The sequence below is a fragment of the Pelobates fuscus genome, chromosome 1 (assembly GCF_036172605.1).
Source record: "Pelobates fuscus isolate aPelFus1 chromosome 1, aPelFus1.pri, whole genome shotgun sequence".
NCBI lineage: Eukaryota > Metazoa > Chordata > Amphibia > Anura > Pelobatidae > Pelobates > Pelobates fuscus.
The window spans coordinates 25,960,982-26,033,070 of record NC_086317.1 but is presented as its reverse complement, the minus strand read 5'-3'; the positions used below and the strand labels follow the sequence as shown (position 1 = coordinate 26,033,070).

The window sequence follows — 72,089 nt, the reverse complement described above, 5'->3', positions numbered from 1 at the left end:
GAACTGCTCACCTGGTTTGGAGCCATTTAGAAACTGGCTTCAAGTTGTATAACTTAGTGTCTATTTAAGGGTAGACACTTCCCCTTGCAAGAACCCAAATGAAGAATCCAGGAGGAGGATGAAAAAATTTAAGTAAAGACCTTTTATTACCAACAAAATAATAAATAACATTTTAAACATAAAGAATATACAAAGCACATGGTGTATGGAATATAAAATATATCCTCCTCTCCTTCTGACTTCTGAGATTCGTTTCACATAAGAACTAGGCTTTTTCAATCGGTAATGGCGTATATCCTGTTCATATATGCGTGCCAGTCCCGCCTTGTATTCTTGTGGTCCAATGATGTGCCTGCTGGCCAGGTCTTGATGCGGTCCTTGCATGTTTTTGCTGAGTTCTTGGTTCCAGAAGTGACGCGGGATCCCTCTCGCATCCCATCACATCCTGTCCTGACTCGGAAATGTAAGATATAAAAGACATATATAGAGATAACAAAATGAGAAATAGTGACAGCCATGATGAAACTAAACAAAATATGTATATAAGGGAAAAAATATGTAGAGAAAAGAATGTGAATTAAAAAAATAAGAATAATAATGAAAAAAAATATCACAAAAACTAAAAATGCAAAAAACTACAAAAAATGCAGAGATGAAAAAAGATAAAAAAAATAATGGAAATAAAGAAAAAATAAAAATGATGAAAAATTATCAATTATTATTGAATAAAATAGTAATAGTAAAGGAAATTAAAATTAAAAATGAATACGATAAAGAAAAAATGGAAAAGATGTGAAAAAGATATTCAAATTATAAGAACCCTCTTTCACTATTTGTTTGTTCACTTAAAATATGTTAAAAATTTATTTTTCAGAAATGAATGGGTGTCCTCATTGATAGACATTCAACTCACCCTCATAACCTGTTTTATATAAATTTTTAAAAACTATGTAAAACTGTAAAAAAAAAAAAAAAAAAAGAAACAACTAGGCAACTCTAAAAAAAAATGTTGACATCATCTAAATATCTTTATTTTTTTCTATTGTTTATTATTTTGCCATTGCTCTTCCTAGATTGTTTCTAAAGTTAGACGTGCTTCATCTAAATCAGGAGGTTTGGAGATACCAGTTATTTCTCATCATAAAGAGACCACCTCACTGTTTCAAACAATGGACTGAAGAAGTAGAAGCTCAGAGGAACCCATCTAGCTATCTATAAACAAAACACAACCATTTAGAGGAAATTGTCAGATGGATTTCAGAAAAAAATGGCTCCTAATTCCTCAATTATATAATGTGATATAGAAAGAAAAACCTGTAATTTATATTTCCTTAGATTTAATGTTAGCAGCTGCATTAAAAATGTGTTCTTATATTTCTATAATAGCTATATTTTATCCAAATGTCCTTATATCCTCCTATTATTTTCCTCTTAGTTATTTGGTTTCAATAAAGGAATTACTAAAACCCAGTTTTCTTTTTGTAATAGCTTTGTTTTTTTTATAGCCTGTAAAATTATATTTAGATGAACAATTTGTGCATGCTATATAGGCTTGACATGGTACATCAAAATACATTTAATAAATACAACTTTAAATGAGAAGCTATACCAGAGACTAAATACATATATTAAGCTCCTCTTACATTACAAGATTTATGACATTTCCACCTGCAAATATTCTAATTTTGTATTCCCGAACGTACGCAAAATATGCATTTTCCTACTGTAATATGGTTGATACAGAAGACCTGCATTAAAGGTTAAAACTCCCATGGATACAACATTAGCAACATAAACATTATACCCCAAAAGACAGAAAGATCTAACAAAGTAAGGCACAAAGGGGGTATTTGGCTAAAAATGTAAACAACCACACTATAACTAAAAGGACACTATAGGCACCCAGACCACTTCATCACAATGAAGTGTTCAGGGTACAACTCCACTCTCCTTTCATTTTAACCCTGCAGCTAAAAATAGCAGATTGGATTGACGGAGATCATCAGAGTTGAAGAGCTGCATCCTGGAGATTAGCACAGTGAGGGAGGAAAGATAAGTAAAATAAACCTTTATTTCTCCCTGTAGGTGAGAGCTGGTCACCCAAATCAGTGCTCCTCAGTCCTCAACCCTCTTCTCGGGGCACACCTACCAGCCCAGGATTTACTGATTACCCAGGTGTGTCTAAGGTGTTTAAAAAAAATAAATAAATAACACCTTATACTCTAAAGTTGTTGTTTTTTTGTAGGTGTGCCTTGAGTAGAGGGTTGAGGAGCACTGACCTAAATGGCCACCAGGATACTATTGCATTAGGAATACACATTTGCAACAGTTTTGCATTCGTGGAGAAAGAAGAATGTAACATAATTTTAATATTGTTATCAATAGTTGATTCAGTACTACATTGTGGTCTCACCAGCATTGGCATCATCAGCTCCTGAAGGAAAGCATAATTTCTGCACTTTTTGTACATCTGTGCTTGAAGGAGATGCTTCAGTTTTATTAGAACACACAGAAAAAAATACAGTGGATAGCACACTAATAAGTGACCTCAATCTTTCTCCATGTGAATATTTGCTCATACAGAAGTGAATAGATATATAAAAAAGTAAGTATACTTAAAAACAGGTAGGATCCCAATACATCTGAAAGATAAAATGCTCACAATAGGGCAATATAGTCTGTATCAATCAGTGGATGAAGCAATATATATATATATATATATATATATATATATATATATAGTGTATCACACTCACATTTCCATGAGCCTGTTTATCACTGGCTCAGGTATAACAGCTTAAAGTGGGATATGGATCTCCTGGTGCTGCCACTGGTAGAATACTTAAATCCTCCCAAAGTGATAAGTGAATAACAGGTACCAAGTTAGAGTAAAAGACACAAATGTATTAAATAAAAACAAATAGTAGTTTTACATATAATTCTACTTGGTAAAGCAAGCAGAGATAGTCCCCTTAGGACACAACACAACGCGTTTTGGCTTAAATCTGCCTTCCTCAGGTGCATAAGTTCATCTTCCATGGTGGTCCTTTTAAATATGTTGAAAGAGCACCAAATGCCAAATTATGGCACACCCCCCGACATGCTTCTGTATTTCCGGTGTTCTATGATGCTCCTTATTGGCTTCGGGAATACTTACGTTGCGCGCCTGTCCAGGTGCGCAACGTAATTTCAGGCACCGCTCGCAACGACCACAGTTCAGGCTTCATACACTTCCCCCTTTCCGGAGTCTTCCGGAAGTGTATTGGTGGCCATATTGTGGTTCCACCTGTTGGTTGGCCACACTGCAGCTCTCATAAACAGCATATGGCTCGCCGGAATTGCCCCGACGGCCATTTTATGAAAGGTCATAAAAATCACAAGTATGTGCAACATTATAAACAGCAAAAAAATAAAGTCACGCAAACAAAAAAGGATAAAAGAGGGGAACAAATAAAGGAAAAGTCATTATTAGACATGTAAAAATCAATTAATACTATAATATATATAAAAAAATATTAATTAATCAGTTAAAAAATATTAATTATCAGATTAAATATAATTGTAAATTTCAAAATCAATATTAAGACCCCCTGGAGATAAGGTCTCCAGTTCAAAGATCCACCTCATCTCAGACATTGAATCTTTTTAAAAAGTCTTCCCCTCTCAATGATTTTTTAGCCTTCTGAATTCATATAAATTGGAGGCATTTTGGGGGGCGGGGCCGGGCCGCCGAGCTGAGCGGTCGCGGGGCAGATCAGCTCCTGCTAAAGATGTCCGTTTTAGCCCGTAAACCATGCTTAAGGAGGGAGTGAATGGTCCGCGACTGCGACCCCCGATGTCCCTGGGCTACCGGAGCTGAGGAGAGGCTAGCTCCTGCAGTTTTAGTCCCTCAGGGGAGAGGTCCCTGCGGCCACAGGTGAGACCTTACCCGGCGGTGAGTGGTGTGGACGGCCGCCGCACCACTATCCTGCCCACTGGAGCCCGACAAGCATGGATACCACCGGCGGGCCCGGTCCCGATCCCCCCCCCCTCTGGACCGGGGGGGGGTGATCCCGGTCATCACCCTAAAGCTGCACTCGGAGACACCACAGCGCACGCCCCAGGCCTAGATCCAAGATGGCGGAGGCCATGTGCGAAGACACAGAGCGGCAGAGCCTGATGCAGACACCATGTGGTCCGACACGCAAAGCAACGAGCACTAACCGACCTCGGACTAGACGGGCAGGGCAAACCTCAAACATGGGGCCGACCGCGGGAATAAGGAAGCTGGCTACACATAAAGGCAATTATCGGAAAAAACACCGACATGCACACTGACCGACCGGAGAAGCTCCCGCGCAAACCCGCTGGCGGCACCGACCGGGAAAAAAACAAAAAACAAAAAACAAAAAAAAAACACGTTGGATAGCAGCCCTCAGACCTGGGCTATATGTGTGCCCTGGTGAGACAAAGCTCCACTTTCCGGCTATGAAGAAGAAGCTAAACGTGCCACCCAAAGGAGGGACTATCTACTTCAGCATATGAGTGGCATCGGGAATTCACCCACATTCAAGTCTTTTGAAGAAAAGGTGGAAACTCTAACGACCAGAGCTGGTGGCAGCAGACCAGCCACGGGAGATTTTGGCAAAGTGTTGAACTCCACAGCAAATGCCAGTGCCACAGATTCTTTAACTGAGAACGAGCTGGAGACCCAGTGAGATGTCTCTGTGTGCAGCAACCAATACTGCAAGATGCTGCAAGAAATGTAAAACCTGTCTACTGCGTTGTCCCATGCCTTTCTTTCTTTGTATTTTTCACCTTTCCTTAGATGCTAGCCCTCGGTGTGCTAGAAGTGTGAGCCATATGCAGTTCATTTCATTAGCATGAAACAGGGTTAACAACTATAACAACTGATACGTTTAAAAGCGGTTGTATATTTTTGTTATAACGCACAATCTTTAAAAGTACATCTCCTTAAGCAACGTTTTCTGTCATTCTAGTGGACGGTTTTCCCGCCTGTGGTGCATACTAAGCATAGACAGCTAGTGTCTCATTTTCAGAGTGCCCACCAGTTAAACATGCCTACTTAGCCTGTTCCTTAACGTTGAATTCCTGTATTATCTGTGACATTACTAGCCATGACTACTTAAACCTGTTGAATTTATTACGGTATGTCAATCTATACCTTATTCAAAAAATGTGCATTGTTTATTCATCCCCCACTGTATCTATTGTCGTTGAAATTAGCGAGTGGACTGCCGTTGGGGTACCACAAGCATGTATGTTCAATCCATATGCGCTACAAAAATAAAGAATTAAAAAAAAAAAAAAATTGGAGGCATTTTGGATTCCCATTATGTTTATGTGCGAAATACTGAATGGTTTAAATTTGTATTTTTAATATTTCTTATATGTTCTCTAATTCTTGTTTTTAAGGGTCTTGTAGTTCTACCAATATATTCTAATCCACAATCACGAAAAAGGAGATAAATTACATTGTTGGTATCACAAGTAATGAATGTGTCTATGTCATACTTTTCTTGGGTAATCCTAGAAGTAAATTACGTAGTTTTCTTATATTTAATAGTGGTCTCTCTGCATGCTTGGCATCGACAACAATTATAAAAACCTCTTAATTGGGGACCAAATAGATCTACATCTTTGTGTTCTTTTGAAACACAACTTTTTGTTAGGATTTGCTTAAAATGTTTTGCTCCCCTGTATACCATCCTAGGTTTCTCACCTGTATATTGATGCAGATCCTTGCTCTGTCTCAAAATATGCCAATGTCTTATTAAGACTTTCTTTAAAACATGACTTTGAGAATTAAGATATAAACGTAACTTGTTCCCTATTACGCTTTTCAATTATTTTTTTATATGGCAACAATTCACTCCATGATTTAGTTATTAGAGGAGGTGAAGGGAGTAAGGGCTGCGCTAAATGTTAAAACCAGTAGTCTATGACAGTAGAAACCAGACCAAATGGTCTAAATGGATAGACAACAACAAGTAGGCCTATATAAATGGTAAAAAGTCTCACTTAAAACAACAGAAACAAGATAAAAGAAAGTCCATCCAGGTGATAAAATATGATAAAAAATCGTATAAAAGTCTCACAGGTATAACTGGATAGAGTATAGGTACAGTCCTCAGGAGTTGATCCGTCCGGGTTGTAAGAATCCGTATATGTGAAGACAAAAATAAAAACACGACAAACTGCCAATAGTGAAGTATTGTAAGATCAAAAGGTAAAATAAATAAAATGGAGGTAATACACTCACATTCGGAGGAGCTTTAGCCAGCTCTAGGATGAATGGCGCTTAGCGGTATAATCCCCGCTAAAGGATATACTGTAGGAAGATGTCCGTCAATCCGGCCTGGTAATGCAGTACTCCACGATATATAAAAAACAGCAATAGTGCTCTCAGTGTATGGGTAAAATAAATTTAAATAAAATATACTCACAAGTGTAGAGCAGAGGATACTGCTCTAATAATACAGTGCTGGTGGAATTATCCCCACCTGGGATTTCTTGAGTCAGGATACAGTAAAAAATGCCAGGAAAAGTAAAAATAAAAAGTGCATATAAAACACAATAAAATGAAGATCGGTCCTGTAGAAAAGGTAACCCAAAAACTTTTATTGCTTAAAATACACAATTTAAAACCATTTACGCGTTTCACCTTTAAGGCTTTATCAAAATGGTAGCATTATACCTGGCATGAGAAAATATTTATAAGGATATGTAAAATTTAAATTGGTGCCAAATTCGGGCATCCACTACGGTCTCTGCATGTACATTCGTTAGAGCCACCGCCTCGGGGTATCTGGTGGCGTAGTCCACTACAGGCAAGATGTACTTCTTGCCAGAGGGACTGGGTTTTTTCAGGGGTCCGATTATGTCCACCGCTACTCTACTAAAGGGCTCTTCTATTATGGGTAGGGAATGGAGTTTGGCTTTGTAGCGGTCTCCCCTCTTCCCTACCCTCTGGCAGGTATCACAGGTGTTACAGTATTGCCTAATATCCTTGGAGATACCTGGCCAGAAGAAGTTCTGCATCAGTCGATGTTTAGTTCGGCTGATCCCTAAATGACCGGATAAGGGTATGTCGTGCGCTATGCGCAGTAACTCCTGTCTATACTTTCGAGGCACAATTAACTGCTTTATGTGTATGGGAATAGACCCAGCTACTACCTTCTCTGCATACCGGTATAATAACCCTTGATCCCAGGCATATCTCTCTCCTTCTAAGCCTGCCTGGTTCTTGTCTATTCGGTCTTTGAAGACCTGCAGGGACGGGTCTAGAGCGACCTCGCTACCAAATTCTAGGGGGGCATCCCAGGAAAGGGCAGTGTGGTTATGGCCAATAGAAAACAAATATTTAAAATGATATATAAAGCATATATAAAACAAATGGTGCTTATACAGTTTGGTGAAGTAATCGAATAAGGGCTGTGTAGTATAATAATATTTGTAAAACGAGGCTTATGTAAGAAGATATAAGTAAAAATAAAGCGTCACGTGACTGGCATAATTCGGAGCAGAGCTCCTTGGGAAATGTAGTTTAGCTGGTCAGCGTGAGCCTACAGAAACGAGCTGCTCCCACAAGGGGGGGGGGGGGGCTACAGGGGAGGTGTATGCAACTCACTGCCGATGGCACTAAAGATTAGCAGCTTTCTTATATGAATAGTGTCACGATTCGGGGAACCCAACACGCTAACGCACACACAGACACACACACACACAGAAAGTGTGCAGTACCGGACCTTAGAGTGGCTGGGCTAAGAACACACAGAATAGTCAGGAGACAAGCCAAGTAAGGGGAACCAGAAAACAGAATAACGAGAAACAAGCCGAGGTCAAAGGGTAGGAGAAAGTCACAAAGTCAGTATAACAAGCCAGAGAGTACGTAACCAGAAAGCACACGTTCAGTATCAATACATAAAGCAAAGACCACAACAGGGCACTGAGAGGCAGGAAAGGTAAGTATATATATCCTTGCCTTAATTCTGATTGGATAACTTCCAATCAGAATTAACAAACACACGTGGGGGATATCTATACCCCCCACTGTGATTGTTGCACTGTCGCTTTAACGGCAGGTCACGTGAGCGACCCCGGCATACTGATATCAGTGCCGGCTCCCAGCGTGCAGCGTTAGACATGCTGCCGCTGGGAGGAGGAGAAGAGGACGAGAGCGGCGTGTCAAGGGGAGAGGACGCCGCTCGCCGACCGGTAAGAGGAGGGGGGACCGCGGGCAGCGACGGACCGAGGGTGAGTGCTGCGAGAGGATTGCAGCCTCCCCTCGCCGCTGCCCTCGGAGCCCTGACAAATAGTAGAAAAGCATAAAAAGCATATCCTTAAAACACAATGATATAAGTTTGTGGCATTAAGTGCTGTTAATAATAAAAACACATCAAATTTACATATAAAAATTATTCACATATAAAAATTAAATGTAAAACTCCACATTAAAATTGTGAATCAAAAAAGTCCCATAATAAAAGTGACAATTAATATGCATAATTATAAAAAGTTGTACAAATCAAAGTCTGCATTTAAACCTTGGGGTGTAAGGGTCTGTAGCTTGTAGACCCATTCCATTTCTGTTTTACTTAGGACGTTTTTTTTATATCGCCACCCCCAAGGGTAAGGTGCATTTTTTTATCCCTGTACATTTTAACATTTTAGGGTCTTTATCGTGAGCAATAAAATGTTTGGATGCGGAGTGGTTTAAGTATCCATTTTGAATGTTTCTGCAACGTTCACTTAGTCTAATTTTTAAGCACCTTGTGGTCATTCCAACGTACTGGAAGCCACATGGGCATTCGAGCAGATAAATTAAATTTTTCGTATTGCAACTTATAATTTCCTTAATGTTGTAAGTTGCTTTGGTCCTATTCGAGGTAAATTGCATCAACTTGGATGGTAATGTGGAATCAGTGGTCTTGCATACAATACATGATTTGCATTTATGGAACCCTTTGACTTGGGGAAAGAAGGATGCTGAATTTTTGGCTTTTCGGGAATAATTTTGCTAAGTTTGTCGTCGTGTTTTAAAATGTGCCAATGTTTTTTAATGATCTTTTTGATTTTGCCGCTTCTATTATTATAGTTGAAAGTAATAGGGAGAGATATAGATACGTTATTTGTTTTTGTTTTATACTTTAAAAGTTCGTCCCTATTTTTGTACTTGATCTCGTTAATACTTTCTAATAGATCTGTCTCTGAATAATTTTTTTCGATAAATTTGTTTTATAAAACATCTGCTTGTTCATTGAAGTTTTCTAGTTCAGTACAATTCCTGCTTAGACGTAAAAACTGGCTTTTTTTTTGTGGCACTATCAAGCCAGGGTGTATAATGACAGCTTTTTCTGTCAATAGCTGTATTAACACAGACTTTAAAAAAAAAAAAAAAGTTTTTGGATGTATTTTGTTTTTTACAAATATATTTGGATCTAAAAAATTAATTTGTTCCCTACTGAATTCATGGGTAGAGTAGCAGATTCAGAAATGTGTTTATTGATCTTAATACAGAACAAAAGAGACTTCAGAAGATCTGACAAGAGATTTATACAATTATACAATTTATACAATTATACAATTTAGATTTCGGAAGATGTGACAAAATATTTATACAATGGCAGGTTCATTATGTAAGTTTATTGAAACTGGAAAACAAAATAAAAATACTAAGTTTCAACCTAGAGGGCTTAATATAATCATTTGTACAATGACGTCCTGTCACACAGACAGCATGACATGAGTGAGTGTTCTTTGCAGCATAAGTATCATTCTTCTTTCTCCAGACATACCACCGATGAATTGAGCCAAAAAGTTCCAGTTTTTGTTTCATCACTCCACATAACAGAATTCCAGAACCTCTGTGACATATTTATATTATTTTGAGCATATTGGAGCTGACTTTTCTTGTTGTGTTTGGGTCAGTAGTGATGTACGTTAAGCTTACATTATATATAATAAGCTCAAATATACCTGTGGTTAGTTTCTTCTTCTTGCAATTCTGTAAAATGTTTTGCTGTTTTCAACAGTGTAACCCAGCCTCCTTAGCCACCCCTTTCAAATTTCAACATGTTCCTGATTCCCAGTTGTTGTGTCCTGTTGTAACCTAGTTACACTCACCTAGTTACCCTAACAATAAACATCAACAGAGTGAAAGCCCACATATTTTTGCAAGCATAAAAAAACAACCCTTTAAGATTGTCCAGCTATAATTGAAGATTATGCTAGCGCTAGTGTACTTATAATCTTAATTTTAATAATGACAGGAGGCGAGTATTTTGCTTTACTCTCTTTACTAAAACTCCATAGCAGTAAAGAAAGTGAATAAACGTTTTAACCAATCAAAATGCAAATAGGGAGTATATTGTTTCAGTCAACAGGCTCCTCCCCCTCTTTCGGAAGCGAACATCGGAACAGGGAAGAAAATAGTGATAAAGTCTGTAACGAACATCCGTAATGGAATCCAACGGGAATGATGAACTTCTTGGGTTGAGTAGGAAGAAAAAACAGGCACCAACCGGAGAACTTCCGATGCTTGGTCTTTATATGATGAGAAATATCGTTATGGTCATGCCGTAGATGTTCCAAATTCTTTCACACTTAAACTGAAAAGAGAATATGAGAAAGGTTAGGCATCGGTCTTGAAACTGTTTGTAGTCATGACAGTGATCCATCGGATTACATTGCAATAATTTAATTTGTATATTCAGTGTATAGACTACTAGTAGTTAAATAGGCTAATGACAACAGTGACTATCTTATGAACATAAGATTCAAGGAGTTATGAAGAAAAACAGAAGAATGAAGAAATGTAGAGAAGTATGATTAGAGTATGAATAGAGTAGTTCCCCTCCTCCCGGGTGGGAAGGGTGGGAAAATACTCGCCTCCTGTCATTATTAAAATTAAGATTATAAGTACACTAGCGCTAGCATAATCTTCAATTTTATCACATGACAGGAGGCTTCATATTTTGCATTTTTAACGCTGTAGAATCAGAGACATGGCAGCACTGGAATTCGGACGGAAATAGAAGGTGCGGAATGTAGATTCCCTAGACCAATCAGCGAAGCGTAGGATATCCGTTAAGGAGGCACCCGCCATGAAGGCTGAGGATGCTGCTGCTCCGCGTACTGAGTGGGCTCCGAATGTAGTGTCCACACCGGCTAGCGATAGTAACCATCGAACCCATCTTGCTAGGGTGGTGGAAGTGATGGGGACATGTGGTCTGACGTATGATACTAGGAGTTGACCTGATGGTGTAGACCGAAGAGGTAGGGTGGTTTCCACGTACTGTTGTAGTGTGGAGACAACGCAGAGTTGCGGTTCTGTGGGGAAGAAAGGATAAAACACAGATGTGGAGTCCGTCTTAGTGCGGCGAGATATCCGGAATGTAACTCCTTCTGGAGAGATTGAGAAAGCGTCTATGTCCAGTGCTCGAATGTCTGACACTCTGCGGAAGGAGACCAGGCAGAGCAAGACTGTGAGTTTTGCTGATAATTGACGGAGGGAGAGTCTGTCGTTAGTTGGCCAGTCTTTCAGGAATCGGAGGATTACGTAGACGTCCCAGAATTGAGAGTATTTGGGCCCTGGGGGACGTTGTAATCGAATGCCTCTCAGGAGTCGGCATACAAGTGGTTCTTTGCCAACTGGAATCCCTTGTATGGGGACGTGGGCTGCTGAAATAGCTGAGCGAATTACATTAAGTGATCTGTAAGAACGTCCTAATGAGAAAAGGTGAGATAGGAAGTTCAAAATTGCTGAGACAGGGGCCGTAAATGGATCGAAGTTCCGTTCCAGACACCAAGTGGACCAGGAATTCCAGGCGGATAGATAGCATCTTCTGGTTCCGGGGGCCCATGAGTCCCATAGCAGTTCTTTAGCAGCCTGCGATAGTTCGCCGACTTGCCAGGAGCCCCTGAAAGCGTCCAAACCACCAGATGGAGATGGTTGTCTAGGATTAGTGGATGAGGGTTGCCTTTTGGATCTGTTAGAATGTATTGATGATGAGGTAGTAGAAGGGGATCGTGGCATGATAGAGCTAGGAGATCTGGGAACCATGGTTGTCCCCTCCATAGTGGAGTGATGAGTATTAGTGAGGTTTGCTGATTCTTCAGATAGTGTATGGTCCTCGCTATCATGGCGAAGGGAGGGAAGGCGTAGGCTCCCGTGATCGGCCAAGGTTGTAGGAATGCATCCACTGCTGCGCTCTCCGGGTCCGGGAGCCAGCTGAAGTATAATTTCGTTTGTCTGTTGTTGCGGGACGCAAACAGGTCCAAGTGGAGTGGACCTAGGCGTTCCGCAATGCAGTTGAAGATTTGTGGATCTAGTTTCCAGTCGCTGGTGTCCCGCCAGTGGCATGAGAACCAATCCGCTGTGAGGTTTGTCTCTCCTGGGAGGTATTCCGCCGTGAGGGAGATGTTGCGGGGTAGGCAAAAATCGAAAATTTATTTTGTTATTTCTGATAGGAGACGTGAGCGGGCTCCTCCAAGGCGGTTGATGTAACGGACTGCGGAAATGTTGTCCATCCGGAGAAGGATGCAACAGTCCGACTTGTCCTTTGCTAGGCTTCGGATCGCGAAAGACCCGGCTAGGAGTTCTAGGCAGTTTATATGTAAGTTGAGGTCTTGGGATGTCCAAGCACCTCCTGTCGATACATTTTCGCTCGTCGCTCCCCATCCCCAGAGGCTGGCGTCTGATTCTAATATCATGTCGGGAGCTTTCCCGAAGATGGCTCGGCCGTTCCATGCTTCCATGCTGTCCAGCCACCATCTGAGTTCGTCTCTGACTTCCTCTGTCATCGGGACCGGCTGATCGTATGAGGGGTTTTCCCTGAGAAAGGAAGCTTTGAGGCGTTGCATTGCCCTGTAGTGAAGTGGACCTGGAAATATAGCTTGAATGGAGGCCGAGAGAAGCCCTACGATGCGTGCGAGGGTGCGGAGTGGAATGGTGTGGGAGCGGATGGCCCTGCGTAATTCCTTGCGAATGGCTGAGATTTTTGCCGTCGGTAGCCGTAGAGTGCTGGAGGTGGAATCTATCTCGAATCCCAAAAATTGAACTGTTTGTGATGGGGAGATAGCTGATTTTTGAAAGTTCACTGTGAAGCCCAGGGATGATAGGAGATCCGTGGTGTAGCGTGTGTGTTGTATCAGTCTGAGTCTGTCTGAGCAGAACAGAAGGAGGTCGTCCAGGTATATAATGCAACGAATGCCTTGAGCTCGAAGATGTGCGACCACGGGTTTCAGCAGTTTGGTGAAACACCATGGGGCCGAACTGAGGCCGAAGGGGAGGCACGTGAATTTCCAGGGACGGCCTTGCCAATGGAAACGAAGGTATTGTCTGCAGGATTGATGGACGGGTACTGATAGATACGCGTCCTTGAGATCCAGCCTCGTGAACCAATCCTTGTCCTGTAGGAGGTCTCTTAAAAGATGAATGCCTTCCATCTTGAAATGGTTGTAAGTGACGTATTGGTTGAGTTGTCGTAGGTTTATGACAGGTCGTAGATCGCCCGTTTTCTTCTTGACTAAGAAGATGTTGCTGAAGAAACCTCGAGGTTCGGACGCGGGTTCTATCGCGCCTTTTGAGTATAGGGTTTGTAGTTCTTCGTTGATGAGAGATTTGTCTGTTCTTGAGCAGTTGATGGGACGTGGTATTTCCGTCTGTAGGGGTTGGTCTACGAAGTCTATGACGTAGCCTCGTACTGTCTGTAGGATCCATGCGTCCGCGGATATTGAGGTCCATTCCTGGAAGAAAAGAGATATGCGACCTGCTGTATGCATTGGAAGGGAAACATGAGTGAATTGGTTGCTTACCTGAGGAGAAACGTGCTCTGCCTCGAGTGCGTGGTCCGCGACCTCTGTCTGCGCCTCGTGTGTAGGAAGATGGTCGGTATCCCATCTCTGGGTAAAAAGGCTGTGGTCTTGTAGCTCTGGGGCCTGAGGGCCAGAAGCGGCTGGCAGCACGGCCCCTTTGGCGGCCAGCCCGTCCAAAAACACCCCTAGAGGGGTTTTGTCTAAAGACTCTTCTCATTGATGATTGAGCCTTGTTCAGGGATGTGTAGACGTTAACATGTCTGCTTAATTCTTTGAGAAATTGTTCTCCGAAAAGCTTGCCCTGTGCCATAGGACCTAACTCCTTGGTGCCCAACTCCACCAATTTCCCGTCAATGCGGAGAAGTGCTGCTTTGCGTCGCTCAGATGATAAGGCGACATTGGCATTACCCACAAAACAAAAGCACCTTTGTGCCCATTCCCGCACGTCATGCGCCCATTCGCGCACCATAGTAGGGTCAAATTGATCGGCTTTGGCTAGAGCATCATCAGCCAAGTACATAATTCTGGATAGTGGTCCCACCGAGTCCAGAAGTTTATCTTGAACCCCTCTAAACCCTTTTTCCACGCCTTTTCGTGGATCACGGCCACCTCGTGACATAAAAGTTGTCATCACTTGGTCAAATTCTGGCGTGTCCGCCACGTGGTTGGGTAGAAAAGGCCTTGGGCATTCTGACCTCAAACGGTTGCGGACCGTTTTGTCCATGGGCTTTCGTAGCCAGAGGTGCATAAACCTCGCTAGGTGGTCAGGTGGTGTCCAATCGCTTGAGCGAGGGTGTCTAATTTTTCTTGGGTCAAAAAGTTTTTGTCCCAGTGGGTCAAGGATGGTGTCTTCATCCTCTTGCGGGTTTTCCGCATTATCTTGGTCTTGGGGTTCTCCCATGAATGTGTGTTGCGGAAAAAAGGATTGGGATCCGGAGTCTGAACCCCAACCACCTTCATTGGAGTCTGAGTCCTCCGCTTGCCATTCATCTAAAATGGCCATGGGTTTAGTTTGGGACTGTTCTTCATCCGAAGAGTAGTCGTGTTGAGGATTCGTGATGGTGGCAGAAATGGGTTTAGCGCGTTTAGCGGGGTTTTTACTTTTATGTGAGTGGTCTTTTTCGCCTTTCCACTGGCGTTTGCCCGTGAGAGTTTCAGGGCTTTTGTGAGATTCTTGTGCATCAGAATCGGAGTCATGGCGGGATGGGTGGGCTTTAGATGGTTTCCTCTTGTCGGAGCCAGAGGCCATCATCTTGGAGAGAACTTTCTCCATTGAGGCAGAAACGGCCTCGTTCACCATATTTTGGAGATCTGTGGTTTGAGAGGTCTCCATGGTGTCTGGGTATATGATTGGCACAGGGCGTGGTAGAGGTCAGTCTGCTGTATTTTAGTCGATATAGACTGTAGTAATATCGCTATGCAATACCCCAGCAGGGTGCAATAACGTAAAAATGTTTTGTATAGTAGTACAATCGGGACCCCAGCAGGGTTATTAGAATAAATAATAATAATAATAAAACCGAGTACCCCAGCAGGGTCTAGACGGTATAGTAACTGGTCAGATGTAAGCCAGATAACCCCAGCAGGGTTGTAATAAATGATACCCCAGCAGGGTATGAGTAGTGGTATGTTGGAGATTAAGCTCCAGCAGGATAGTAATCCGATTTATATAATCACCCCAGCAGGGTGTATAATGTCCAATGGGCTAGTAACAGGTGTGTAACCACTAGGCCCCAGCAGGGCAAATAGACCACTTGTTGGGATTTTAAATGTATTCTGGGCCTCACCCAGTATGACAGAGGTGGCCACAAAGCGACCTCCTTAGCAGCACAATATATAGGGCAGCACCCCAGTTAGGCACAGGTTAATACCTGATGTGCCTTTAAACAGCTTGAGTGACTGACCTCTTGTAGCAGACTGTAGAAGGCTTGCAGTGTCCGTTGAACTTGCCGTTCTGAGGTTTCGCGGCAATTTGCTGCGGTCCTAAAATGGCGGCCGTAATCTCGCGAGACGCGGGACTAAAAATGGCCGCCGCGAGAAGGAAGCCGCGGCTGAAATAGGGCCGCGGAAAACGCGGCGGAAAAGAGCCTCCGAGCGGCCACCTTTTTTCCAAGGTGGGGAAAAAAGAAGGATGCAGGGAAAAACCCCAGCAGAAAGGAGAGAGGTAAACTACCACTAGGGTGAAGTAACCCCGGTGGTACTAAACATAGGATAGATAGTAGTATAAAAACGGTTTAGAGACTACAGAAAAAAGCAGAACTATATAGATAATGAAAAGGTTAGATAATAAAATAGTATATATGAGGAAAAAAGGTAAATAAAACATTCACATGAGGTAAAATAGGGAAGAGCCAAAAACTCTGACCTGTCTGCGATGGAGCAGTAAAGAAAGAGGGGGAGGAGCCTGTTGACTGAAACAATATACTCCCTATTTGCATTTTGATTGGTTAAAACGTTTATTCACTTTCTTTACTGCTATGGAGTTTTAGTAAAGAGAGTAAAGCAAAATATGAAGCCTCCTGTCATGTGATAAAATTTTGATTATTAGCTGTCTCAGGTATTTTGGCAGAGATATATCCTAAAAGTTAAACCCCAAATGGCAATCACTCAGAGTGCAGCAAAAGATAATGTTTAATAAAAAGATGTTAGAGAAAATATAACAAATATTAATAAACATATTCTAGCTACAGTTGTAACTAACTAGACCATTATCTTTTGCCGTGCTAATTTTATATTTCCCATGATTACAGTAAAAACATCAAAGGCCATCCAAGAAATTTAATCTAAACAGAAGTATGAACGAATATAAAGAAAGTATACAGTTTTTACTTAACGTCCTATTATTTTAGATGAAATGAAGATAAAGGTTTCTGCTGCAATGGAAAGATCAAACTTCATGTCCTGGATAAACAAATATGGGCCTAGAGAACACACTAGCAGCCTAAAAATTAAATAGGCTGCAAGGATCTGTGAAGGCCTCTGTGCCCTGTCTGCTACATGTCTTTCCCCAAAAAACTCAAAAAAACAACTGTCAAACCTTAACAAAATATATTCACAATAAAAGTTTGCTCCTCAGGATAGAAGTAAAAGGTGATAAATACGATGAAAGATCAGATTTAATTTTCAGTCTGTCCCATAGGTAAATGAGTGAGTGATTGTGATAACTGTTGGAAGGGCAGAGGAAAGTGTTTCCTTGGGGGCACATATACAAGGAGGAGGGGTCCCACCAGAATATTGAGTGCTCTATATCCACCCATCTTTGTTTGTTAGGCGGGAGGTTCCATTTCTTTATTTGCACAAGATGGGCATAAATAGTGTGCAAAGTTAGGCAAGCCACGGCTGCCTGACTTTCTGGGGATGTAAAGTGTGTCTCATCTGACACAGGGTTTGCTTCCTTTCTGTACAATAAAATGTACTTCTAAAGCTCATTATAACACTATTTATAGAGCAAAGCATTTAGTGACAGTAGGGTTACTGTTGGGAGGGAGGGGGAAGGGCAAGCATTTAGTATTTTTTTACATATACAGTTTCTTAAAGTTTGCCACGATGGACAAAAAGGCTGCCTAATTATGTGGGCTATATCTACTGTCCAATCAAGAGGTAGCAAAAAAATATGATTGATGGTTAGCAAATACAATTGTTATCTTATTCAAAGATCAAGTGACAACTGACCAATGGAGTGAAAATAGAGGAGCAGTCAAACAATCTATACTACCAAGCAAGATTTGTTCAGACAGTTTGACTGAGGGAGACAGAGCGGCAGTTTTACCCTAGCAGTGCCTGTCTGGTAGTGGGTGATAACCTGGGTCAATGATTCTAATGTGAGACCATGTTTAGCTTGCTGCTGTACTTAGATAGCTAGCTTCTGCTACAGGAACTTAAAACAGTAGGTGGAAGATATGAGTTTGCTATTTTTTATTTTTTTATATTTATTTATTTTTGTTAACCATTTTGTGAAATAAAATGCTATTTTTGGGAAGATTCTTGACAATTAAAAAATAAGAAAGTTCCTCTTGCCTAGTCTAGGTCATCGATTCTAGTGTTAGACTAGGTTTTGTTTGCTGCTGTATCTAGCTATCTAGCTACTACCAGAATAAGGAAATACCTTTTTTTGGGGTGGGGGGGATAGGGGGTGTTATGTTGTTCAGTAAAAAAGAAAAAAGGTAATATTGCCTAGATACTCCCACATTGGCACTCCAACAAACTTTGAGTAGTATTAATAGAGAGATGGCCTGCTTTATTTAACCTAGTGTGGCACTGTTGCAGGCGCTGCTAGTCCCTGCCACTTAACACCAACTTGGAATCACCAATATACAATTGCAGGAAATAATTTTGGATCAGCAGAGGGCCAACTGTAGTCTTCCTACGACTCCATTGTTATTGACTCCCCACTGTTTCATGAGAATTGGACAATAATAGGAGAGCTAGTGTCAGTTTTTATTCTATTTAGGTATATGTCATAACATTTGAGCCACACTAATGCCTGCTTGGCACATGTGATTTCCATATGATCTTCATTAACAGATACAATATAATCTCATTGATTTCACTGTTTCTTCTTCTCCAACACAATTATTCAAGACTATTATTTCCATCAATCCTATTACAAGGTTTGTAGATCCCACTCTTCAGCATATCAACATCCTCTCCAATCAACCTACTGCCATACCACCTCTCAAGATTTATATTTAGAGCCATGGATAAATATTGTTTTTTAGTATCATCATGCCACCCATGTTGATAATAAGACCAATTTACAATAACAAACACTAACACGTTTTGCCAAATTGGGTTTCTCAACACTTTGAGAAAGCCCAGTTTGGCTAAAGTGCTGTATGCTGTATATTGGTTTTATTTTTTTTATCATCATATACACTGGTGAATTCCTATTGCCACAATGCTGCACACTAAAGGAAAATACTGCTTGGCATCAAGAGTGACTGATCAGCCTGAAGCATCTTCCTGTGAAGAACCAGGGCCATCTGCATTTTCACAGGCGTGGATCATATCTGAAGCTGATTATAAGCTCAAGACAAAGTGTTACTCTATTTATTTTATCTATCAGCTTCAAAAGATACTATACTATATTCGATTTGTTTTTGTTGTTTTTACATAATACCTCAACACTACACCAAATTGAGGACACTCTGAAGGCACTGCTTCCCTACACCACCTTTTAGACTTAAGAATAGATTGATTCTTACAACATGAGTAGCATTAGAACAGGTTATAAACTGTACTATAGGTTACGCAAAATGTTCTAACTATTTCCTGATAATACTAACTATCAAGCATTTCTTTGACTACAGCGGTACGGCTCCATGGAGATTAAATAAATCTCTAGTGGCAGATCTCTCCTTTGTGGAGAAACTAGAATATCCTTTGAAACAAATGTATCCAGAGAACGCCTCAACTGTGTGGTTAGCTGTGGTAAGCCATACATACAAAGCCTCCTCATCCAACAAGCCCCTACACTTAAACGAAAGCATCAGACACAACTAATAGATTGGAAGAGACAACTTCAGTATTTAAGTAGATGGAAACAGGTAACACCGACCCCAGAGCTTGCAAGTAAAAATAAAGATCTCAAGAATTTCCACTATTGTGAAAGAATTTACTTTGATTCCAGGGATCTTATAGGTGTCATATTAGATATCCTATATTAAAATTGTCTAACTTAGACTCAGGAAATAACACCAAAAACGAAAACTCTTGGGATCCGGTTAGTGTTTCCACTTTCCGGGTCTCAGATTAGAGTGCAGCGCTTAGTAAATAATATGGATAACTCACCCCAAATTGGTTAGCTTGCGGGGGTATACATGAAATATAAAAGAAAACAAGATACAAAATAATAGTGCAATATTGTATGTATATAGTGACTGATCTTAAGTGTGAGTATAATGTTACTCACATTCTTTAGAGCCTTTTTAGTTTTTAGGCTCTAAACTTCCAGGCCTCCGTGTCTTTAAGGTAGACAGCTTAACCCCTCTTTTTCCTTCCGTTCTTTTTATCTTGCCACCATATGGATATAAGAAAAAAGAGAGACCGGATTCTGGGTGTAGTATTTTCAAGGAAAATTTCCTATAGGTAAATTGCAATGAAAGCGAAAATTGCTCACCTTATTTAGAGCCTATTTGTCCTCGGCTCTAAGTTTGTACGCCTGGTGTCAAATTGGGGTGACACTTCCCCCTTTGTACCGGACAAAATGCAGGATGCAGCAGTCAAATATAAATAATTTATTAGCTAAGGTAAAAAAGTATATATATAAAATAATCACAATGCTAGAAAATAAAAAAGTAGTCCATATAGGTATAAGGTGCAGTAGTAGCTCCGTCCTCCTCTGCCAAGACGCGTTTCGCTGTGCAACAGCTTCCTCAGTTGGCCGTGGGTTGCATTCTTACGGTTCCGGTTTTTATGCGTCCAAAAAAACCGCCTTATCGTCAATTAGCCTATCGGCTTCCTTTCTTTCCGATGTTTCAGTGACGTAACGTCACTTCCGGTTGCGGTACCTTAGTGGACTCCATATCCCATAGTGCTTTGCGCCTCCTTCGTAACTTCCGGTTCAGTCCGTTTCTCAGCGGGGAGAAAAAAGTCCGTTCCGAAAATCGGAGTTTTCTTGCAAATTCACCTCCAAATAAAAATGTTGTGTCAAACGAAAATGTGTTACTTCATTCATTAAATACAGATGGGCCATATAACCTTAGTACCACTACTAAAGGTGGGCACCATGTTTCTATAGCAAGTACAATATAAGTTACACAGATGGTGAAGTACAGTGTTACTGATGGAAATGCATTTTTTACATAACTTGGTATTTTATGGATCTATGAGCATAATGATAAAGTGCAATATTATTAATGAGAAATGCCTCTTTTGTATAGTCTGATATGGATATATAAACATTATATTAGGATACAGTGTAATTGATGCAAAAGTCTCTTTTGCATAACCTGATGTTACATGGATATATGAACATCGATATTCTATGTATATCGATGTCCTTGATCCCAATAGTCCTGAAAATAGGGATGGTGATATTGCATATAAAGTGCCTTTGCATGTCCCTCAAGGTGTTTAGGGGGTACATATCTATAGTCCTATATTCTTAAAATGCATATAAAAGGCTGTATAATAGAATTAGACTCAAAAATAGAGTTTAAAAGGTTAAAAACATTGATATTTAGATAGCTTTATCTGCACACACTCAAATAGTTTTTGGGGATGTATTTAATTTTTATTGTATAGGGAAAAAAGGTTTATAAAAAATGGCATAATTCGAAGTCTGCATTGAGACCAAATGGAATCAGGGTATTCAAATTAAAGATCCACTTGGTCTCAATTCTTCCTAGTTTTTGGATCTCATCTTCCCCCCGCCAGTTTAAGTTTACCCTTTGTATACCAAAGAATTCCAAACATTTTGGATTACTTCCATGTGTTTCTTTAAAATGTGCCGAAACACTATGCTTATCGAATCCTTTTTTAATATTTCGTATGTGTTCATTTATTCTTACTTGCAGCGGTCGTTTGGTCCTTCCTACATACAAAAAATTGCATGGGCATTTAAGTATATAAATGACCCTTTTCGAGAAGCACGTGATCATGTCCTTTATTTTATACTCTTTTTTGCTCTGTGGGTCCTGAAATTTTGTGACGTGTCTCTTTCCCTCTTTAGTGCTTCTACAGGCCAAACAGTTACCGCACCCAAAAAAACCTTCTTGATGAAAAAAGGTGCTGGATTTATTATCTCTAATATGATTGTGGGTCAACTTCTGTTTTAAATTCGGGGCTCCTCTGTGTATAATTTTTGGCAAGTCTGGTAGTACTGTGTGCAACATGGGGTCTTTTCTTAAAATGGGCCAGTGTTTCTTTAAAATCTGCTGGATCTGTCTGCTATTTTGGTTATAGTTACAAATAAAAGGGATATTAAAAGTGTCCTTTTTATCCTTTGGTTTGTATTGCAAAAGAAGAGATCTATCTGTTTTCTCTACGGTCTCCAATACGCCCTGTAGGTGACTCTCCTCATACCCCTTCTCTAGGAATTGGTTTTTGATTCTTCTAGCTTGGCTTTGAAACGTGTTCATATCTGTACAATTCCTCCTCATTCTGAGGAATTGGGATCTCGGAATGTTCCTCAGCCATGGGGAGAAATGGCAGCTATTGAGATAAATGTAATTATTGACATCTACTGACTTGAAATACGATTTAGTTTTGATTTGGTCCTCCTCTATGTAAATGGTGAGATCCAAGAAATGTACACTTTTGTTACTGTATTCTGTAGTCAGGCGGATACCCCAATCGTTGTCGTTTAAAAAGGTTAAAAAAGAGGTGAGGCTTTCCTCACTACCCTTCCAAATAAAAAAGATGTCATCTATGTATCTTTTATAGGTGACCAGGTTCGCTCCCCAGTCGGTATTCGATGTAATAAAGTGGTGTTCCCAGAATGCCATAAACAGGTTGGCATAACTGGGGGCGAACCTGGTCCCCATTGCTGTGCCAACTTTTTGTAAGTAAAAATTATCATTAAACCAAAAATAATTGTTCGATAAAATTAATTCGATTCCTTGTAAAATAAAATTTATTTGTTCTGGGGGATATGCGTTTGTTTCTTTTAAAAAGAAGTTAACTGCCTCTATACCTCTCGAATGGGTGATGCTTGTGTACAGGGAGCTAACATCCGCAGTTACCAGGAAAAAGGTGGGCTCCCAATTTATTTTTTGTAATACTTGTATGATGTTTAAAGTGTCTTTTAGGTAACTTTCTGTTTTCTGGACAGTGGGTTGCAGACATTTGTCCAGGTACTCCGATAGTCTACTGGATATCGATCCTATGCCCGAGACTATCGGCCTACCTGGAGGATTGATCAGATCCTTATGGATTTTGGGAAGATGATAGAATACAGGTATCCTAGGGACAGAAATGTTTAAATACCTGTATTCATCCTCATTAAGGATGTCTTCCTCTTTTCCTTTATCCAGCAGACTTTTAAATTTCTGCTTGATGTCTCTTGTAGGGTCGCCTTTCAGTCTCAGGTATGTATCAGGGTCTTCCACTAATCGTTTGCCCTCTTGTATGTATCTAGATGTATCCATAACCACTATACCCCCTCCCTTGTCAGCTGGCTTTATTACTATTTCTGTGTTTTTTTGTAAAGTTTTCAGTGCCAGCCATTCCTCTTTCGTGAGGTTCATCTGTTTTTTGTTTATTGGTTTGATGTTATTAATGTCCTTCATGACAGATTGTTCGAATGTAACTATTTCTTTGGATATAAAGTTCTGGGGAAAAAATGTTGATTTCTCTTTGAGGTTAGTATGGATATATTTTGGGGTGACCTCTTGTTCTATATGTCTATCCACTCGCATGAAGCATTTTTTTAAACATAACTTCCTTTTAAACTTATTTAGATCTATAAATAGCTCAAATTTATCTAATGGTTTGGTTGGAACAAACTTTAGCCCTTTATTCAGTATTTTCTGTTGTGCTAATGTGAGTTTTTTGTTAGTCAGATTAAATATCATTGATTTTGTCTGGGGTGAATTTTTTATTCGGTTTAATTTCTTTCCTCCTCTACTTCCCCTCCTCTTAAATTTCGTTGTCGTTTGTGTGGGGACCTGTGTAGTGGGGTAGTGTCGTGGGGGCATTGATTGGTTTTGTATTTGCCTTTCTGTCTGCCCTCCTGAAAAAAATCATCGTCATCGCCCCTTTGGGTATCTGTCAACTTGTTGAATCTATTGTAGGTTAAGGTATAATTGCTGTGGGGTTCTTTTCTATTTCTAGTAATTATGGGTGATCTTTCGTTTCTTTTCCCTCCTCTCTTATTTTCTTCTTCTCTATTTGTTTGTGTTGGCCTGATAGGTCTATATTCGTTTCTTGAGAACCTAGTTGGTGATGGTCTGTTATTTGAGAAATTTCTCTCCCTTTGGGGTGCTTGTCTTTTATTAGAGGGTGTTCTGTCTCTTTTTGTGGAGATGTCCTTCCTAGCTATATCTGCATAGCTTATTGGTTGTGTATTTCTCGCAGTTTGATTCTGTCTAAAATGCACATATTGTGCGTCTGGGCGATTATATTTGGTATCGTATGTTCTTACTTGATGATTGTCGTAATCGTATCTATCTCTTTTGTATTTCTTTCTTTTTATCTCTATAGTTTCAGCTTCAACTTTTTCTATTTGTTTCTGTATATTTTTGGTTATTGTCTCATACTCCTCAGGGGATGTGTGGTTCAATAACTCGTTTTGGGTGTCATTAATATCTTTGTCTAGTGTTTGTAATGTGATTTTCCTTCTTTTGATTATTTTCTCCATAGTTATGAACGAAAATGATTCCAACATTTCATGCCATTCTTCCATGAAATCCTCTTCCCCTTTATCAAAAGTGGGATATTTGTTATATCTTAGACCCCTTGGGGTGATTTTCTCCCTTATGTATTTTTCAAGTGTCGCTACCTCCCATATTATGCGAATTTCTTTACTCATTGATCTTGTCAATTTTATTTGACATTCTTGTAGATCGTAGTTATGGGGTCTATTGTCTAAATGTGGATTCATGGAAGAAGTATCGAACATAGCATCAATATTAGTGCAATAATTCTTTCTTTTTTCAAAAATGGACATCATTATAGCTGCCCTCACACCAAAAGGGAATTAATACAAAGAGAAATGTAAACAACAAAAGGTGTGGAAAATGGCGCTTTAGTAAGGGATTTTGTGATGAACGTAGGTTTCAGCTGCTGTGGACACTCTGTGGGTATTCCCAATATCCCACCATAAAACAACACCAAAAACGAAAACTCTTGGGATCCGGTTAGTGTTTCCACTTTCCGGGTCTCAGATTAGAGTGCAGCGCTTAGTAAATAATATGGATAACTCACCCCAAATTGGTTAGCTTGCGGGGGTATACATGAAATATAAAAGAAAACAAGATACAAAATAATAGTGCAATATTGTATGTATATAGTGACTGATCTTAAGTGTGAGTATAATGTTACTCACATTCTTTAGAGCCTTTTTAGTTTTTAGGCTCTAAACTTCCAGGCCTCCGTGTCTTTAAGGTAGACAGCTTAACCCCTCTTTTTCCTTCCGTTCTTTTTATCTTGCCACCATATGGATATAAGAAAAAAGAGAGACCGGATTCTGGGTGTAGTATTTTCAAGGAAAATTTCCTATAGGTAAATTGCAATGAAAGCGAAAATTGCTCACCTTATTTAGAGCCTATTTGTCCTCGGCTCTAAGTTTGTACGCCTGGTGTCAAATTGGGGTGACACTTCCCCCTTTGTACCGGACAAAATGCAGGATGCAGCAGTCAAATATAAATAATTTATTAGCTAAGGTAAAAAAGTATATATATAAAATAATCACAATGCTAGAAAATAAAAAAGTAGTCCATATAGGTATAAGGTGCAGTAGTAGCTCCGTCCTCCTCTGCCAAGACGCGTTTCGCTGTGCAACAGCTTCCTCAGTTGGCCGTGGGTTGCATTCTTCCGGTTCCGGTTTTTATGCGTCCAAAAAAACCGCCTTATCGTCAATTAGCCTATCGGCTTCCTTTCTTTCCGATGTTTCAGTGACGTAACGTCACTTCCGGTTGCGGTACCTTAGTGGACTCCATATCCCATAGTGCTTTGCGCCTCCTTCGTAACTTCCGGTTCAGTCCGTTTCTCAGCGGGGAGAAAAAAGTCCGTTCCGAAAATCGGAGTTTTCTTGCAAATTCACCTCCAAATAAAAATGTTGTGTCAAACGAAAATGTGTTACTTCATTCATTAAATACAGATGGGCCATATAACCTTAGTACCACTACTAAAGGTGGGCACCATGTTTCTATAGCAAGTACAATATAAGTTACACAGATGGTGAAGTACAGTGTTACTGATGGAAATGCATTTTTTACATAACTTGGTATTTTATGGATCTATGAGCATAATGATAAAGTGCAATATTATTAATGAGAAATGCCTCTTTTGTATAGTCTGATATGGATATATAAACATTATATTAGGATACAGTGTAATTGATGCAAAAGTCTCTTTTGCATAACCTGATGTTACATGGATATATGAACATCGATATTCTATGTATATCGATGTCCTTGATCCCAATAGTCCTGAAAATAGGGATGGTGATATTGCATATAAAGTGCCTTTGCATGTCCCTCAAGGTGTTTAGGGGGTACATATCTATAGTCCTATATTCTTAAAATGCATATAAAAGGCTGTATAATAGAATTAGACTCAAAAATAGAGTTTAAAAGGTTAAAAACATTGATATTTAGATAGCTTTATCTGCACACACTCAAATAGTTTTTGGGGATGTATTTAATTTTTATTGTATAGGGAAAAAAGGTTTATAAAAAATTGCATAATTCGAAGTCTGCATTGAGACCAAATGGAATCAGGGTATTCAAATTAAAGATCCACTTGGTCTCAATTCCAAACGAAGGACCAAACGACCGCTGCAAGTAAGAATAAATGAACACATACGAAATATTAAAAAAGGATTCGATAAGCATAGTGTTTCGGCACATTTTAAAGAAACACATGGAAGTAATCCAAAATGTTTGGAATTCTTTGGTATACAAAGGGTAAACTTAAACTGGCGGGGGGAAGATGAGATCCCAAAACTAGGAAGAATTGAGACCAAGTGGATCTTTAATTTGAATACCCTGATTCCATTTGGTCTCAATGCAGACTTCGAATTATGCCATTTTTTATAAACCTTTTTTCCCTATACAATAAAAATTAAATACATCCCCAAAAACTATTTGAGTGTGTGCAGATAAAGCTATCTAAATATCAATGTTTTTAACCTTTTAAACTCTATTTTTGAGTCTAATTCTATTATACAGCCTTTTATATGCATTTTAAGAATATAGGACTATAGATATGTACCCCCTAAACACCTTGAGGGACATGCAAAGGCACTTTATATGCAATATCACCATCCCTATTTTCAGGACTATTGGGATCAAGGACATCGATATACATAGAATATCGATGTTCATATATCCATGTAACATCAGGTTATGCAAAAGAGACTTTTGCATCAATTACACTGTATCCTAATATAATGTTTATATATCCATATCAGACTATACAAAAGAGGCATTTCTCATTAATAATATTGCACTTTATCATTATGCTCATAGATCCATAAAATACCAAGTTATGTAAAAAATGCATTTCCATCAGTAACACTGTACTTCACCATCTGTGTAACTTATATTGTACTTGCTATAGAAACATGGTGCCCACCTTTAGTAGTGGTACTAAGGTTATATGGCCCATCTGTATTTAATGAATGAAGTAACACATTTTCGTTTGACACAACATTTTTATTTGGAGGTGAATTTGCAAGAAAACTCCGATTTTCGGAACGGACTTTTTTCTCCCCGCTGAGAAACGGACTGAACCGGAAGTTACGAAGGAGGCGCAAAGCACTATGGGATATGGAGTCCACTAAGGTACCGCAACCGGAAGTGACGTTACGTCACTGAAACATCGGAAAGAAAGGAAGCCGATAGGCTAATTGACGATAAGGCGGTTTTTTTGGACGCATAAAAACCGGAACCGTAAGAATGCAACCCACGGCCAACTGAGGAAGCTGTTGCACAGCGAAACGCGTCTTGGCAGAGGAGGACGGAGCTACTACTGCACCTTATACCTATATGGACTACTTTTTTATTTTCTAGCATTGTGATTATTTTATATATATACTTTTTTACCTTAGCTAATAAATTATTTATATTTGACTGCTGCATCCTGCATTTTGTCCGGTACAAAGGGGGAAGTGTCACCCCAATTTGACACCAGGCGTACAAACTTAGAGCCGAGGACAAATAGGCTCTAAATAAGGTGAGCAATTTTCGCTTTCATTGCAATTTACCTATAGGAAATTTTCCTTGAAAATACTACACCCAGAATCCGGTCTCTCTTTTTTCTTATATCCATATGGTGGCAAGATAAAAAGAACGGAAGGAAAAAGAGGGGTTAAGCTGTCTACCTTAAAGACACGGAGGCCTGGAAGTTTAGAGCCTAAAAACTAAAAAGGCTCTAAAGAATGTGAGTAACATTATACTCACACTTAAGATCAGTCACTATATACATACAATATTGCACTATTATTTTGTATCTTGTTTTCTTTTATATTTCATGTATACCCCCGCAAGCTAACCAATTTGGGGTGAGTTATCCATATTATTTACTAAGCGCTGCACTCTAATCTGAGACCCGGAAAGTGGAAACACTAACCGGATCCCAAGAGTTTTCGTTTTTGGTGTTGTTTTATGGTGGGATATTGGGAATACCCACAGAGTGTCCACAGCAGCTGAAACCTACGTTCATCACAAAATCCCTTACTAAAGCGCCATTTTCCACACCTTTTGTTGTTTACATAGACTCAGGAAATGCCTAATGCTTAAACGACATTTAAGACCATAGATGTCTAGTTCCAGGAGCAGATAGCCCCTACCTGAGCTGTCTCTCCTAAATCAGTCTGTTCTTTCTCTTTCCCATAGCTTATCTGTTATATGTACATGACGCTCATCCCTATGTTTCATCTGTACTCCTTTTACCCTTTCACTCCCTTCCTACTACTGTTCTATGAGTATTTGCACGTAAGCACTTACTTTTTAATGTATAAAAAAACAAATACTGATAAATAAACGACAGAGGCTTATTTTGATAACCAACATGCGTCTGGTGTCTGAATTCACACTCCTCCAAGTGCACTTGTAACAATTTGGGTTCCCCTGAATATAACAAAGATCAAATTGGATCTATATTACTATAAATTCCATTAATCTCCAGTGGGTAGGTTTTCAACTCAAAAGGCTCAAAGCTACCCACAGGAAAACAGTGCAGTGAAGATTTTAAAAAACCTCAATTAATAACATGTCAGGCCCTGTTTAAAATTCCCTACATAATTAACGTCTCAAAAAAAAAAAAAAAATCTAAGCGAGAGACAATAGCATAGCAATGTGTTCACTCAGTACTACAAACAGCTATATATTCTGAAAGAGGACAAGGACATACATCACCTCATTATGGAAGGGATATCTAACTATTTAGAATCTATCTCCTTGCCAAAAATATCAAACCATCAAAGTAGGTAATCCCAGGCCCACACGGACTATCCAATAACTATAACAAAAAATATGAGGAAGGTATAAAACTTTCGGATGATGAAAGGGCATTTGATCACCTAAACTGGACCTTCATTGAGGAGGAACTAAAAAAAAACAACTTTACTAAAGCCAGTGAACGAAGCAGAAGTGGGGTTGCCAAACTTATTCCACCCACGTTATGGGTCCCCTTTAACCCCTTTAAGGACACATGACATGTGGGACATGTCATGATTCCCTTTTATTCCAGAGGTTTGGTCCTTAAGGGGTTAATGGACAACCACTACAACCACTACACCAGCTATTTTGGATACCCAAAGAAAAGTGACCAGAGTCCAAGGAGTACCTTCCTACAAAAAACTTAACTGTCATGGTCTTGATCAAGTCAGGTAAGAGGCTTATGACAGGGTTAACGTTTGACTGTTTATTGGAGTCTTTAAACATATTCACACACAATAAGTATATTTAGCAATATAGGGAGGTAAGTAAAGAAGTGAGAACAAAAAAAATATATATAGGTAAAAGTTATCAGGAAAATCTATAAACAAAATTATAGTTAGAGGTAGATCCTATAAATGGAATTATAGGAAAGGTAGAGAGAGATCCTATAAATAAAATTATAGGAAAGAGAGTGAGAGAACAGAAATAAAGAGGTTTAGGTAATAAGCCCCAGACAGGTTGTTTACAGGATATAGTTAAATAATAAGAAAACCTATAGATGAAAATATAGGTTAAATAGAAAGACAGGTAAAACAGAAATGAACAATAAGGTTTCAGGATTGCAAGTAAAATATAGTGGTTTAGCGAATCAGTCCCTTGTTTGAAGGAGCACGGAATATTCAGGAAAATAATACCATGCAATAATGGTTATTAGTGTGGTCCAGGTTGGTAGAATGTAGGTTGGCAATAAAGCAGGGTGATAGTATTGTTCAGGTTGGTTTGAAGCAGATAATAAAGCAGGTTTGTAATAATGCAGGAATGTAGGGCAGTTTGGGTTAGAATTAAGCAGGTCTGTAACAGAAGTTGGTAATGTAGATCATTTGGAAGTAAATAAGCTTGGTAGAGTAGATCAGGTAGGTTATCAACAGGATGGTAATAAAGTTGGATGGAATCACAAAATAGGATAGTGGTATAACGTGGTTCAGCTTGGTTTGAAGCAAGTAATAAAGCAGGTTAGTCCAAAGGGTTGGGTTGTAAAGTTGGTCAAGTTGATATGAAGAAGCTTGGTATCATAGGAGGTTGGTTGTGAAAATCAGGATCCAATAAAGAAGCTTGGTATTGTAGATAAGGTTGGTAATCAATAGGTAATAACTCAGGTAAGTTCAGAGGAGCCAGGAACAGAAGTCTTTTCAGTTTGACCCTTGACTTCAATCTAAAGGCCCTGTATAGAGCAGTAGGTGCAGTAGGTGCAGTAATTAACATAGGCAGGTGAGGTAGAACCAAGGCAGTTTAGATCTAGTGGATAGGGAGGCCACTAGTGACAAAATATAGAAACTGAAGGAACAAAATTGAATGAAAGGTAGGAAAGTTCCGAAAATCTGATTTCGATCCTGACATTAACTCTTGACTTATGGTATAAAATGTAACGTGATATATTTTGTCCTTGGAGGCTCCAATAATAAGTAAAACCAACTTTTCCCCACAGACCATGGAAGGCACTAGACATTGCACACTGGTACATGCTATTTCATAAAGGATATTTAAATCCCTCCACTGTTTCAGAGGAATTTAACATGCCTAAGAATCTAATCTTTCCACCCTACAACTCAAATCATTTTTCTACAGCATTACTATTTATTTATCTGACTAAGATAATATGCAGGGATTAATAACCATGTGCATAGTCAGATTGCCTAATTGCACTATCGCAGGGATATGGGGAGCTGAAAACATAGGTAGGGGAAGATATACTATTGTTTGTCAAGGCATGGGGAAATAACATGGGACAAATGATAGCCGCTAGCCAATGGAACAAAGCCTTTATGGCACACAAAGGAAATGTGCTTCTCACTTCAAAATATGTTGGAAAGTACTGTACAGATGTTACCAAGTACCAACAAAGATGTCACATTTGGGGAACTTACTCTTCTACTCATTATTCTGGAGATGTGTGAGGGCTACAGGTTCAATGTAATCACTTTTGTTGGCAATGTGAGTTGGTGCAACCCCGTGGTTTAGAGCAATGTGTTTGATTATGCTTGTAATGTGGGTTAATATAGAACCATCAGAAGAACTCTGCCTCTTTATGATAATTCCCCAAGAAACTTAAACAAATTGTTCATCACATCCTGGTTTTAATGCATCACACTATTGACCACACACTGGAAACAAACATAAGTACCCCTTGAAAAATATATCTTAGATCAAGTTATACTCTTGGGATAATATGAGTTCATGATGGCATCCCAGATAGACACATATAGAAAACATTCTTAAATCGATAAATAACTTAACCTAAGGAAACAAAATGAAACAAATAGAAGTCTACCTAATTGCTTATTAGTTCATTTAGTTGTTTAATATCCCATCAAACTAGCTGGAGAGTTGAAAACCTAAGATTAGGTTGATTAGTGGGTGCACATGGCAAACAAATAAAACAAAATAAATAAACATAAACTGGTAGCAAAGAGTTTCCCAGATCCCACCCCTTTTCCAACATACCCACAAAAACGTTTTCAAAATGTTTAGGTATGTTTAGGTTTATGCAGAAAGATACGTCCTGCGCTCACTCCCATACGTGGGCGGCAGCAATGACTACAGTACACATCAGCCCCAATATATAGTAAAAACCAAAAACAAGTTACCTGCGCTCTCTCCTTAATCCCTATGTATTTGTAAACAAATGGAGGTTTTCTAGTTACCTCCAATGGCCATGAGAGGATGAGCCCACCTGCCAACGTCAAGGCAGACCCCCCTAGGTGGGTCCTAACTCTAACCATTCACCTTGCTTCCTTGAGCTTCTGGCAAAAATGGGTATTTTTTATATACACCCCTATAACTAAAAAACCTCCATTTGTTTAAAAATACCTAGGGATTAAGGAGAGAGCGCAGGTTACTTGTGTTTCTTTGGTTTTTACTATATTTATGTTTATGTGTAGTATCATTCTCCTTGAACTTTGTAAAACAATTGGACACAATTTAGATGTATGATATGAAATTGCATTGTTTTAAACTGTGGGTTATCTGTTTTTACTATACTATATGTAAATTCAGTAAAACTTAAAATTTCAAAATGTATGTAAAAATAGTGTCTACTCCTACATATTCTACTTTTACATGCCTTTGTTTTTTTTCATAACCTCTTTAATATGTCCACTAACCTCCAGTGCACACAGAATTCCTTATTAAATCCTGTACTCCACAAACACCAGAGTCCTTCTTAATATTATATTACATAAAAAGTAAAATCTCGTTTTTTATTACATCATATCATATGTGGAAGTCCACTTTGCCTTTAGTCTGTCAACTTCTAGAACTATCATCTTATCATTTAGACACAAATTTTAACTGACTAAGGTGAAAGTCCAAACCATTTATTTACAGTTTGAAACAAACCAAGGGGGGTGGGTAGCACTAGATCTGCACACTGTAGAAACATTTGGTTTAGATGAATTAATTTGTACTCCAAAATTCGTCCATGTGTTAGTTCGACTCAAAGGATTTTTGTCCATGTCAGTGATTCACACACACAAAAAGGGAAAGAAAATGGGCCAATCAGTGTATTATAAAATATATATCTAATAAAATTCTATATGTTTTAAACATATAATATAGCCCTACATTGGTCACTTCTCACTTGATATGTGAATAAAATCAACATTTAGTGGATTTACCCTAGCCATCAATCATCCTTTTTTCCATCAATCATATCTTTATTTGGTGCCATGGTGTAAACTCACAAATCTTGAAAAACCTACTTTTATGGCATGCTACTGTAACTCTATTGATGCAGAATAATTGTTTGTCTTCAGAGATAATATATGAGAATGAAAATACAAATAATGTGCTTTTAATTTTTTAATGAAAAGTGCTATTGTTAACTCTTATTACATGGAAATCCAAGACTAGAAATACAATTAACGTCATATACACAATATCACAAGATCACAATAAAGTGCTTTGAAGACACCTGACAAAATACTTATTCTTTATTAGTTTCCGCCATTATCTTTTACACTGCTGTGCATTTTTTATGCCTTTTTTGCTCTTTCTTGAACTTTAGTGTCCATTTGTTCTCTTTGTCGGTATGCCTTTTTTGTTGTTATTTACATTCTCAGCTGCAAGCTCTTTAAAACATCAACAGCAATGGTCCAAATTTCCCATCTACAATCTTATTTTGTACTTCTAAACGAAGGCTAAATGGTACTCCTTCCTCACTGTACAACAATCTTTGTAGGACAAACTTTAATGATACACTGTAGCAACCATGGGAAGGGAGAGGAAGGGATATAGATAATCTACAATAATTCTTTCCAGGATACACTTGTTGACAGGAATGTCCTACATACTAGATTTGCTTAGTATGCCCATATATTCATATTTTTTAAATTTTAAATTTCTCGTTGCAATATTAGGAAGCAGTATATCTGTATACCTGTGTTTTTCACCGGGTACAGTATTATTTCATGCCCTATTTGAAATAATGTATACTATTTAATCTCTAAATGTTTTGTGATTAAATTAAATGTATTCATATAAAAGGTTAACACATAAATAAAAATAAAATTAAGTAAATTTTTTTAGTCATTCATAGAAGCAGTCTAGGCACAAAATAGCTATTTTTTTCTGCTTTTATGTTTTAGCTGTTTAGCCCATATTTCAAATAAATGTGATATTTTTAACACAAGAACTTCAGAGCAAAGCACCTTTTTCCATTTTCCCTTTTGAACAAGTTTCCAGTAGAAACAGAGCCTCCCTCTCCTTAATTAAACCATCACTTGTAACAAAGCATTAATACATAATTAGGCAAACTAATTTATTTTGGAAACTCAAGCCAAATATCATGGAAAATGTAAAAATAAAATACATATTGGATTGTAAAATGATTTGCACACGCACATTTACACACAACTTAAATTCTTCATTGTTAGAGCCATGTCACATCATTATTCTGCAAAAAAAAAAATCTAGTATTAGAAAACGTATAATATTTCTACTAAAATTATTTATTGTATTTTGTTGTTTTGCTTAGAAATAACCATTTCACATTCAAATAATCTCATAACGCATGACTGGCCTCGGTCAGAATAATTGTTATAGGGACACTATAGTCACCAGAATAACTAGAGTTTATTGCATTTGTTCTGGCAAGTAGAATCATTCCCTTCAGGCTTTTTGCAGTAAACACGGTCTTTTCAGAGAAAATGCAGTGTTTACATTACAGCCTAGTGATATCTCCACTGGTCACTCCTCAGATGGCTACTAGATGTGCTTCCTGGAGGAGTGCTACACAGTGTGACTGACATTCAGTGTTTCCACCCTGAATTCAGTGATTCAATGCACTTCTATGAGGAGATGCTGATTGGCCAGGGCTGTGTTTGGCTTGTGCTGGCTCTGCCCCTGATCTGCATCCTTGACAAGCTCAGCCAATCCAATGCTTTCCTAAGTAAAGGCATTGTGATTGGCTTTTGATCAACACTTCTGATGATGTCAGCCAAGCAGGCAGATCAGGGGCAGAGCCAGCAGCAGAAGGCTGGAATAAAAGTAAGGTGTTGCTGTATGTAGAAGGTTGCGGGGGAGGGGGGGCAAGGGGGATTACATGGTGGTTTTAATATGTTTGTGTTCCTTTTATAATCTACACATGTCTGAATGTGAATATTATGCATTATAATACAATCACACATTTAATTTGAGTGTCACACATATTGTAATGTTATTTTAATTCTTTATCTGCTTTTTAAATTATGTTAAATTCAAAATTCACACTCTTAATTCACATCTAGTATATCTATAACATTTGTTAGCCTCTTACTTAAAATATGGAACTGCTGAAATTTGAAGGTAAATACTTACTATTGTTTTTTGGATTGAAACACCACTTTGTATTAGGTACACTGGAATCAAAACAGCAGCCTGTAGAGTGACAGTCCTTGGCGCTAATTCCTGGGAATCCACAGTCTGTTCTGTCCTTGGGGCTTACAGCACATTGTGCGTTATCTGTGACATGAATACGCAACAGGAGCAATTACATTTTAATATAGAGACACCCTCAGTGTTCTTCACTTAAAACCGTTTAAACGCTTTGCGGAAAACTATGTACCAGGATCACTGTGCTAAAATGGAATCTGAATCACCTTTTTGATATGAAAATGTAACTGGACAGGCTCATGCATGTTGATTTACCATCGTTTATGCACATTAAAATTATATGAAAAAAAAATACCCCCTACTCCTGTGATGTCTGTTTGTCAGATGTTTCCAATGGGACAGTTACAATTAGCTGTCACATATCAAATTAACAGGTGATGCCTATTTTCAAGGGAATGATGCCTTGCACGCATTTCAGAACCCCAGTCACCCCAAATAGAAAGTTCTGAAATACGAGGAAACCTGCTACAAATATCCGCATTCCATCAGAGTCGCCCAGTTCATCTTGAGATACTAATGGAAGGGCTATCAACAAGTATGTGATTTAGAAAGCATCAAGAAGACATGATTTTAGAGTCCCTTATTGCAATATCATCTCATCTGAAAAAATAACATAATTTCCTTCCTCACAGATCAGTACTAATTCCATCCTGCGCAAAATCGCTCTATTAATACACAACAGTCTATCCCAAGTATGAAGAATGAAGTAATTCACCTGTTAAGACAAAAGCACATATGTTCAATGCACAGCTAAAGGCGCCCCAATACTGATTATAAACGGAGGGCTTTTTATAGACAATTTACCCTGTGAAACTGTGTAGAAGCACCAGTTAACCCCTGGTATGCTGGAATCAAAGCAGCAGTCCTTTCTGGCACATTCTGTAGAGCTGATTCCTGGATAGCCACAGTTTCTCCTCGTGAACGGATCCCCGCCACACTCGTTAGGGGCACTGCCTAATTAATTTATGTCGAACAATATATTATGTTAATTATACGTACGTCAATTGTCAGATTGATATACTAACACAAAACTCACATACTAACACAAACTAATATACTAACACAAAGTTATATGCTAAGTTTCTAGGTAAGTGTACCTAAAAATTAAAAAAACAAAACAAGCCACCAGGATCATAACCTAGACAATCCACCCCACAATACCCTCACCTAATCTCCACGTTTCCCAAAGGGTAATCCATCCCGATTGCCATCAGTGTGTTACGTGCATTGCAACATTTATTGAATATGTTTTAAAAAATGTACTTTACTAGTTACTTCTGTCTTTGAACAATAATTAATTTAATAGATAGCATTTATCTCTGTGGAATTTTGAGATGGTGTAGACTCTCCTGGTGTCTCTGCTGCAGCACAGCCAGGAGAGGAATACACAATCAGGAGATTTGTCAGGCTGGGTTATAACAACTATAAAGTACCTTCTGATATTGGCTGCCTGCCTGCTATCTGGCTTGTCCCTGCGTACTCCCATACCTGGCCAGCTGGCAACAATGTCACCCCCTCCCTGCCCACCAGTCAGGAAACCCTCAACTATCTTACTTGTGCCTTTAGGGTAGAAGCACCATTTAACACCAGGAACACTGGAATTAAAGCAGCAGCCTCGGGAGTAGCAATCCTTGGCACTAATCCCAGGGAATCCGCAGTCTGTCCTGTCATGAGGGCTCACAGAGCACTGAGCCTGATCTGTAACAAGGAGATGACAAAATACAAAATAGAGAAGTTAAAAAAATATATAGTTTATTTCTAATTTTTACCTTACTCCTTTCCATTCTTGTAGTTTATCTTGCAAACCATAATATTCACATTTCTGTTCATTGGCTCCATACAGACCAGGGAGCAGCAAACTAGGGGTCACATTATTTTACCCCTTAATCACAAAGCAGTTTCCAAAAATAAACCACCACCCGAATCCAAACATTTTGGGTGTCCTGGAAAGTAATGTCACCCGGACTACTCAGTACCGGTGCAAGGATTTTTGGTTACACAGGTGAAGATGATTTTGGCGGCTGCACCCTCCTCCCCCCCAAAAGCATCTTCACCTGTGTGCCGCCTTTTGTTACACCTCCCTTCTGTATCTCTTAAAACCCCCATTTGTGTGTCTTTGTCCGGGTACCTGAAGTCTCTACCTCGGAGGAGGTTAGACTTCCCGACGTCCGTTCTCTCAGCGGGGCTGATTCATCTAATCCTCACAGCTCTCATAGTCATTCCCACGCCGGCCGCGAGAACCCCACTTCCTTTTATGACACGACGCTCAGGAGCCGACGTCATGACGGCAATCACATCCCGACCTGTCAATCTGGTTCGGAACAACGAATCAGGGCTCGGCAAGGGCGGAGCCATGATTCAGAGAACCAGGGTATAAAAGAGGGATGTGGCTAATGGTTCATTGCCCTGTCGTGGTTCTAGCTTGTCTGGTCCCTCAGTGCTCTTATGTTTATCGTTCTATCTGGTTTTGACTCGGCTTGTACTATCGTTCCTGTTTACCTCTCGTGTCCTCGACCCCGGCTTGTCTCTGACTATTCTCTGCTTTCTCCTTACGTTAGTCTGGCCATTCTAAGGTCCGGTATACGTACATCTCTACTGTTCGTACTCTGCGTGTTGGATCCCTGTCCCGATCCTGACATTACGACAGGGCCATGGATCCTGCAGGTACTAACGCTCAGGTTGGTTCACCTGACTCAAGGTTTGAAGCCATGGACCATAGAATGGACCAAATGGCTCTGGCGCTGCAGGCATTACTATCCCATCCGAGTAATCAAGCAGAGGAAACTCGTACTCCATCTATCTCTCTTGCTAACACAGGCCTAGAGGTAGCCACAGGGGGAATTTCTTCCCGTGTTACTTCCCTTTTACGGTATGGCGGTGCTCCAGATACTTGTCGTGGTTTCCTAAACCAGATAGGAATTCATTTTGAATTACAACCCCGCGCCTATCCTACTGACAGGGCGAAGGTTGGATTCATAATATCGCTACTCATTGACAAAGCTCTTAGATGGGCTAACCCTTTGTGGGAAAATGATAATCCAGTAGTCTAGAACTATAATGTGTTCCTTACTACGTTTAGGAGGACTTTTGATCCTCCAGGGAGAAAGGCCAGTGCTGCTAGATCACTATTACGTCTTAGACAGCATAGGCTAACCCTTGTGGATTATGCGCTAGAGTTCAGATCCTTGGCGGCAGAGGTCAAGTGGAATGAACAAGCCTATATGGACGTATTTCTGAACGGATTGTCAGATGCGATCCTAGACGAGGTTGCTACTAGGGATCTTCCTGAAAATTTAGAGGAATTAATTTAATTTATTTCTCGTATAGATGAACGCATGAGACAGAGGCAGAACACTCGTGATTTTGGTTATAGACCTTCCTTAAGTCTAACTCCCGCATTTCAGAATTCTGAATCTACTATTCTAGCTCTCCCAGAACCTATGCAGATTGGTAACACTCACCTTTCAGAGAATGAAAGACAAAGTAGGAAAAGGGAGGGTCGGTGTATGTATTGTGGAGTAGGAGGTCACCTACGCCTTAATTGCCCTAACCTTCCGGGAAACGCTCGCACCTAAGTTTCTCCAGAGGACAGGCCTTGGGTGTTTCTATTTTGTCCTCTACATATGATTACAGGGATCATAGGCTACTAGTACAGGTTTCTTTTACTTGGGAAAAGGGAGCACTTAAAGCTATGGCATTAATAGATTCCGGAGCAGCTGAAAGCTTTATTGATCAAACTTTTGTCAAGAAACATGCTATCCCATCTCAGTTAAAGGAGACTCCCTTGGCCGTTGAGGCCATAGATGGTAGACCGCTGTTAGATCCAGTTATTTCTCGTGAAACTTTACCAGTTAAACTAACCATTGGTATTTTACACGAGGAGGAGATTACTTTCATGCTTATCTCATCCCCTTCAGTTCCTATAGTTTTGGGGTATCCCTGGCTTAAAAAGCATAACCCTACTATTGATTGGGAACAAGGTGAGATAGTCTCTTGGGGTCAGGGTTGCCAGAAAGGTTGTGTACAGAAAGTCTCACCGTTGTGCCTAGTGGACACACCTAGCAACTCTAACAAGCCCACAGATTTACAGATACCTTCCCAGTATCAGGATTTAAAGGCAGTCTTTGATAAGAGGAAGGCTGATACTTTACCTCCACACAGGTCCTTTGATTGTAAGATTAATCTCCTGCCTGGTACTATGCCCCCGAGGGGTAATGTATATCCTCTATCCGCTAAGGAGAACTTAGTCTTAGAGGAGTACATTCAGGAGAATCTAGATAAAGGCTTTATTAGGAGGTCCTCTTCTCCAGCCGGAGCCGGTTTCTTTTTCGTAGATAAAAAAGACGGCACACTACGGCCTTGCATCGATTATCGGGGCTTGAACAAGATAACAATCAGAAATGCTTATCCGATTCCCCTGATTACTGAGCTATTTGATCGCTTGAAAGGTTCTAAGATTTTTACCAAGTTAGACCTGAGGGGAACTTATAACTTGGTGAGAATTCAGCAGGGTGATGAATGGAAAACGGCTTTCAATACCCGGTATGGCCACTATGAATACACGGTAATGCCCTCTGGGCTTTGCAATGCTCCTGCTGTATTCCAGGACTTGATTAATGAGGTTCTTAGGGAATTTCAACAGGAATGTGTTATAGTTTATTTGGATGATATACTAATACATTCTAAAGAGCCTGAAACTCATCACAAACAAGTCAGAAGGGTATTACATAAACTTCTACAGCATGGGTTGTACTGCAAATTGGAGAAGTGTAGCTTTGACCAATCTCAGGTAAATTTTCTTGGTTACGTTATTTCTGGAGAGGGCTTTAAGATGACCCTGTTAAACTCCAATCTATCTTGGATTGGCCATTGCCCAAGGGACTCAAAGCCATTCAGAGATTCATCGGTTTCTCGAATTACTATAGGCGCTTCATTAAGGGATACTCGTCTATTATCTCTCCTATTACTAACATGACTAAACAGGGTGTTGATACTAAGACATGGTCTCCAGAAGCGCTTGTTGCTTTCAGTACTCTCAAGGAACAGTTTGCCTCAGCACCGATATTAGTTCATCCAGACACATCTTTGCCTTTCTTACTCGAGGTAGACGCCTCAGAGACAGGTGTAGGCGCTATTCTGTCCCAAAGGTTAAGTTTGAATAAACCACTGCATCCATGTGGTTTTTTTTCTAGGAAATTGTCTGGGCCTGAGAGCAGGTATGATATTGGTGACAGGGAACTGTTAGCGGTAATTTTGGCTTTAAAGGAGTGGAGACACTTGTTGGAAGGGACTTTACACCCGGTTACTATTTTGACGGATCACAAGAATTTGTCATATATAGGGGAAGCCAAGCGATTATCTGCCAGGCAGGCTCGTTGGTCTTTGTTCCTTACTCATTTCAACTATGTTCTCACTTATAGACCTGGTTCTAAGAATTCTAAGGCCGATGCATTGTCCCGCCAACATGAACCTTCTACTATGCCTGAAATGGTTTTTTCTTCTATAGTTCCTAAGCGTAATATTATTGCCAGCACTAGCATTAAGATTCACTCTGTGTTGCTGGAGGAGATCAAGAAGTTACAACATCTGGCACCCGGACCTATTCCGGAGGACCGTTACTTCGTGCCTCCTGAACTCCAACTGGAACTTATGCAGTGTTTTCATAACAGTAAATTTGCCGGACATCCTGGCATACGCAAGTCATGTTCTCTGATTTCTAAAGATTTCTGGTGGCCTTCATTACGTAAGGATCTTAAGGAATTCGTCGGGGCATGTGATGTCTGTATGAGGACCAAACAACCTCATACGCTTCCATGTGGACTTTTGCAACCCCTAGAAATTCCTGTGAAACCATGGTCCTGTCTGGCTATGGACTTCATTGTTGATTTACCGGTTTCTAAAAGACATCCAGTTATCCTCACAGTAATTGACAGGTTTACCAAAATGGCTTATTTTGTACCTCTGCTCAAATTGCCCTCTTCTCCCGAATTGGCTGAAATTTTCGCAAGGGAGATTTTTCGTTTACATGGGATTCCTTCTGAAATCGTTTCTGATAGAGGTTCCCAATTTGTTTCCCGGTTTTGGAGATCCTTCTGTTCCCAGCTTGGTATCAAATTAAATTTTTCCTCTGCCTATCATCCCCAGTCCAATGGGGCTGCCGAGCTCACCAACCAAAAGGTTGAACAGTTCTTGCGTTGTTTTGTTTCTGAACACCAGGACGATTGGGTCGGTTTGATTCCTTGGGCGGAGTTTGCGCACAACAACAGTGTTTGCGATTCTACTCGTTCTAGACCCTTTTTCATGAATTATGGCTTCCATCCTTCCGTTCTTCCGTCGGCCTCCCCCTCCCAGGGGATACCGTCGGTTGATATTCATGTTGCCAATCTGAGAAAGTTGTGGGATCAGACTCGACAAATCCTTGTTCATAATTCCATGTTGTCCAAACAACACGCTGACAAACGCAGAAGGGTGGCTCCTATATTCTCTCCGGGCGATAGGGTATGGTTGAGTACCAGAAACATCCGCTTGAAAGTTCCTTCCATGAAGTTTGCTCCTCGTTTCATAGGCCCTTACAGGGTTCTGTCTCGGATAAATCCTGTTGCATATCGTCTGGCTCTTCCGCCTGCTTTACGCATCCCGAACTCCTTTCATGTTTCTTTATTGAAGCCTTTGGTATGTAACAGATTTTCCTCCACTGTGCCGTCCCCTCGTCCTGTCCAGGTTGAGGGTCAGGAGGAGTATGAGATCAATTCCATCCTCAATTCTCGGATTTCTCGGGGGAAGGTGCAATATCTTGTGGACTGGAAAGGATATGGTCCTGAAGAGAGGTCTTGGGTGGCCCAGGAGGATGTGCATGCTCCTCGCCTTCTCAGGGCTTTTCATGCTCGCTTTCCGTCTCGCCCTGGTTCCTTCCGCCCGGTGGGTGTTTCTGAAGGGGGGGGTACTGTCAGGGTACCTGAAGTCTCTACCTCGGAGGAGGTTAGATTTCCCGACGTCCGTTCTCTCAGCGGGGCTGATTCATCTAATCCTCACAGCTCTCATAGTCATTCCCACGCCGGCCGCGAGAACCCCACTTCCTTTTATGACACGACGCTCAGGAGCCGACGTCATGACGGCAATCACATCCCGACCTGTCAATCTGGTTCGGAACAACGAATCAGGGCTCGGCAAGGGCGGAGCCATGATTCAGAGAACCAGGGTATAAAAGAGGGATGTGGCTAATGGTTCATTGCCCTGTCGTGGTTCTAGCTTGTCTGGTCCCTCAGTGCTCTTATGTTTATCGTTCTATCTGGTTTTGACTCGGCTTGTACTATCGTTCCTGTTTACCTCTCGTGTCCTCGACCCCGGCTTGTCTCTGACTATTCTCTGCTTTCTCCTTACGTTAGTCCGGCCATTCTAAGGTCCGGTATACGTACATCTCTACTGTTCGTACTCTGCGTGTTGGATCCCTGTCCCGATCCTGACAGTCTTACTGTCAGGATCAACACAGGGATCCAATACGCAGAGTACAAAATAAGAGTACGTTTACCGGGCCTTAGAATGGACGGACTAAAGTAGGAAAGGACAGAGAAAAGTCAGGGACAAACCGAGGTCAAGGGAGCCAGAAAACAGGTAAGCGAATAAACAAGCCGAGTCAAGGGGAAGGAGAATCACAGAACAGTCAAAACCAGAGCCAAGACAAATACCAATAAGCCAAAGCAGAGTATGCACTATAGGGAACTATCAAGCTAGAACTACCACAGGGCAATGATTCACTGTAAATGATTATTTTTTTTATACTTTGGCTCTTTAAGATGGCCACGCCCCCAAAACGGTTGAATTCGAACGTTTTGGTGAGCCGTGATGTCATTGATGTCATGACGTAGGCGCGCACATGCGCGCTATAACAAGGGGCGGAGCTACTGCGGCCGGCGTCTAAAGACTCACAGGCTGTATCCCTACCTGTGTACAAATGACAGGTACCCTGACACTTACTCCCCCAACCCTTTTTTGTGTCTTTTACTCTTACCAGCTCCTTTGTATGTTTCTCTTTCACCACCAGCCCATCTATCTCCCACCAGCCCCATCTGTGTCTCTTTTTCCTCTTCTCCAGCTCCTCTGTGTCTCTTTCACCCCCAGCCCTTTTGAATTTCCACCCCCAAGCCCTTCTGTGTGTCGCTTTCATCCCAAGTTCCTCTGTGAACTTTCTCACACCCAGGCCCATCTATGTGTTTTTCTCCGCCCTCATGTCCCTCTGTGTGTCTTTCTTCCCACTCAGGCACCCCTGTGTGCCACTCTCCCCTTCATCTCCTTTAGTGTTCCTCTCTCCTCCCATCCATGTCCATTAGTGGTCCTCTCCCCTCCCCTTCCCTTAATGGTCCTCTCCCCTCCACTTCCTGTCCATTAGTGGTCCTATTCCCTGTCCCTTAGTGTTCCTCTCCCCTCCATGTCCCTTAGTGTTCTTCTCCCCTCCCTTCCCTGTCCCTTAGTGTTCCTCTCCCCTCCCCTCCGTGTCCATTAGTGTTACTCTCCCCTTCCTCCCCTGTTCCTTAGTGTTCCAAATGTAGTGTTCCAAATGTATTTGTCGCATCAGTATACATAGATAGCACATTAATTAATTGACACAAAAACAAAACTTGGGGTTGGACAGAAAATCATTTAAACAATCATTTACCAAATAATGAAGTTACATATAGGAAAACAGGTGTAAATAAATAACATTTCTCAATATGTGACAGAGACTTTTTTTTACCAACATAGTTTATTAATAATCGCACATAAATATTATCCTCAGTTATCAGTATATATACATATTTATCCCTATGCATATTGTATATGTTGCCACATTACCATTACATTTACCATACCATATTTCCCTCACATTGCAGATGTGTTGCCACTTTGGATACACACACTATTACACACGCACACACCAATTAATAGCGTGTATGTGACTTAGAGTGTCTGGCAGTTATTATCCTTGTGTATATCTGTGTGTGTGTGACTGTTCTTGGAATGCAAATTTATTCTGTGTGTGTCTGTGCATCTCACTGTCTGAGCATATGTCTGGGAGTGTATGTATTTGGTGATACTGCTTGCAGAGTGCTGTGTGTTTGGGGGCTGCTTGTGGTCTTGATGTGTGTGTGTTGCATTTATAGCAAGGCTGTGTGCTGTGCGTGTGGAGTGACTGAGTATGAGCGTCACTGTCTGTGGATTGAGATACCTGTGTATGAAGGTGAGTGTCTGTGGGGCCGTCTGTGTATCAGGGTATATGAGGGTTACTATCTGTGGGCGGTTGTGTATGAGGATGACTCTGTGTGTTTGAGGGCAATGTGATAGTGAGTGTGACAAGGTGACTGAGTGTGAGGGAGAGTGTGGAAGGCTGACAGTGTGACTGTGCATGTGGGTTGACTGTGGCAATATGACTTTGAAAGCGTGACTGTGTGTGAGGGGTTAGGTTGGTGGGTGACAGCAACAAATTGACTGTGTGAGGGGTAAATGTTGGAGTTGCCTGTGACAAGGTAACTGTGTGTGTTGGGTGACTGTGGAAATGTGACTGTAACATGGTGACTGTAAGTGATGGCTTTTTTGGGGGGATGACTGTGAAAGGGTGACTGCATGAAAGGTCTATGTGAGGGGGTGAGTGTGACAATGTGACTGTGTGTGCCGTGTGATGAAACAGTTTGAGTGGGGGGTAGATTGTGTGTGGGGAGGCTGCATTTCTCGGTGCAGCTTCCCTACAAGTATTGCACTTTTATTTATTTAATTGAGCCCCCCTTGCTCTTTCCTTTTCTGCAGTGAGGGAGGCTAATTTCCTTATGATCCAGCAGTTTCCCTGCTTATCCAGTGGGCTGCCAGTGGGATCTACAACTCTGGGCCTTGCAGTGAGGTTTGTGGAACCCCACTGACTTGTGCAGCTGTGAGAGGACTCAGCAGAGCCAGCTCTAGAATGGTAGTACCAGCTCTGCTGTCCTCCCATCATATAACTTAATTTAATTTGCAGTAGTTAGAATTGTGTATACAGTCCAGGGCTCGAGTCCTGCAGGAACGCGTGGGAACGGCGTTCCTGCACTTTTTTTAGTGCAGGAACGCCGTTCCCGTTTATGGTCCTGCAGGCACTCGGGGGGCGGCAAAAAATGCCACCCCCAAATGCCCCCGTGTTCCCCCTGTCATGGGGGGCCCAAGAGGTGGCCTAATGGCCACCTGATGGACCTCCCCGGCCGGCTCTTGTCTCTCTCTGTCAGCCGCGGCGAGGGAGCTGTGTCCTCTCTGCTCCCTCTCGCCGCGCCGTTTGCTGATGCTGGGAGCCGGAATATGATGTCATTTCCGGCTCCCGGCATCAGCAGACAGCCCGCGCGGCGAGAGGGAGTAGAGAGGACACAGCTCCCTCGCCGCGGCTGACAGAGAGAGACAAGAGCCGGCCACACTGAAGCCCCACTGGACCCCAGGGACAGGTCCACACCAGCTCTCCAGGTAGGGAGGCTGGGTGGACATTTTAAAATTAAAAAAAAAAAAATACAAATAATTTTTGTGTGTGTCTGTGAGTGTATGTGTGTGTGTCTGTGAGTGTATGTGTGTGTGTCTGTGAGTGTGTGTGTATGTGTGAGTGTGTGTTTGTGTCTGTGAGTGTATGTGTGTGTGTCTGGGCGTGTGTATGTGTGTGTGTCTGTGAGTATGTGTGTATGTGTGTGTCTGTGAGTATGTGTGTATGTGTGTGTCTGGGAGTGTGTGTGTGTCTTTGAGTGTGTGTGTATGTCTGGGAGTGTGTATGTGTCTGTGAGTGTATGTGTGTGTGTCTAGGAGTGTGTCTGTGTGTATGTGTGTGTCTGTGAGTGTATGTGTGTATGTTTGTGTGTGTGTGTATGTGTCTGTGAGTGTATGTGTGTGTGTGTATGTGTCTGGGAGTGTGTGTGTGTGTCTGGGAGTGTATGTGTGTGTGTGTCTGGGAGTGTATGTGTCTGTGGGTGTGTGTATGTGTCTGTGGGAGTGTATGTGTCTGGGAGTTTGTGTGTGTGTCTGGGAGTGTGTGTGTATGTGTCTGGGAGTGTGTGTGTATGTGTCTGGGAGTGTGTGTGTGTATGTGTCTGGGAGTGTGTGTGTATGTGTCTGGGAGTGTGTGTGTATGTGTCTGGGTGTGTGTGTGTGTCTGTGAGTGCGTGTGTGTCTGTGAGTGCGTGTGTGTCTGTTAGTGCGTGTGTGTCTGTTAGTGCGTGTGTGTCTGTGAGTGCGTGCGTGTCTGTGAGTGCGTGCGTGTCTGTGAGTGCGTGCGTGTCTGTGAGTGTGTGCGTGTCTGTGAGTGTATGTGTCTGGGAGTGTGTGTCTGGGAGTGTGTGTCTGGGAGTGTATGTATGTATGTGTGTTTGTGTACCTGTGTGTCTGTGAGTGTGTGTGTGCACCTGAGTGTGTGTGTACGTGTTTATATATGCATGCAAGTTTTGTTTTTTTCTGGTGGTGGGGTGAGGGTGGAACTCGAGTGAGTTCCCACACTTTATTCCCCAGGACTTGACCCCTGGTATACACAATAAGGAAATAACAATAAGGGGTCCCTACAACCCCATAGTATTTGTTCAGAGCTATCGGCAAATATTGTCAATAAACATTGGTTGATATTAATATTAACAAAAATACTGATGTACATGACTTATTTTTTTTCAGGTTCTGTAGTTCAGCGGTTATTTTTTTCTACAGTATAAAAAATATATTTGAACTAGAACTTCCATGAGTCACTTCCTGGTTATGGCAGGTGTCCTCGCATGAAGCTGAAATTCCGGGGTTCCAGAGTTTAATACTGTCATTTGTTAATAAATTACATTCAGATATTTTTATTTGGGTAATTACATATAGCAGTTAATATAAATGGTTTATTACCTTGTTCCTTCGAAAAGAAGCACCATTTAACACCGGGGATGCTGGAATTAAAGCAGCAGTTCCTCTTTGCACATTCGGATGTGCTGATTCCTGGATAGCCACAGTCTCGTCTCACATCGGGGGCTACAGCACACTGGTTGGGGGGATTTACTGCTGTTATTGTAGACATTAATAAAAAACGTTATGAAGCTCAAGGATTAACTTTAGAAGATTAATTGTATCTTAATTGAACACTTAAGGGTCTCTCAATCATAATAATTGTCCAGGAAAGTGTAGACAAGACTACAACTGAATTCAAAATACTTCCATGTAACTTTTCTCTTCTGAAGAATTTCGTCCATAAATATGACGTGGATATGGGCCTATCAGTGTACTGTGAAATATAAATACTATCGATATATTTTACAGAGCATCGATTGGTGCATTTTTACTACAATCGGTTCACAGATCAAATGAAAAGAAGTAACAGAGGGGAAAGGGAGGGGAAGCAGTAAAAACAAATATCTATGTTTATATATCATACATTTATTAAATCTATAACATATAACATGTTTTTCAGTTTTTCAGTTTTTTCCTCTTTTGGTCATTTTTCACTTGATCTGTGAATAAAATCGACTTTGATAGGGTTATTGATTAACGTGAGAATTGTCTGGAAATCATAGTGAATTTGAATTGAATTAGAAATGTGATGCCAAACTAGCTGAATTAAAAGCATAGCTGCTGAGAGAATTTTTCTCTTTTAGCTATTTTGCTTTTCTTAAATTTAAAATTCACATTGAATTAACTCTGAGTTCCCAACAACTTTAGTGGATAACCCTCTGAAAGGCTGTCCCCTAACCATCAGCCATCTTTTTATTCATCGATAACCTTTTTTTTTTCTGCGTCACACCTGGAGCTCCAAATTATTTTTCATCTTTTTAGCTTGCTTCGTGATTCATATTTTGAATGAGTAGCCTATCACCCAAAATTCGGACAAATTGTGATTCAGGAGAAACAATTTAAAAAAACAAGATTAAAAGATTTATTCTAAAAAATCTTACCTGTGCCTTTAGGGTAGAAGCACCATTTAACGCCAGGAACACTGGAATTAAAGCAGCAGCCACGGGAGTAGCATTCCTTGTCACTAATCCCAGGATATCCGCAGTCTGTCCTGTCGTAAGGATCCACGGAGCACTGAGCCTGCTCTGTCATGTGGAGATGACAAAAAGTAGTATCTCAAAGAGAACATTTCTTAATTTGATGAAAAATGAGCACACAGTTTTACAGGTTGCATATTTTTCGCAGGGTTTAACGAGCAGGACATTCAATGCTGGTGTTTTTCAAGAGCAGATTGACATGATGGCATAGATTGGCCTTAAATTTATTTTTCAGCTTGAAAAATGCACAAAAAAGAACGCCCGGTTTTAAAATGTCATTACATATAGTATTGAATCCAAAATGTGTAGGCACTGTACACACTCTTATCATGCAGGAGGTAACCTGCCTGCCTGATGACAGTAGAGCACAAACTGGTACCTCTAACTGTACTGAGCTGGAGAATGCAATGACTTATTGATTGAATTACAAATAGTATCTTGAGCACAAATACCTTGTGACTTGCTGAAGAAGCACCAATTGACCCCAGGGATGCTCGAATCAAAGCAGCAGCTCCTCTTGGCACAGTCAGACTTACTGATACCTGGGTAACCACAATCTCTCCTTAGATAGGGATCCCCAACGCACTCATTCTGGACAACCGCTGTTTTAAGTAAACAAAGTATTAACAAAAATCAAAAAGGGGAAATGTATCTATCATATTAGCATAACAGTCAACACAAGGGGATAGGAGAATAGATAGATGGATAGGGAGAGAGATAGATAGATAGATAGATAGATAGATAGATAGATAGATAGATAGATAGATAGATAGATGGATAGGGAGAGAGATAGATAGATAGATAGATAGATAGATAGAATTGGTATAAGATATGAGATTCCTAGTGGATATTAAATGCAATTAAGCAGCTTGAACCCCCAAACCAGAGTCTCTTATTTATTGTCGTGAGTGGATACTGTATTTTATGAAGTGCATTAAAGTCACCCCTGGCATCACTCAGTTCTAAACTCCCTCTGGAAGCAACGTCAGCACAAGAACTGTGTGTGTAAAGTTTATTGAAATTGGTTTCCATGGTTAAGCAGCCGTACATAAACACCTACAAGGCCAAATGTCAGCTGGAGTGATGTGAAGCAAGCACACCGCCACTGGCGTGCTTGCTTTGCATCACATATTCTCTGTAGTGATTAATCAAGCTTCCCTATCTGGCTTATATCAGGAAAACACTTCCTACCAGAATGCATAGTGCCTACTGTAACGTGTGGTGAAAGAAGGGTAATTGTTTTTGGGAGGTTAGGCTGCTCCCCTTAGTCTCAGTGAAGTGACATCTTAATGCTAAAGGCTACATTTTAGTCAACTGGGTACTTCCAAGTTTGTGTCAACAAGTTGGAGAAGGCCCTTTTCTGTTCCAGCATGACTGTGCCCCTGTGCACAAAGTCACATTCATGATGACATGGATTGACTCGTTTGCTGTGGAGGAACTGAGGTGTGGTGACATTCTGTCATCAAACTAACATGGTGACCAGGGGTCATGTGACCAAGTTCATGTAGATCTTTCTTACAGGGGGATAAGCTTAACCTTTGATATGGTAATTCAATACCTTTACAAGTCAGGAAAGAGATAACCACTCCCCCTCTATCCTCATTCCTCTCTGTTCCTTCTTGGATCTGCTGCAGAGCAGACGTGGGCAGACGCCATGTGCTAGCATGGGGAACCATGTTACACTCTGTTGCTTCCTTTTCTTCCTTGGTGGATGTGATGTTGGACTTGCAGCAGTGAGCCATTACTAGATGTGAAGGCCTAACCGTGGGTGAGATCAAACGTGTGGGGAAGGGGATTACTATATAGATAGATAGATTTAAAAGGGTTGTTGCTCCGTGGGTCTGGGCTGTGTGTTTGTGATACATTTAAAATATGAATTGAAAGCCATAGGAAAGTACAGGAGAATTTATGTCGCTGAGGGAACTATTCCGGAGGGACGGTGGGTTGAATTTCTCCTGTATATCAGGTTTTTGCTCCCACTAGGTTCTCTTGTACTAGAGGGATAACTAGATAACGGAGCAACATAGATGAAGAAAAAGTGGGGGAATGTGGGGTGATGCAACCCCTATTTGACTGTTTTCTTTTACCTTACTCATCTCACTCACACTAATTCCTGTGCTCCCCTTTCCTACTTCAGATCTCATAGTTTACATAGATAAGAGGGATATTATTCAACATAAGAGAAGAAAAAGTGAGGGAATGTGGTGACATTCTGTCATCAAACTAACATGGTGACCAGGGGTCATGTGACCAAGTTCATGTAGATCTTTCTTACAGGGGGATAAGCTTAACCTTTGATATGGTAATTCAATACCTTTACAAGTCAGGAAAGAGATAACCACTCCCCCTCTATCCTCATTCCTCTCTGTTCCTTCTTGGATCTGCTGCAGAGCAGACGTGGGCAGACGCCATGTGCTAGCATGGGGAACCATGTTACACTCTGTTGCTTCCTTTTCTTCCTTGGTGGATGTGATGTTGGACTTGCAGCAGTGAGCCATTACTAGATGTGAAGGCCTAACCGTGGGTGAGATCAAACGTGTGGGGAAGGGGATTACTATATAGATAGATAGATTTAAAAGGGTTGTTGCTCCGTGGGTCTGGGCTGTGTGTTTGTGATACATTTAAAATATGAATTGACAGCCATAGGAAAGTACAGGAGAATTTATGTCGCTGAGGGAACTATTCCGGAGGGACGGTGGGTTGAATTTCTCCTGTATATCAGGTTTTTGCTCCCACTAGGTTCTCTTGTACTAGAGGGATAACTAGATAACGGAGCAACATAGATGAAGAAAAAGTGGGGGAATGTGGGGTGATGCAACCCCTATTTGACTGTTTTCTTTTACCTTACTCATCTCACTCACACTAATTCCTGTGCTCCCCTTTCCTACTTCAGATCTCATAGTTTACATAGATAAGAGGGATATTATTCAACATAAGAGAAGAAAAAGTGAGGGAATGTGGTGACATTCTGTCATCAAACTAACATGGTGACCAGGGGTCATGTGACCAAGTTCATGTAGATCTTTCTTACAGGGGGATAAGCTTAACCTTTGATATGGTAATTCAATACCTTTACAAGTCAGGAAAGAGATAACCACTCCCCCTCTATCCTCATTCCTCTCTGTTCCTTCTTGGATCTGCTGCAGAGCAGACGTGGGCAGACGCCATATGCTAGCATGGGGAACCATGTTATACTCTATTGCTTCCTTTTCTTCCTTGGTGGATGTGATGTTGGACTTGCAGCAGTGAGCCATTACTAGATGTGAAGGCCTAACCGTGGGTGAGATCAAACGTGTGGGGAAGGGGATTACTATATAGATAGATAGATTTAAAAGGGTTGTTGCTCCGTGGGTCTGGGCTGTGTGTTTGTGATACATTTATAGTATTGTGTTGTTGCCTTCTAAATAAATACCTTTTAATGTAGACGAACCTTGTGTAATAAATATATTAATTTGGTGATACACCACATGAGGTGCCGTGCATAGTGCCCTGACCTCAACCCCACTGAACATGTTTGGGATAAATACAATTTCCAATTGCAAACTAGACTTTCTTATCCAACAGCAGTGCCTGACCTCACAAATGCTTTTTTTTCTTCTGAATAGACAAAAATTCCCACAGACAATCAAAAATCTTGTGGAAAGCCTTTCCTGAAAGGGGTGTTGGCGAAATTCCACACTAAAGACCATGGTTTGGGAATGGGTTGTCCAACAAAGTCTTACAGCTGTGATGGCCAGGTGTCCACATATGTTTGGCCATATGGTGTAATTCTCATTTCTCTACAAATGTAGCTTGTTTAATAAAAAGGACTTACTTGTGCCTTTAGGATAGAAACACCATTTCACGCCAGGAACACTGGAATTAAAGCAGCAGCCTCGGGAATAGCATTCCTTGGCACTAATTCCAGGGAATCCGCAGTCTGTCCTGTCATGAGGGCTCACAGAGCACTGAGCCTGATCTGTCACAAGGAGATGACACAAAGCAATGTTTACATTAAAATGACTATCCCTTTCTTTTGTTGCATCTTTTTAACTAGATAGTAATAAAAACTTGCAAACCATAATATTTCGATTTTTGTTTATCACCTCTTGAAAGAGCAGGGAGCTGCAAACCATGCATCGCTTTGTTACTTGCCTTCAAAGACTGGAATTTTAGAGCTCCGCCATAAAAGATGTTTTGATCGACAACACTAAGCAAAGTGTCGTTACCCTCCTCTAGGTCACCACCAAGGCTCAGAAGTCTCAACTTCAGTTATTCTTAGAAACTACTAAATGGAGTCAGGATAACTCCTCACAAATATGTGAGGGGGTCCCCCCTCCATAAACGAGAACCTCTAAATGAGTTAAGTATCCCTAAATATGGTATAAGCCTTTGGTATAGACGGAAAATAAAGTGGGATGGACTCCCACTCCACCAAAAGAAGTACCTTGAAAAGTAAAAATTCGTATAGGTGGTATAAACCTTTATTAAAGCCGAATATTAGGATACTAAAATATAAAGAGCCTAACTAGAACAGGAGGTTCTATGTGGAAAACCAAAACCCAAACAAATGTGACATAGTGAATAAACAGAGTGATAATACACCTTTAAAATTCCGGGTAGAATAGTCTCAAAGGCCACTTCAAGTAGTAAGAGGATTTTAATAGCTATTATAAGTATTCTCAAATTTGAGTAATTGAATAGTTCAGCAGATCGATATCTCCAGAGTATCAAAGTACAAATAATTAGTGGCTGCAGTGTATAGAGGTTGTAAAAAGTTGAACCAAAACTAAGGAATAAACTGAATATGGTCAGACAGACAAATCAGCAATAACAAGTGATTTACACTGTATCACGTTTGAATTGATACCTAACTTCCAGTAAAACGGAGTCTGTTAACCACCGCACACTAATGGATGCACAGTTGTCCTAATTAGATAGTGTTGCTAAGTGGACTTATACACAGTTTACAAAGTATAGGTAATCTTGTCCATCCCTCTATTAGACCATATTAATCAAAGGGTTCACTATGGCGTGTACACGATGTACCCAGCTCCAAACAAAGTACTCCCTGGTTTGGGCAAAGATCATTACATGAAGATAAATCCTGGGATTGCACAGCAAATCTAGGGATTTTAAATGTATGCACCCAAAGATGAGTTAAATACAGTAATTAAATAATTACATTCAGATACATTTATTTCAGTGATTACTCAGGAGCATTAAATACATATAGAAGTTAATCTAAATTGTTTAGTACCTTGTTCCTTGGAAAAGAAGCACCATTTAACCCCGGGGATGCTGGAATTAAAGCAGCAGTTCCTCTTTGCACATTCAGATTCGCTGATTCCTGGATAGCCACAGTCTCTCCTCACATCGGGGTCTACAGCACACTGGTTGGGGGTATTAACCACTGTAATGGTAGACAATAATAAAAACTGTTCAAATCTGAGGATCAAATTGTAACTTTATATAATATAGTTGTAACTTTATATAATACTATCCTTACCTTTTGTGTCACTATACCCCACTCTCTCTAGCATGTAAGCTCCTTGAGCAGAGCCCTCAGCCCCTCTGTTCCTTTGTGTCCAACTTGTCCACCCACTGTAAAGCGCTGTGGAATTTGTTGGCGCTATATAAATAAAAAAATAATAATAATAATACATTTTATCATAATTGGACACTCATGCCCTCATAACAACTTAAAGTTAAAGTTGAAATTTTTGGGGGGTTACACCGCTTCAACCTATCATACTATTTATTTCAATGAGTGGTGAGTGATAGACTCATAGGGTAAGCTAAGCCTTTCTGATATTGCAAACGTAGAGAGAAAATAAGCCTGGGAGAAGGTGGGGGAGGAGGTAAGTGGCACCTGAGCCTAAACCTTACAAAATGGTTTAACTCCATAAGGTAAGACAGCACCCAGACATCCCTGTTCCCATTATATAAAGTTGATATTGAGGTGGGAGTCATTCTTTGAGGATCTTAAAATCACCATTATTATCCAAGATAGTATTGGCTAATTTTGGGATCTTTGGCAGATGACTAAGCATTAACGGAAATGTAGTCCTATATCTAATATCTGGGGTATCATCATTTTCCAAAGGATTTAAGGAGATAGGGTCAAGATGATTTACCTGTCTACGGTAAGTAGACAGTCAGTCTAAGTGAATTATTGACTCCAGTAAGACCCAACAATGATTTATTGAGCAGAATGTGTGGGTAATTTGTGATGGTATTCAACCATTATGTTTAGAAATGTATCCTCCCCAAAAATACAACAACAAAAAAGATGATAATGAAGAGAAAAAAATTACAGCAAATCATCATAACATTTATTTTCATAATCCTACTTGCGCCTTTAGCATAGAAACACCACTTGACACCAGGAACGCTGGAATTAAAGCAGCAGCCTCGGGAATAGCATTCCTTGGCACTAATCCCAGGGAATCCGCAGTCTGTCCTGTTGTGGGGACTCACAGAGCACTGAGCTTTATCTGTCACATAGAGAGGACACAAACAAAGAGTTAGTTTCTGATTGTCACCTTACCTTATCAGCCATTTTTTATTGCAGTTTATCTCAGCACCGACAACTTGCAAACCATAATATTTAGATTTTTGTTTATCACCTCTTGAAAGAGCAGGGAGCTGCAAACCATGCATCGCTTTGTCACTTGCCCATAGTCTTCAAAGACTGGAATTTTAGAGCTCCGCCATAAAAGATGTTTTGATCTACAACACTAAGCAATGTGTCGTTACCCTCGTCTAGTTCACCACCAAGGCTCAGAAGTCTCAACTTCAGTTATTCTCAGAAACTACTAAATGGAGTCAGGATAACTCCTCACAAATATGTGGGGGAGTCCCTCCTCCATAAACGAGAACCTCTAAACGAGTTAAGTATCCCTAAATATGGTATAAGCCTTTGGTATAGACGGAAAATAAAGCGGGATGGACTCCCACTCCACCAAAAGAAGTACCTTTAAAAGTAAAAATTTGTATAAGTGGTATAAACCTTTATTAAAGCCGAAAATTAGGATATTAAAATATAAAGGGCCTAACTAGAACAGGAGGTTCTATGTGGAAAACCAAAACCCAAACAAAAGTGACATTGTGAATAATCAGAGTGATAATACACCTTTAAAATTCCGGGTAGAATAGTGTCAAAGGCCACTTCAAGTAGTAAGAGGATTTTAATAGCTATTATAAGTATTCTCAAATTTGAGTAATTGACTAGTTCAGCAGATCGATATCTCCAGAGTATCAAAGTACAAATAATTAGTGGCTGCAGTGTATAGAGGTTGTAAAAAGTTGAACCAAAACTAAGGAATAAACTGAATATGGTCAGACAGACAAATCAGCAATAACAAGTGATTTACACTGTATCACGTGTGAATTGATACCTAACTTCCAGTAAAACGGAGTCTGTTAACCACCGCACACTAATGGATACACAGTTGTCCTAATTAGATAGTGTTGCTAAGTGGACTTATACACAGTTTACAAAGTATAGGTATTCTTGTCCATCCCTCTATTAGACCATATTAATCAAAGGGTTCACTATGGCGTGTACACGATGTACCCAGCTCCAAACAAAGTACTCCCTGGTTTGGGCAAAGATCATTGCATGAAGATAAATCCTGGGATTGCACAGCAAATCTAGGGATTTTAAATGTATGCACCCAAAGATGAGTTAAATACAGTAATTAAATAATTACATTCAGATACATTTATTTCAGTGATTACTCAGGAGCATTAAATACATATAGCAGTTAATATAAACCGTTTAGTACCTTGTTCCTTGGAAAAGAAGCACCATTTAACCCCGGGGATGCTGGAATTAAAGCAGCAGTTCCTCTTTGCACATTCGGATGCACTGATTCCTGGATAGCCACAGTCTCTCCTCATATCGGGGTCTACAGCACACTGGTTGGGGGTATTAACCACTGTAATGGTAGACAATAATAAAAACTGTTCAAATCTGAGGATCAAATTGTATTTTTATATAATATAGTTGTAACTTTATTTAATACTATCCTTACCTTTTGTGTCACTATACCTCACTCTCTCTAGCATGTAAGCTCCTTGAGCAGAGCCCTCAGCCCCTCTGTTCCTGTGTGTCCAACTTGTCCACCCACTGTAAAGCGCTGTGGAATTTGTTGGCGCTATATAAAAAAAAACATAATAATAATAATAATACATTTTATCATAATTGGACACTCATGCCCTCATAACAACTTCAAATTAAAGTTGAAGTTTCTTGGGGGTTACACCGCTTCAACCTATCATACTATTTATTTCAAAGAGTGGTGAGTGATAGACTCATAGGGTAAGCTAAACCTTTCTGATATTGCAAAGGTAGAGAGAAAATAAGCCTGGGAGAAGGTGGGGGAGGACGTAAGTGGCACCTGAGCCTGAACCTTACAAAATGGTTTAACTCCATAAGGTAAGACTGCACCCAGACATCCCTGTTCCCATTATATAAAGTTGATATTGAGGTGGGAGTCATTCTTTGAGGATCTCAAAATCACCATTATTATCCAAGATAGTATTGGCTAATTTTGGGATCTTTGGCAGATGACTAAGCATTAACGGAAATGTAGTCCTATATCTAATATCTGGGGTATCATCATTTTCCAAAGGATTTAAGGAGATAGGGTCAAGATGATTTAACTTGTACGGTAAGTAGACAGTCAGTCTAAGTGAATTATTGACTCCAGTAAGACCCAACAATGATTTATTGAGCAGAATGTGTGGGTAATTTGTGATGGTATTCAACCATTATGTTTAGAAATGTATACTCCCCAAACATACAACAACAATGAGATGATAATGAAGAGAACAAAATTACAGCAAATCATCATAACATTTATTTTAATAATCCTACTTGCGCCTTTAGCATAGAAACACCACTTGACACCAGGAACGCTGGAATTAAAGCAGCAGCCTCGGGAATAGCATTCCTTGGCACTAATCCCAGGGAATCCACAGTCTGTCCTGTTGTGGGGACTCACAGAGCACTGAGCTTTATCTGTCACATAGAGAGGACACAAAAAAGAGCTAGTTTCTGATTGTCACGTTACCTTATCAGCCATTTTTTATTGCAGTTTATCTCGGCACCGCCAACTTGCAAACCATAATATTTCGATTTTTGTTTATCACCTCTTGAAAGAGCAGGGAGCTGCAAACCATGCATCGCTTTGTCACTTGCCCATAGTCCTCAAAGACTGGAATTGTAGAGCTCCGCCATAAAAGATGTTTTGATCTACAACACTAAGCAATGTGTCGTTACCCTCCTCTAGGTCACCACCAAGGCTCCGAAGTCTCAACTTCAGTTATTCTCAGAAACTACTAAATGGAGTCAAGATAACTCCTCACAAATATGTGGGGAGTCCCTCCTCCATAAACGAGAACCTCTAAACGAGTTAAGTATCCCTAAATATGGTATAAGCCTTTGGTATAGACTAAAAAAATAAAGCGGGATGGACTCCCACTCCACCAAAAGAAGTACCTTTAAAAGTAAAAATTTGTATAAGTGGTATAAACCTTTATTAAAGCCGAAAATTAGGATATTAAAATATAAAGAGCCTAACTAGAACAGGAGGTTCTATGTGGAAAACCAAAACCCAAACAAATGTGACATTGTGAATAAACAGAGTGATAATACACCTTTAAAATTCCGGGTAGAATAGTCTCAAAGGCCACTTCAAGTAGTAAGAGGATTTTAATAGCTATTATAAGTATTCTCAAATTTGAGTAATTGACTAGTTCAGTAGATCGATATCTCCAGAGTATCAAAGTACAAATAATTAGTGGCTGCAGTGTATAGAGGTTGTAAAAAGTTGAACCAAAACTAAGGTATAAACTGAATATGGTCAGACAGACAAATCAGCAATAACAAGTGATTTACACTGTATCACGTGTGAATTGATACCTAACTTCCAGTAAAACGGAGTCTGTTAACCACCGCACACTAATGGATACACAGTTGTCCTAATTAGATAGTGTTGCTAAATAGACTTATACACAGTTTACAAAGTATAGGTAATCTTGTCCATCCCTCTATTAGACCATATTAATCAAATGGTTCACTATGGCGTGGACACGATGTACCCAGCTCCAAACAAAGTACTCCCTGGTTTGGGCAAAGATCATTGCATGAAGATAAATCCTGGGATTGCACAGCAAATCTAGGGATTTTAAATGTATGCACCCAAAGATGAGTTAAATACAGTAATTAAATAATTACATTCAGATATATTTATTTCAGTGATTACTCAGGAGCATTAAATACATATAGCAGTTAATATAGAACGTTTAGTACCTTGTTCCTTGGAAAAGAAGCACCATTTAACCCCGGGGATGCTGGAATTAAAGCAGCAGTTCCTCTTTGCACATTCGGATGCACTGATTCCTGGATAGCCACAGTCTCTCCTCACATCGGGGTCTACAGCACACTGGGTGGGGGTATTAACCACTGTAATGGTAGACAATAATAAAAACTGTTCAAATTTGAGGATCAAATTGTATTTTTATATAATATAGTTGTAACTTTATTTAATACTATCCTTACCTTTTGTGTCACTATACCTCACTCTCTCTAGCATGTAAGCTCCTTGAGCAGAGCCCTCAGCCCCTCTGTTCCTGTGTGTCCAACTTGTCCACCCACTGTAAAGCGCTGTGGAATTTGTTGGCGCTATATAAAAAAAAACATAATAATAATAATAATACATTTTATCATAATTGGACACTCATGCCCTCATAACAACTTCAAATTAAAGTTGAAGTTTCTTGGGGGTTACACCGCTTCAACCTATCATACTATTTATTTCAAAGAGTGGTGAGTGATAGACTCATAGGGTAAGCTAAACCTTTCTGATATTGCAAAGGTAGAGAGAAAATAAGCCTGGGAGAAGGTGGGGGAGGAGGTAAGTGGCACCTGAGCCTGAACCTTACAAAATGGTTTAACTCCATAAGGTAAGACTGCACCCAGACATCCCTGTTCCCATTATATAAAGTTGATATTGAGGTGGGAGTCATTCTTTGAGGATCTCAAAATCACCATTATTATCCAAGATAGTATTGGCTAATTTTGGGATCTTTGGCAGATGACTAAGCATTAACGGAAATGTAGTCCTATATCTAATATCTGGGGTATCATCATTTTCCAAAGGATTTAAGGAGATAGGGTCAAGATGATTTAACTAGTACGGTAAGTAGACAGTCAGTCTAAGTGAATTATTGACTCCAGTAAGACCCAACAATGATTTATTGAGCATAAACCATTATGTTTAGAAATGTATCCTCCCCAAAAATACAACAACATAATTTTTTTAATAATCCTACTTGCGCCTTTAGCATAGAAACACCACTTGACACCAGGAACGCTGGAATTAAAGCAGCAGCCTCGGGAATAGCATTCCTTGGCACTAATCCCAGGGAATCCACAGTCTGTCCTGTTGTGGGGGCTCACAGAGCACTGAGCCTGATCTGTCACAAGGAGATGACACAAAGCAATGTTTCTATTAAAATGACAATCCCTTTCTTTTGTCGCATCTTTTTAATTAGATAATAATAAAAACTGAGATCAAATTTCTACAGGTTTTATATTTAATCTGTTAAATCCCAGTGATTGTCTATGCTACCATAATGATTTTTTTCTTCGGAGACCCTAATCTAACATAGAATGAGCAGCTCATTAAGCTATAACGTGGTTCTAAACAACGGCCAGTGGTTAATAAGCAGAACATTCCATGCTGGAGTCTTAAAGTAGCAGATTAAACCACCACACATTCATTAAACACATATAAATGCAAAACATAGCCAACAACATAAAATTTTTTTGTGTATTTGAGAGTGTGTGTTGCTGCATAAATTAGAATACTGTAGAAAAGGTTAACATTTTACGATACATTCCGAAATTTAAAAGAAGCTAAATGAGTATATCAAGGTAGAACATCTCTTAATTGGCTTCTTTGCATTCACGGTGCTCTGTATTAATGTGTTATAATGTAAGCAGTGCTCATCCTTTCACAGTTAGAAGTCCGGGAACTCAGTTCCCTCTGGAAGTATATTAAGGGAACCGAGTCCCCATTAGCTCTGGGCACTCAACATCATATTAACACTGTACAGCTCTGTTATCCTTGGACCGAGGAGAAATAGGCCCAGAAGAACAATTAAGGAAAAGGTAAACATCCTTATGACACACAGATACAGTACCCACAGGCTGTGACAGAGCGAGCATTAAATAATTGTCAGCATTACAGCCAAAAAAATACCTTGTGATTTGCTGAAGAAGCACCAGTTAACCCCAGGGATGCTGGAATCAAAGCAGCAGTTTCTTTTGGCACATTCTGATTGACTAATTCCTGGGTAGCCACAGTCTCTCCTCAAATAGGGATCACCAATGCACTCGTTCGGGGCAATTGCTGTTTGAATAAAATAATAAAATAGTAACAAAATACCAAAAGAGCCACTGTATCTTATCAACATATTAATCAACGAGAGGATATACAGAAAGACAAACAGACTGTAAGCCTGTGAGGACAACATATCTTAATATCTTTACAAGGATGTTTATGGTGGGCTCAAGCACATTGTTTACTTCTATTTCCACATCAAGGTCACCCTACTGCTACACCCTACATGGTAGTCAATTGTGAATACTGGATAGGTAGTCATATTTGGGATTCTGTCATGTCTTGTTCAGGATAGAAATGCTCCACATGTCCATAGTGTTAAGATGTGCCTTACTACTAGCTATACTATAACAAGCATAGGAGAAGTCAGGAATCTTCTAAAATGTTTCTATTCAAAATGTTGTGATACCTCATCCTATCTATCTACCTCTCTTATGGTGCCATCATGCTAGGTACATACTAGGTACATACAAACAGTGGTGAAAAAAAAAAACACATTTCAAAATCCATCTGTTACATTTGCACTCCTGCATCCCAGAACACATATAATGTATATTTTCTGTACCCACACACATGCAAGAGAGACTCGTTCTATAAGTTTTACTCAAATTCGAGATGAATGAACCACACTACCCACATCCTGAGTGGAGCAAGCCACCAGGTGTACCTGTGTTTAAAATGCAGTAGCTGGCACCCTGGAGTAGGACTTGATACCATGCATGCAATACACATTAGGTGTAGCGTGACCTTGGAAAATACAGCCAAGGATCTGTGCTAGCTTTGAGGCAATGTCTATGGGGACAGGGAAATGTCATTTCAATTGCACTTCCCATAACTTGAAGAATTCACATTTTTTTTCTGGATAATACAGTTCCCAGACATCTGTAAATATGTAAATATAATATGCAATTTGTTTACAGAATACTTACTTGTGCCCTTGGAGTAGAAGCACCATTTAACACCAGGAACACTGGAATTAAAGCAACAGCCTCGGGAATGGCATTCCTTGGCACTAATACCAGGGAATCCACAGTCGGTTCTGTCATGGGGACTCACAGAGCACTGAGCTTGGTCTGTCACATGGAGTACAAGAAATCATTATTGATACTGTTATAATACGCATATTATGGTATTTATTTTGTAATGTGAAAGTTCCATAAGGGTTTTTTTTTTTTTTTTTAATTACCGTATATGTACACTGATTAGCCTCAATATTAAAACCACTGAAAGGTAAAGTGAATAACAGTGATTATATCATTACAATGGCACCTGTCAAGTGTTTGACATGTAGAACCTACCTAAAAAAGAGCACCTACTGAATGCATTCATGTAGCACCTACCTAGAGATTGCTGCAGACCATGTACACCCCCTTCATGCCAATGGTGTTCCCTGGTGGCAGTGGTCTCTTTTAGCAGGATACTGCAACCTGCCATACTGCAAAAGCTGTTTAGAAATGCTTTGATGAGCATGACAAAGAGTTCAAGGAATTCCCCAGATCTCAATCTGTTTAAACATCTGTGGGATGTGCTGGAACATCAAATCGGATCCATGGAGGACTGACCTCGCAACTTGCAGCATTTAAAGGATCTGCTGCTAATGTCTTGGTGCCAGATACTACAGAACATTTTTAGAGATCTCTTGGAGTCAATGCCTCGATGCATCAGATCTGTTTTGGCAGCACGGAGGATCCTACACAATATTAGGCAGGTGGTATTTATGTTGTGATTGTGTTGTGTGCTGATCAGTGTACATACAAATATAAATTTTACAAACATTACAAATAAAAGCCCTAACATGTCATACCTGCCAACGTTGGGTCTTCTTGACATGGGAGCTGTGATGGGTAAGCTAGAAATGTTCTAGAACTACTTAAATTCATAGATGTGTTGTTTGTGAAAACACTACAAAAACTTCCCACTGATTTAAGTATATTCTGAAATGTATTGTAACACCTATATGCAATTAGATGTGAAAAAACAACTTGGCTAGTTAACCATGTCAATGACTCCCAATCAGACAAAACTATGCAGTCCGGGCTGAACATTGCTTCACTGAATTCATAACCCGAGCACTGAGATATAACGCTACTTATAACACAAAAAGTGTTTGCTAAAGGAAGCCAAAAGAGATGTGGATTGGAAGTGTAAAAATGTTAATTGCTCACTGAGCTCATTTACAAGTGAAGCAGGGCATTCTGGGACGATTGTAAAAACGCACATTTTCAGAGCTGCTATATTTACTCAGATTCTTATGAATGTAATTATTTACATAACAGTATATTGTGGTGTACGCCGAATTTACGCCAGCACGTTGAGAAATTCTCTAACTTTTTGATTGTCTCAATGAATTCAATATTTTATTGCAAGCTGATTATGAGATAACAAGATAATAAAAGTACCTTGTGTCCTGGAAAAGAAGCACCAGTTAACTCCTGGGATGCTGGAATCAAAGCAGCACTTCCTCTCTGCGCATTCTGAAGCGCTAATTCCAGGATAACCGCAGTTTCTTCTCGTGTTCGGATCCCCAAAGCACTCATTAGGGGCAGCAGCTGTTACAATCAAACAGGAAACTGTTATTAACAGACAAATATTTTGTATTTATTTTTTTTAAATATCAAAGGTGAGTACAATTTAGGAATCAAATATTTGACGTGTAAAGTTTAGATATATTATAATTTTTTAGATTTTAATATTTAAAAACAAAATCATTTTAAAAGTGTATCCAAAAATATTAAATCATTTGAAACGTATTTCCAACAACATTAAACCAAGGCCTTTTCCAATTATATATGTGTATTTTAATGATATTTAAAACGGATCCTGTGTTTATTGATCTGTTTAGAAGAGTAGATTTATGACAATTTAATTCCATTGATTAATAGAGTTGAAGTGTTTTAATCCATTTTAAGCATAAAATTAAAGCCACATGAATGCTATGCCCAAGGATGTGCGGATCTTTGTTGTAAGAACAATTAAAGGGTAATTGTAATTTTCAAAGATATTTATTTATACTCTGTATTTAACAAACAAGTCTTTTGAAATCTGAAAAATAAAATTAAATGTACAAATCCCCACTGCTGGATGTACCTCTATCATGGAACTAAATGGCTCCATATTTACCCCCAGTCAATCATTGTTATAACATTTGCTCAATTTTTTGTCAATGAAAAAAAGTACAAAATATCCTCTGCTTCGGACCCTGCATAAAATATATTCAGAGATGGAGGAAAAAAAGAGTCAATGGCCAGGAGGGAACATAGTAAGTAGAGGAGGGGAAACAGAAACAATGCAATGTGTACCTTGGCCATGCCAGGACTGACCTGGGTTGTAATTTCAATTGTTAAATCTTTCATATGCATTTGAAACAAAGCAAGTTAGTGCAAGTGATGTTTTATTCAATTCTGTAATTGAGTGACAGTTCACTTTTAACCCCTTAAGGACACATGACGTGTGTGACATGTCATGATTCCATTTTATTCCAGAAGTTTGGTCCTTAAGGGGTTAAAGTTTGAAGAGCGCACCCTACCCTTGCATTCTGTGTAATTAAGTGCCTACCTTGAATATATACATTAACACGCCCTGCACCTACTTTTGCCATTAGTGCCCTCTTAATTTCCTTGGTGAAATTCATAACTTAAAGAAATAAATAAAAGATGCAAGAAAATAAATGGTCGATGGATTCCATATTTGGAGACTGCCTCTAATTTTGTTGGCTTTCCAACTTTTCATTGGAACAATGGTGAGCTAAGTCCTATGACACCTGTAATTGAATACATCATGACCTCTTGGACCTAGCATGTATCTTGCAAACCTGTAGTATTACAAATGTCCACAGCTTGGTCATAAAGATATCATGACTTACATGCGCCTTTAGGGTAGAAGCACCATTTCACGCCTGGAACACTGGAATTAAAGCAGCAGCCTCGGGAATAGCAATCCTTGGCACTAATCCCAGGGAATCCGCAGTCTGTCCTGTCCTGGGGACTCACAGAGCACTGAGCCTGATCTGTAACACGGAGCATAGTTACTCTGTAGTCTGTATCACATTATAAATGCTGGTTGTTTTGGGATGACAGAAGTTTAGTAACATTTTCAAAACAAAGGGAAATTTAAAAAATTAATAACAACAGGATTTCTTAACATTTGACTATTTGATAACCTACATTATGATGATTTATTGAAAAAAAAAAACTGAATTTTTCAGTAATTACAAATCATGTATTTGCCAGATATTATTCTATCTGGGATTGACATCTGAATACTTAGGGTAGAGAAGTATAAGGTAATTTGCAGGCTCCATGAGTTACATATCTAGTGCCTGTAGGCACAGAATTCTTGGCACCCCTATCTGTAACAAACATTCTAGTTTCTAGTGATTACACTATGTATCAAAATGAAACTATATATATACTTATTATGGGCATAAGATTTAGCCCAACACTAGTCACTAATGCCAGAACCTGGTTATGATAGAGAAAAGTACCCCCTACCAGTAGCAGATCCTTAAAAGAGGTTTTACTAAAATGAGAATTCAAAGTTAATTCAAAGAGAATTTAGAATTTAGAGCCAGAGTATCCAAACACAAAGCATAGCTGACTTAGAGAATGTTTCCTTTTTCGCTATTTTAACTTTAAAGCTAAAATCCACTTTGAATTCACTTTGTATTCACTTTGAAATCTGATTTTAGTAAATAGTCCTAACATTGGATATTGGACTTGGATGTCTCCTTACAAACCTAATCCTGAGAGTCAATTTAATGGTTAAACTAAAGGCACATTTATAAAAGTGTTGTCTTATGAATTGCTCTGTAATACGATAAGGCCAGGGACTAATGAAAGTATTTAGAAAATTGGGTCGAATGGTTCTTATCTGCCGTCACATTCTATGTTTCTATGTTTCTGTGTAATTACGCTATTTGCTAATTCAATGAAAAGCTTTGCTGTGAGATAGACATTTTTCAATGTAGCATGACGTTGGTGCTGTCTTCTTGGTTATATAACCCATAGTTTGAGAAAATACCTTGTGACTTGGTATAAAAGCACCAGATGACCCCCGGAACACTGGAATCATAGCAGCAATTCCTCTTCACGCATTCGTCAGAGCTGATTCCAGGATAGCCGCAGTCTCTCCTTTGATTTTGGGGGGTGCCACACTGATTTGTTTCAAATGCTATAAAAGTAACAGAGATGTGAATACCAATAATAATCCAAATAATTGCTGCATTATTTATTTTATTAATTATTTCGATGCTGAATTAAACACTGGCAGTGTTACTTACTATTCTGTAAACTGGCAGAAACTCAAAGTGAATGACAAATTTGATTTCAGAGTGGGCAAGTTATAAAACTTCTCTTGTTAGCTCAAGTTTCAGTTTTGATATTTTGGCATAAAATGTGACATTCAGTTTCAATTCAGTGTGAATTCCTGTTAATTCGCATTGTTGTTATCAACTACAAAGCATTGCCTTCCATTGATGTATAAATTGAGATATTAAAATGTAACGGTCATGTATACGTGTACCATACTTTATAAACCCCAACATATAATCCTACACAGGTTTATTTTTTAATATAAGATTTTGGCTTTTACCTTGACAACACGTCTATAAAGTTAGATTTTATGAGTATTGCAAGTATGTGACATTATGAGATGCTGTGGGGTGCTTTATTCTGCTTTGATAGCACCCAAAGATGAGCACATAACCCCCAGCATTGACCCCAGATCAAAGTGCCATACAATTTAAAATTTGTCTGTATAATTATTTATAGATTGTATAATGGTCACTATATGTATTTATCATCATTAGTGATGTCCCGAACGGTTCGCCAACGAATAGTTCCTGGCGAACATAGCTTGTTCGCGTTCGCCACGGACGGCGAACATATGCGATGTTCGGTCCTTCCCCTATTTGTCATCATTGAGTAAACTTTGACCCTGTACCTCACAGTCAGCAGACACATTCCAGCCAATCAGCAGCAGACCCTCCCTCCCAGACCCTCCCACCGCCTAGACAGCATACAATTTAGATTAATTCTGAAGCTGCATTCTTTTTTCTTTTCTTTTTTATTATTATTTTTTTTTTGTGTTTATTATACATTATCCTCCATAGCCACTAACCTGTGTTTATTATACATTATCCCCCCACAGCCAGTAACCTGTGTTTATTATACATTATCCTCCCATAGCCAGTAACCTGTGTTTATTATACATTATCCCCCCATAGCCAGTAACCTGTGCTTATTATACATTATCTCCCCCATAGCCAGTAACCTGTGTGTATTATACATTATCCCCCCCATAGCCAGTAACCTGTGTGTATTATACATTATCCCCCCATAGCCAGTAACCTGTGTTTATTATACATTATCCTCCCCATAGCCAGTAACCTGTGTTTATTATACATTATCCCCCCATAGCCAGTAACCTGTGTTTATTATACATTATCCTCCCATAGCCAGTAACCTGTGTTTATTATACATTATCCCTCCATAGCCAGTAACCTGTGTTTATTATACATTATCCCCCATAGTCATTTATCGTTGGACCTAGGCAGCATGATGTCTTAGGCCGGCCCAGAGAGTGAGTGAGTGAGTGAATAATATAATATATATGTTCAGAAACATATTAGTAATATATGTAAATCGGGTTCATGCAAAGAGGGTGAAAAGGTATTAAAGAAAAACTTATTGCAACAAATTTACAAAGCCAAACTTTTAAAAGCTTTCCTTATTTCTTTCTCGGGATGAGGAATATATCGGTTGTAGATTGAGGATTTCCATCTGCCCAATCTTTAAATAATATGCACTGGAGTGTCAGTGTTGAAGGAGACCGAAGCTGCCCCTATTCTAAATGAAAGACCCGAGACATGGATACAACCCAATCTTAGGAGTAGTGTTCTGATGTAGAAGATGAATTTAGCCGTAGTCAGAGGGATTCAGTGAGAGTAGTGGTGAAATGTGTGTGGCATGACTGAGTGTGGGTAAGTAAGAGTCAAATATTTTAACTGGGCACTAGTTCTAGGTGGGATAAAGTGGTATAGCGGATGGATGAGTAGTTTGGTTCGTTTTAGAGGTTTGTAGAGAAAGTATATAGTAATCATGATTTTTAGCGATATCCAATATTTTTAAGGTGGTCTCAAACAAACATAAAATGCTATATAAAATTTGTGGGAATATCGAATAGTCATGTACAGTAAATCAGAGAGGGCTCAGAATATCGAACCATCGATCGGTAACCTGGATGAAGTAGGGGGTCTATCTGTTTTATTAAATACGCGGTAATATGCTTTTAATGGGATAGGACATTAGGAAAGGTGTGTGATTGGGATAAGTGTTTGTGGCTGTATTTACCTTATCCTGGGACCGACCTGGCTCCTAAGCTTGAGCCGCGCGAGGCTGGATCACTCCTGCCTCCACATTAGCCGCATGCGTCTTGATCTCCTCTTCTGACTTAGCCGCGTGCACTGACCGCAGTGATCAGTCACGTGGCCCGTCTGGCACTAGGAGCACGGCTCGAGTCACAAGCTCGCTTTTAAAGGGGCAGTGGGAGTTAAAAGTTGATTCAGGCTCCCATTGGCCCACGTCATTCCAGCACCCTCACACACGAACGTTTTGGGGGCATAGGCATGACGTGGGCCAATCACTGGTGTAACAGTAGTGTACATTAAAAAATAAACTAGAAATTTGACTGTGAAATAATAGCAGTCAGTTTCCTTCACACGTGTGCGTTTCAGGGCCTGCGAGGGCACAGTGTCACACCAGTGCAACTCATATCTGGTGCAACAGTAGTGAACATTTAAAAAAAAATACAGGGGGCTTGTTGTCACATTTCGGGGACCCTTGGTGTTGTACGTGGCTGAGTGGAGGAAGAGACCTTCAATGACATCAGTGAGGACAAGGAACGGGACATGGCTAGCTTGGTATCCAACCTTGTGCAAATGGGGAGTTTGCGGTTGTGCAAATGGACTGTTTGCGGTTGTTTGCGGTGCGTTAAACGGGGAGTTTGATCTGTCACTGTGAAGCGTGCCTAACCCTTACACCAACTGATCGATACAACATCATACCTGATGTTTTAAAGCACGTTATTCCAAACAATTTAGGAATGTTAGCTGATTTATGCCCTTTATGTATTAAAACCAGACTCTGCATCAACTATGTAATTTTCCATGGGAGTTTTGCCATGGATCCCCCTCCGGCATGCCACAGTCCAGGTGTTAGTCCCCTTGAAACAACTTTTCCATCACTATTCTGGCCAGAAAGAGTCCCTGTGGGTTTTAAAATTCGCCTGCCTATTGAAGTCTGTGGCGGTTCGCCCGTTCGCGAACATTTGCGGAAGTTCGCGTTCGCCGTTTGCGAACGGAAAATTTTATGTTCGCAACATCACTAATCATCATTAATGAATGCAGTATATATGTGAGTGTATATGCGTGTTTCAAGGTGAGTGTGTATACTGTGGGTCTTTGCGAGTAGGTAACTATGCTGAAGGGTATATCGGTGTATATATAACGTAGCACATTTTGTATGGATCTTTACGCTATAGAAAACAGCAAAAATGAAACACTTAAGATTTTGTGCTTAGGCTTATACTCACCAAATACTTTTATAACACGAAAAAATGTGTTCTGTATAATTACTTTATTTTAATTGCACAAGAGACATTTCCCCTTGTTTCCAAATAAAAGCATGCACACTACAGAACAATAAATCAGTGTGAAAGCTAACCAGTGATGAAATTGATATTGTTAATAAAAAAGTGTAATTTTCACAGTCAAAATACTCAAAAGATGATAAAGAACATCAAGTCTATTGACACTAGAACTTGTTATGCCCCCCCAAATATTTCTGTCTACAATGAATGAACAAGGTAGAAACTGAAATTGTGGGGGAAAAAAATTAGGTATCTCCAAACAGCAATCTGTACCTGACGTACGCTGTCTTTTTTTTTTCTTGCAAGAAAAGCATTTCCGTATTTCAAATAAATGAATAATAAATATAATTTTTTCAACCAAATAAGTTGGATGTAAAAGGGTTAAAATCCTTGGAAAAAAATTCAACGCGTACAATTTGGGTTTTGCACTACCTTTAAATCATAGTCTATACATGGTAGGTGTAAATGAAAATATTACTTTTATCTTTAACAATTAGACGAAATAACGTAGATCGTTTCCTACCTGGATTCTCAATGTAGACTTTTTCAAATTTCATTTTTTTCTAGATATTTCTTTTTGGGGAATATTTACTATATATTATAATAGAATTGTTAACTATTGAATACTGGTTAAATGTTATCCCCTGTTTTAATTTGTTTTTATTTAATTTTAGTGTTGGTATTTTTTTATTTTTTTAGTCATTATTGTTACTTTTATAAAAATGTTTCAATTAAAATCATTTGACGGAAAAAATATTATGCATAATAATATGCACTGCACACAGTAAACCAAGTGAAGAGAGAAGCGTGAATCTATTTACAAATCGAATAATCTGCAACACTGCACGCACCATAAGTGTGTTCATTCTTAGCTCATTGTGTGTTTTAGCACAGATATTAGTTTTTCCCAACACACTGACTATAGGTTGTGGTCAAACATAGAAAATATGATCTGAACTATAAAACAGTTTAAACAAGTAGAAAGCTTAAGACAACAGTGGGCGTTCATGTGTTTTGGAGCACCATAACATTAAGGTAATGTGTACATTTTATTTTTAATTATTTCAATATAGAGGTTCAATCGGTGAATAGTAAGCTGTGACTGGGAAAACATGTGACTTGGAAAAAAATAGTAAATTTGAAAGATATCACCATATGAGTAGCAATAGATAGATTAGATAGATAGATAGATAGATAGATATCCCCTGCAAGTAAAAACTGTCTTGTTTATTTGATGACCTTAATAAAAACAGATTTAACATAAAATCGTTAATGTTGCTTATGTGCGAAGGTTTGGACAACCAACACAAACAAGAGTTCAAAGCATCATTTATTTCCACTCTCTTGATTTTGTAAAGTAATTATAGTGACAAATTCACCATAGGGTTGTTCTTATCAATTTCATTGCTCCACTAATTTAAAGCCCTCTGAGGGGACTAAACAGATTTAGATTTGTTAGTCTTCCTTCAAAACTAAAAATCTTCCATTCCCCTTATTAATTTAGAAGTTTTGAATGCGGCTTTAAATTAGTGGAGCAATGGAATTGGTAAGAACAACCCTCTGATGAATTTGTCACTACAATTACTTTACAAAATCAAGAGAGTAGAAATAGATGATGCTTTGAACTCTCTTTGTGTTGGTTGTCCAAACCTTCGCACATAAGCAACATTAACGATTTTATGTTAAATCTGTTTTTATTAAGGTCATCATGGGAAACAGTAAGTTTTCGTATGGCTCCTTAATTTTTCATGGAGCTATATGCCGATCAATAACATAGCGCTTTTCCACTGCCAAACAGTTATGATTAAAAGTAAACGGGGGCTCACCGATCCCCTGAGTATGGATGCTGAACTGGACCACACAGGGTCTCTAGGCAGTGCGTCTAGTAAAAATGGGGAACAGGTGCATAGCTACATATATAAAAGATAGATAGATAGATAGATAGATAAAATGTGCTGTATGTTGTTCTCCAAATATATTAACACAAATTGTACAGTAGGCTCCCCGATAATTAGATGATCCCCAAAGAATCAGACTGAATGAATTGCCAATTTTTCTAAACTAAGTTGGCAGCTTGGTATTTTTTTATTCAAACTTATGAGTGAACTTGTTGTAGGTAAAAACTTTGCAGGTTCACAAGGGAAAAAAAGTAACTTGAGCCATTTAACAGAACTGAAGAATTTTCTGTTCATATATTCAAGTAAGAATGTAAGTTTACATTTAATTTACATTGTACTAATGGGTAAATATGGATACAATGTCATCCTTCTAGAGTAAAAACGGGCTCCTTCTGATTCCTGCTAAAAATAGCACATTCATACCAAATGTCACTAATCACAATTTAGTTGTTCTGTTTTTATGGTTTGCATAATTAGATAATTACATGTACTCCATAATTATTTTTTTTTCACCTTAACTATTTATTGCTGTTGTTTTAATATGACTTACAATCATTTCATATGCTCAATTTTGTTGCTTCCATAATGCTACCATAGTATTTTAATTTTACTTACTGGGGTCATCATCACAAGCTCTTACTTCAGCCAAATTCTGGAGCCCACAAACAATGAAAAATCCAAATATGAAGTACCAGTCCGGACCCATGTTGCCCTACAGCTTGAAACTAGCACATGAGGCGTTCTTCAGAAAAAGTTGATATTTATACCCATTGACTGAGGGTGGGTATTAACAAGACTAACGTCTACAGCAAAGCATGTTCTTGTATACAATGGATTGCCACATATCTGTTTGTATTAATATTGACAGAAAACACAGAAATGTATTTGTGTAGTGATAAAGGGACAAACATAACGTATGGTATACTTATAAGTGAATAGATGGGCGTCAAAATATTTTTTTTATATTCTCGCATGGATACCTTTATCTTGAACTCATAAAAAGCCAGGTAGTAAATGTCACATTGTTATCAGGAATTTCTTTATTGTACGAACATGTGCTTATTTGATTAATTATATTTTTGCTGCTTTCGAACAATTTCTGGAATGCCACTGTGTGTTTATAGTGTTTATTCTGACTTGCCTCTCCTACAAAGT

General features: G+C 39.6%; 1 protein-coding gene across 4 annotated transcripts; it reads right to left on the bottom strand.

The window, feature by feature from the left end:
* Window positions 1–33,886: 33,886 nt before the first annotated feature.
* Window positions 33,887–71,683, bottom strand: TFF3 (trefoil factor 3). 4 transcript variants are annotated; one of them, XM_063446721.1, is made up of 23 exons: window positions 71,550–71,682; window positions 65,410–65,559; window positions 64,253–64,396; window positions 62,790–62,939; window positions 61,320–61,463; window positions 60,250–60,399; window positions 59,318–59,461; window positions 58,545–58,667; window positions 58,296–58,448; window positions 56,859–57,002; window positions 56,014–56,136; window positions 55,765–55,917; window positions 54,328–54,471; window positions 53,484–53,606; window positions 53,235–53,387; window positions 51,810–51,953; window positions 48,448–48,597; window positions 47,900–48,043; window positions 46,860–47,012; window positions 36,567–36,710; window positions 35,817–35,966; window positions 34,938–35,081; window positions 33,887–34,035 (listed from the first exon to the last, which is right to left on the bottom strand). In XM_063446721.1, the coding sequence occupies exons 1-23, from the start codon at window positions 71,638–71,640 to the stop codon at window positions 34,031–34,033; spliced, it is 3,123 nt and encodes a 1,040-aa protein (XP_063302791.1). In that variant the 5' UTR covers window positions 71,641–71,682; the 3' UTR covers window positions 33,887–34,030. The 4 variants fall into 4 exon arrangements, with proteins under 4 accessions (XP_063302791.1, XP_063302800.1, XP_063302810.1 ...); XM_063446730.1 differs by lacking the exons at window positions 60,250–60,399; window positions 61,320–61,463; XM_063446740.1 differs by lacking the exons at window positions 58,296–58,448; window positions 58,545–58,667; window positions 59,318–59,461 and having other exon boundaries at window positions 71,550–71,683.
* Between the last annotated feature and the right edge of the window lie 406 nt (window positions 71,684–72,089).

Coding starts and splice junctions, on each gene's coding strand:
- TFF3 (XM_063446721.1), bottom strand. CDS start 71,640: ATGGGTCCGGACTGGTACTTCATATTTGGATTTTTCATTGTTTGTGGG. Junction 64,397..65,409: donor CTTTTATACCAAGTCACAAG/GTATTTTCTCAA, acceptor TCCGTGTTACAG/ATCAGGCTCAGTGCTCTGTG. Junction 58,449..58,544: donor GAGGTATAGTGACACAAAAG/GTAAGGATAGTA, acceptor CTACCATTACAG/TGGTTAATACCCCCACCCAG.